We start from the raw sequence: 72,089 nt of genomic DNA on the forward strand, positions 1-72,089 counted from the left end.
AAGCACCTGCACTGGGCATGCCAGATTATGACAAATAATTTGAGCTCTATTGCAGTGAAAGAGAAGGTTGTGCATTATCAGTTCTCATACAGAAACATGGGAACATGAGAAAACCTATAGCTTACTTTTCAGCTGTCCTTGATCCTGTTGCAAAAGCTTTGCCAGGTTGCTTAAAAGCAGTGGCTGCAACAAGTGTAAGTATTGAGCAGAGTGAAGGAATCATTATGGGATTTCCTGTAAAAGTGTATGTACCTCATTCTGTTGAAACACTTCTTACTAGAAGTAAAACACAGCACCTGTCTAGCAATAGATTAACAAAATATGAAAACGTTATTCTGGGATCAGATAATGTATCTATTGCGAGATGTTTAAATCTCAATCCAGCCACACTTTTGCCAGATGTTCCTCCTGATGATGATGATGTTGTAGAACATCAATGTTTGGATGTTCTAGAATATTGCACAAAACCCAGAAAGGACATTAAAGATGTACCTTTGCCAGAATCAGACATTGTTTACTTTGTGGATGGCTCCTGTTTAAGAACAGATGAAGGTATCCTGAGAGCAGCGTATGCAATCTGTACAGTTTCTGAAATAATTGAAGGTTCAACTCTTGAAGGAATTCGTTCTGCACAAATAGCAGAATTAGTAGCTTTAATACGTGCCTGTGAAAAAGCTGAAGGGAAAAAAGTTACCATAGTGACTGATAGTCAGTATGGATATGGAGTGGTCCATGATTACGGACAACTCTGGTCTCAAAGAGGTTATTTGACTTCTGCAGGGACTCCAATTAGAAATGCAAAATTGATTAAAAGATTAATTGATGGAATTCAACTGCCAGAGAAAATAGCAGTAGTTAAATGTGGAGCGCATAAATAGGGACAAGATTACATCACTAAAGGAAATGCATTTGCAGATGAGACTGCACGTTACTGTGCAAAGAACAATCTTTCACTTAATCGGGAAAAGAACAATGAGCATGTAATGAATTCTCTCACGCTAATATCTGTAGTAGAAACATGGCACGAGTAATAGATTTACAAGATGAGGCTGAAGATGAAGAGAAAAATACTTGGCTCAAGGAAGATTGCAGACAGCGAGAGGAAGATGGAATTTGGATTTACAAAGATGGAAGACCTGTTATGCCTAATTGTATGGTTGCTGACATGGCACGGATGTACCATGGACAGGTCACTTAGGTAGAGACACAATGATTAGACAATTCAGGGAGACTTGGTATAATCCAAAATGTAGGGTCATTGCAGAGTCACTTTGCCAACGTTGTTTGATCTGTCAGCAAATCAATCCAAACAGAAAAACTGTGGTGAGCATGGGAACCATAGGTCGGGAGGGTGGTCCTTTTACCAGATTGCAGATGGATTTCATTGACATGCCTCAACATAATAAGCTCAGATATGTGTTGGTAATTGTCTGTTTGTTTTCAAGATGGGTTGAAGCTTTCCCAACTCGTCACAATGATTCAATCACTGTGGCAAAATTGCTTTTGAGGGAAATCATACCTAGATATAGTTTTCCAGTGACTATTGAAAGTGATCGTGGAAGACATTTTGAAAACAGACTAAGTAAACTGATTTGTGAAGCATTTGGCATAAAACAGAAACTGCACTGTGCATACAGACCAGAAGCATCAGGTGTTGTAGAGCAGATAAATGGAACAATTAAAAACAGAATTTCAAAAATGTGTCTAGCTACAGGAATTAAGTGGACGGACGCTCTTCCACTTGTTTTGATGTCATTGAGAAGTACTCCAGATAAGAAAACAGGTCTTAGCCCTCATGATATACTTATGGGAAGAGTAATGAGACAGGCTCATGTCCCAGTTGGAAAGTTGCTAGCAATAAATGACAGTGCAATTTTAGACTACTGACATGGTAACCTCTGTATTCCATCAGGTGGGAACAGATGTGATTTCAAAGGAAAAGGAACAAGCTCATGATCTTTTGCCAGGAGATTGGGTGAGAACAAAAGTTCATCGAAGAAGGAACTGTTTGGTACCCAGATGGCAGAAAGCAAGGCAAGTAATTCTGGTAACAACTAATGCTATTAAATGCAAGGGCTTGAAAAGATGGCTGCATCCTAGTCATGCCATTCGTTTACCTGCACCAGATAATCCTGAAGACAGTGACAAAACTACATCAGATTCAGATTCTGAAGAAGAAGAAAATCCTGAAAATCCAGATTCTGAAGATCGACACAGAAGTCGACATCTGGGGGAATCAGAAGCAAGACAAGCATCTAATGAGAAAGATCTAGACATCGTTGTTCTTGATTCAGATAATGATGAAGATGTTTTAGAAAAGAAAACTGAAAAAGAAACTGTGTCAGAAGAGATTGAAGATCAGGAGAGTATTGAAAAGCAGATTGAAAACTCTGAAAGCAGGAACGAAAATTCTGAAACTGGGAAGTTAGAAGTAATTCCTGAAGAAGAAGAAGACAAATTACCAAGTACCAGCTACAGAGATGTTGTTCCTAACAGAGTGAAACTGCAGAGTAAAGAAGTTCCTAGATACAGTATTGAAATCTCTGAAACTGACTCGGAAGACAGTGATGAAGAATCAGAAGTAAGAAGATTCAGAAAGAGGGCTTGGAAAGCTGAAAGTAATGAAGTAGAGCCAAAAAAGAAACTCCTGAGAAAAGGTGATGTTTGGCCTTAAGAAAATTTAAAATTCAAATTGATCAACAAGTCGAAAGAGCAAGTAAATGAGATTTCAAGTCAAAAAGGTGAAACAGACAAAAAGGATCAAGTTGAAAGGAAAATTGAAGTAATAAGCAGGAGAAGTAAAAGACCATTGAAGCCTAATCAAAAGTATACATCTCCAGAGTGGGCTTATATCATCATACCACCAGTAGTTGAGGTTGGAAGCAGTAGTCAGGAAGATTTGGAAGAAAATAGTGACAATGATTGAAGTTTAAATCTCAGTTAAGGATAGATTGATTTTATTTCTGGCATAAGGCTGAAGAAATTGTGTTAGGTGACACAAGGTCGAAGAAATTGTGTTAGCGGAATACTTTTTTTATGGACACAAGGTCGAAGAAAAGTTGTTAGAAGGTTCTCTTATTTAAAAAAAAATTTAAGAGGAGGGTAGTATATTTTAGTATATTTAAAAAAAAATTGTTTAATTGAGCAAAATGATAACTCTAGGTGTGCTATTCTTAGAAGATGTTGCAAAATGTCTTCTATTTGTGTCATTATGATTATTTTAGTTTGGTTAATTTTAGCAGTCATTTTCCCTTTTGGTATTGATAAAATGCATTTTAGAGCAAATATGACAAGTAAAGCTCAATCAAAACAAGTTAATCATGATGTTGTAGGCAAAACTAATAGAATCATTGAGCATAAACCAGATGTCCATCAGGACAGATCAGTTGGGGATTTTTCTACTAACTCATTTTTCAGAATATGTTAGAGTCATGGATGTTAAAGACTGTTATGTTTGTATTAAGCTTCCTACATCTGTTTCTGAAGGGGTTAAGTATAATATGCTTCCCCTTACCTATGGGATTACTTGCAGTGGTATATCGAGCTTGTTTTATCAAACTGGACGTCTGGAATATTATTATTCAGACTATGATGAGACATTTGCAAATTTGAAGGTTGTGAATAGCCTGAACAAAGTTAAGCCTGCTAAACAAATGAGAGAATTGTTCCTGGTTACTAATGAATTAACATATGAATATGCGTGTAAGAATAATGTAACTTGCAAAATGAGGGATGAAGAAAAATCTTTCCTTGATCAGGTTGAGGAGAGGAGAGCAATATATAAGAGGAATGAAATGCTGAAAAAACTAAATCAAACTTTTGGCAGATAGAGGACGAAAAACCTAATGGAGAAAACAGATTTGCTGCCATCCATATTGATGAACCAATTAGTGGAAAGCTTTGTATCAGAAGAGATAATACGTTATATGATAATTATTTTGTTGGTGCAAGTCAATGTGAAGACACCTATCGAATTATTGGGGGTTGGGGATTTAAAGGTGGCAAAGACCCAATTTTTCCAGAGATTTATTTTGTCTGTGGAAATAAGGCATATTTCAGTCTTCCCGACCATTGGTATGGCACATGTTACCTTGGTCTTGTTTTTCCTAAAATTTTCCATGTTGACAGAAACAATGACGGATCATTTGAAATTGGCAAACACCTGAATAGATTGAAAAGGGAAAGTTTTTCAGAAATCATGGGAGATATATTTGGTGCAATAATTCCTATGGTGGGAATCACCCTAAATGCAATAAAGATCAGAAAAGTTTCCACAATTGTTGACAGGTTGTCCACTGATACTGCAAGTGGTTTCCAGTTGGTCAATACAGAGCTTATTGCTACCAGAAGTATGGTTATGCAAAACCGGCTTGCCCTTGATATCCTTTTAGCAAAAGAGGGAGGAGTCTGTGGGATTTTGCATGTTCAGCATTGCTGTACATATATCCCAGATAAAAGCCAGAATATTGAATCATTAATTAAGAATATTACAGAATTGCACACAGAAATTGAACCTATGGAAGATGACAGTTTTTCTGAACGATTGGTAAAGAGATTTGGGGCAATCAAGGAATGGTTTGCTGACATTGGCAGTTCAATCATTGGCAAAGTACTCTATCCTGTTATAGTCATTGTTATAGTGACACTTCTGCTAAAAATCAGTTGCATGATACACAAAAGAAAGAAGCATGTGAGGGAAAAGAAAAGGATTTATAAGCTCAAGAAAGCTCAGGAGAAGGAGATTGAAATGGATGAGTTCCGTAGGACTCAAAATGATAGACCCAGACAAAGACAGACTGATGAGACAGGAGTTTAGATTTACTAATTCTGAGAGAACTCATTATATGACATTTTAAAATTTTAAATTTAGTATAAATTTTTGGGTTTTGTTTGGTGATTTTAAAATCACCAGAGGAGGGAGTTGATGGAGCGGACTTTCAGATTTATTTCTGAAAAGTTTGTGACAGATGAAGCTCTCGTGATTTTTATTCTTTTACTAATGTGTGTTGCACGATTTACATGTTTACTGATTCAACCTAGAGTAATATACACCTACATGAACACGCGGGTATAGCTATTTGTGCTCTTGTTATGTTTGTTGTCTAGCTTTGATTAATATATTTACTTTGTCTTTTGTTTGTTATTTATTAACTGCAGCTGTTTTGAAAATAATAGTATGTGCATTCTTTTAAATGTGCTTTTGTTTATGTATTGTTGTCTCATGTGTATGTGTTTGTTTATTCGTTTGTATGCAAAACTAGGTAACATAGTTAATGGGTTAATATTAGTAGAGAGGGTGGGTAACAGAATAATTATCATTTCTTGAATTAATGATTGTCTTGTGTTTCTTTGCATACTAGACACCCTCATTACATTGCATGCAAAAAGGATTGAGGCCTACTTCTAAATTGAACGATTGAAAGCCTGACCAGAGTGAGCCTTGCACAGCCATGCAGGAATGAAAAAAATATATCTTTCTACATTAATTCTTGGAGAGAGGCTTGCAAACAAAGGCTGTGTGGAAGCTTAGGACATTTGGTTCAATTTGTTCCTTGGTCAAGACCGTACTTGTCGTTCGGCAGCGGAAAGGCGGAAAAGCATGAGCGGAAGAAGGAAGTTTTTGCTTTAGTTAAATGTTACTTTCTTCGGAAGCTGCCGGTGTCATACTCATGAACAATAGTACTTTTGAAAAGTGACTCTGGCTATGTGAGAGATGGATGATGACCGCATCGAAAGACATTTGACAGCCAATAAAATTCAGTTCTGCTCGAATATTTGTATTCTTTTAGTTAGTTTTAGATAGGAAAATACTATAAGAATTGCCACCTTGCTAAGAGCTCTGTTCGATCGATCCTGTGCTCCACAGACGCTGCCAGTTTTCCCTTTCACGTAAGACTTAAGAATTTTTGCTTTACTTACAGGTTTTTTCCTTTAGCTAAGTTAGGGAAATAGGCTATGGAGAATTAAATAAATAACTGTTTGAGATTTTCTCATGCTGATGATGGTTCTTTGAATTTGCTAAACTTTTGTGCCACTAATGAATTAAAATTGAAATAAAAATTGCTAATAAAGAGTTAATTTCTTTATGAAATAAAATTCATAAAATGAATTTTTGAAATGACAAGCTGGTCTTGATCGTTTCTTTGCGTTACCATTAGTTATTCCATTGCCTTTAAATGTGACTTAATTAAAGTATTTGTTAGATTTAAATAATTAGGTCATATGATTCAGTAGGTCAAAATACAAATCTCTGCTAAGAATGGGCCTGGCGATAGTTTTATGAATAATGTTGAGTATCATGGTGTAGAGACTGAATTTCTTTTGCTGGATCAGCTGACATCACAAGAAGTGACATCACCTGCCCTGTGGACCCCCATGAAATGAAAGGAAGTGACATTGCATGACATTTGACATTTAACTTGGTGTTATCACAGGAAGTGAAGTATCTAATTTTTGGATACTTACATCACACACAAAAGGCTGGAAAATCTGTACAGTTACAAAAGAAGTACCCTATAAACATAAATTAAGATTGATTAAGAACCTAGCAAATAGTGTACACAATGGGGAATACACTAGTCAAGTTGAAATCAGCCGTTATCAATATCAAATAACTTATAAAGTTAGAAGGTTGATGGGCCTATAAAGTTCAAAACACTTTCACTTTAGCATTTGTTTTAGGAGCTAAGAGTACCATGCATTTCAATCTAAGTCTTGGAATGTAGATAACTGTGCTATTTAAGAGCAAGTTAAGATTTCCCAGCAACCTTCCTTTCTGTGACATGGTATACATACTTCCAAACCTGTGGAGCTATTGAACCTTTCCAGGCTTACTATCATTAATTCCTTCTACAGAGAACATGAACATCACTGATACAGTACACCTGTGTTGATCATTATATCTGCATTAGCAATTTAAAGAGTGTTACGAAAATGTGGGCAGATTTTACTCACATGGATGAAGATACTAGTTGTCATGTTGATACTACATTACTGATAAGAAGAGATGGTGCTGCTCATCTTTCTTGGAGAGAAGGAAGCGCTGACTGGGCGGATAGAAAGAAGCCAACAGTTCACATGTTCCCACATAGAATTATATCTGCTGGTATGAGGAGCAGCTAGTTCTAGTGATGATTGGGGCATCCTCCTGTGTAGAGACTGACTTGAGGGCAAGTTAATGCTCAGCTAATATGAAATCCAGATTAGGCTGATAGTGCCAGACATTCAGAATACAGATCTCTGAATAGGATACTGGCTGGTACAAAGAACAGTTGTTGTACTGATAATTGATGAGCGAACAGATAGGTGGACAGCAAGTGCTTTGCTAAAGGATATCAAGGTGTCTAACAGTGCTTTGTAATATTGGTTGCATATTTCTACACACGACAAGCTTATGTGATGAGACTGCATATCCACTGTGACAGAAAGAAACTAAATGGACAGCAAGTTGATGCTTTACCAATAGTGGTTAGAAGCATGGTGTCTGCTCTCTTCTTGCCCCTGCATAGGTTGCTGACTTCTGCAATCACTGGTAGATATATTTAGGTGGCATAGGCCTCAAGGGCAACAGAGACTGATTGAGGAGAAACTGTTGTTTGCCTGGCTATCAAGAGCAGGCCGATACTGCATGGCTGTGCGGTAGCTGCTGTCTTCGTGTTCCTGCATGGGCTATTGGCTTCTGTTATACTGGCATATTTCTTCAGTCTTCAGGTGGCACAGGCCTCAAGGGGAATAGAAACTGATTGAGGAGAAACTGTTGTTTGCCAGGCAAAGCCTGAGGACGTGCCTCTGCTTCTCTGAGGCTGCAGTTCTGAATGATGGAAAGGACCAGCTCATTTTTTCAGAGGATACCTTCAGTGGTGCATGTCAGCAAATCTGTTGATGGCTTCATTCAAATTAAGCTGCTTAACCTCATTAGGTTCACAATCCAATATCAATAAATCACTGAGTCTCTTGTCTCCACATTTATTGCACAAATACTATTTTACCCTTTTCATAAAGGAGAAGAATCTCTCATTTGTAGCAGTAGTAATAGGTAGTGGAAGAACTACGGGGCATATTACCAAGCATAAGCGATAATTATCGCTATGCTTGGTTAGCGGCTATTATTTTAACGCCGTGCATCGCCTATTTTTATCGCTAAGGTGCCTTGCTATTATCAAGGTTTATCTCCTAAGTGATAAAAATCGGCCGAAATGCATGAATATCGCTGAAAAGTCAGCGATATTCATGCATTACCGAGTTAATGCTCTTAGCCATGTTATCCACCTACCATTTGGATAACATGGCTAAGAACTGCTCTGGCCAGGCAATAGCTTTTGGAGATATTCGTGCTTAGCGCGAATATTTCCAAAAGTTGGTAATAGGAGATAGCAATGTTAGCAACTGTTTCCAGTTGCTAACATCTTGGCACACCCACTTTGCATGTCATTAGCGATAATTATCGCTGACATGCAAAGTGGGCCCCAAGATGATTGCTATCTCCTACTAGCTGTCGCTAACTGGTGTTAGCGACTGCTAGTTAATAGGGCGATAAAATTATTGCCGCTTTAGCGGGAAAAATTCCTGCTAAAGCGGCGATAAGGCCCTTAGTAATATGACCCTAGATGTGAAAAGATCCCAAACCTGAGGAAATGGCTACATAAGGTACTGCCTGACAGAGTACATACCTGGTCCTAACTTGTGTGAAAGATATAATTGTGCAGTTTCCAGTTTGGATTGTAGAAGACTTTGGTCTACCGATGTCTCTGGATATTTTTCAACAATAACTAATAACTAATAATTCCCAAAAATTGCAGCTTTTATATGTAGCATTCCGACAGAAGACATAAGGCCCATATTGTCTGTAAATCGAGCATCAAACTCATTTACAAATCAATCCAAAGTAGAAAAATAAACTTCCTGCTTTAAGTGCTCAGACAGTGGCGTTTGACTTTCTGACAAATCAAAATTGCTGGATCTTTTCCCCACAGTGATATTGAGAAAACAATCTGACAGTTTGTTATTCCATTTATGATGTCTGAAAGGTGGAGCCCTTGGATTGGATTTTTCTTGAATCTCAATTCCACACTGCTCTCCTTAGGGTGACTTAACAATTCGGTCCACTGACTGTCTTGACAGAGTTTCACGAAATCACTTCTTGTTGACTTGAATTATTTAGATCACATGATCTCAGCAAGTGAGGGTGTTTGATCTGTACTACTTCAGATAGACTGTGAATCTTTTGGTTAAATAATTCCATACATTGCAATGTAAGCAAGAAACCATTTTTTTCAATGTTCTTAAGGAATCCTTTGGCTTCTGAACTAGCCTCCTTGTGGCTTTGTTGTGATCCCATTACACGGAGAACAACGATAACAGACTCAAATTGCATCTGTATTTTTCTAACACAGGAGTATCAGTAAATCCACTTTGTACCTGAGTCTTTCTAGATCCAGTACATACAGATTACTCTCTCTCTGCGCGTTCACAAAGAGCTCATGCCTTGGTGAACTTCGTGAAGGAAAAACATAAACTGCTTGCAATGTTGAAAATAAATGTTTCACTGGTTGTATGTCAGTTACTGTTTAAACTAACGCAAGGTTTAGGAGAGAGGCATGGCAGTTTATATACATTTTTTGTAATGCCATCTCTCTTATTTTTGCTTGAACCCAATTAAAACAGCCGCTCATAATGGATGCTCCATTGTATCCCTGTGCAACACGTTTCTTCCAGTCAAGTCCAGCTTTCTGTACTGCTTCAACAATGGCTGCAGCAAGGCTGGAGGCCTTTAACTTCTCCATATGGTAACACCTTAGTGCATTCTCCTGAACATTTCCATCAACATCAGCAAAGCAGATAATACTACTCAGCTGCTCTTTATGTGAGACATCTTTGGTTTCATCAACTAACACAGCAAAATATTTTGTCACTTTTTTGACAGTACGCTTATGGACAAGCGCTGCCACCACAAATATCATGTCATTTTGGTAATCTGGAGAGGTATACTGCCCATACCTCCTGGATATTTTTTCTTTTATCCTATAATCTTTATCAGAATGAATCACTTAATATTCAATGAAATGTCCCCTATTGTCAGAATGCTCAGTTTCGTCCATGGCATGGAATGCAAGCCTTGACAACCCAAGAAAAATGGTACCTTAAGCAGCTGCTCCACAGGTTGTCTATTCTCTTCAATTTCATACTCCGCACCTCTTACTGTCATGGAAGAAACTGACTGCTGACAGTTTGTAAGCTTCTGTAATCTTTTGAAGCTTTTCCAAGCAATAACTGATGAGGTATGCTTCTCTGACTGAATGTATGGACAAAGAACAAGTAAGCTTTTCCCACTTACTGAAGCCAAAATCAACAAATGCAATATTGCCAGGTTCACGTCCCCCTCTTCTTCCCACAGAACCAGCACTAAAATGTCTGCATGCAAAACAATAAACAGCATATTTACGGACTCAATACTCCACCCACGAATGGTTTGAAATCTTCATTAAACCTAGGGCACGCATTTATGGAGAATGTTTGAAGTTTTGGTTGCACTGGGTTTCTATAATGATTCAGTAACCACTTGTCTGCCAAGAATTCCCTTGCCAGGTGGGATTTTGATGTTGGTGTCTGACTAATTTCTTCGATTTGAGGTGCCTCTATTATGTCACTCCTCAAAAAAGAGCTGGCTGTATTGCCATCACAGGATGTTGAACAGTCAGCAAGGCCAGCCAGGGAAGTACTGTTGTCTAAGCTGCCAGCATAAGGAGATGAATCTTTAACCTCAGTATGAAATTGACACTAAGCACTGTCAGCATGTGAAGAAATAGCAGTAATGTCAATAATGGCAGAACTAATATCAGCACAGGGAGAAGCAGCTGCAATGGCAGCAGATGAGGCTTCAGGGATGTCATAAGAATGTGAGCATATTCCTTCACTGCTAGACAGAGCAGCATCAGACAACTATTTTGTTCTCTTGTCTTCATTAGAACCTGTAGGACGGTCTTTGGTACTCCTTTTGTAAGTGAACACATCCAATGTTGATTTTTGTTTTGAATCTATGGATTTGGTAGTAAGGAAAGACATTGTTCTGTGTTCCGTTATTTGCAGCTGAACTCAGCAATCCCACTGCTAAAATGTCAAACATACAGAAAAAAGGGTTAGGGCATTGCATGGTACATTGCACATACAGTGATGGAACATCAGGCACTTCACAGTGAGGAAACATTGAACCATGCTGGGCAGGAGGGAGGGGGCAGGTGTATGAACTTGGACAACAGAGGGCAGGAAGGCAGTGGGTCGGGACAGCAAGCTAACTGTGCAGGGCAGGCAGAAAGGGCAGTTGCAGAACAACGGCCACACAGGGCTGGACGTGGTGGAAGGGGTATGGATTTGTACAATAGAGGGCAAGGAGGAGTGGGCGTTAGGGGAAGTAAGTTTGGATGGGGTAGTACAATGGACAATGCTAGGCCAGACATTGAGTCCAGCCCCCCTGCTGTGCATTACGATGGACATCTTAGTTTACATTACAAAAAACGTAGCAATTTACTGAAAAAAATAAAGGTTAAAGTGACATTTTAGTTAGAAATTGTAATAATATCTAACTCCATATTAACAATACCTTCAAAATTCACTGGAAAAAACAAAGGTTAAAGGAATGTTATACATTGGTGACAATGTCATGTAAATATTCTATTTGAAACTAACAAAACCACGGAAATTCACCCTAAAGTAACTATTACTTGCGCCCTTGCCATGCACTGCTTTTGCCCGTAAGAGAAAGTGAGACACAGCCAGAGATAGCCAGAGAGAGTGAGAGAGATATTTTTTAAAGAGTCAGAGGTCAGAAAAAAAGAAAGTGAGAGATAATTTTATCAGAAAGGGTCTTGGAAGGTAACTGCCTTTTCCATTGTCCACATAGCTCAGTCCTTAAAACGTCTCTGTTCTGTTTTCTTGCTCTGGCAGGCTGGAGAGTGAGGACCGGTGACCCAGCCATAGTGGGTTGAGGCGGGAAGCTTAAATGACTCTTTCTGCTGGGGATGGGATAAGAGCCACAAGCAACATCCAACATTATCAAAAGTTTTGTTAGAAATTCAGTTATTGCCCCATTAAGGGATTACCAATGTGTTTAGAAGTGCCCTTGCAGTCCCATACTGCAATGGGGTGTCACCTCAGCCTTTGTTCCTCCTCCCACACCTGTGTCTGATGTTCTCTAGTGGCCCACTTGTTTACTTCCCTATATCTCAATAGCTGGGGCTTGAATGGCTTTCCAAGGGCCAGTGATCTTATTATACCTGCTGCTCTGACAAGCTGAGAGCTTAACTGATCCACGCACGTTACAAGGAATCGTCAAGATAAAAGTCCATCACTGAAGCATTGTTTGTCTCTTAAAGCTTGGCGCTACATGGAACCATTCTAGAAAAACTGCACTGTCTTCCTGCGGTCCATAACACTTCAGGCAACAGCAGCAACCATCACAGAAGGCATACTTTTAGCATTGTGCATACCTAGGAGCATAGACCTGGGCAACTTTCTGCACAGACACCACTTCTAGGCCATGGTTGATGGCTGCAAGAAATGTCCTGAAGTGGAAATCAATCAAACCTCCTCCACATAAAAGCCACACTCAAAATTTGGAAACTACTTTCCGCACGTTGCGTAATCCAGGAACTGTGCGCAGACATTGGTTATCCTTTTCAAGGTTAGGTGTTCTCAGACTAACTAAAATCCCTATGAATGAAACTAACTCATATATGTGATTTTGACGTTTAATTATCTGATTCATTTGCTCATCAGGGTCCCAGATTCATAGATCTCCAACATTGAACAGCAGCAATTCAACCCTAGCCCCAGTAGAAGCAACAGTATTTGTGTCATTGCTCCTCATCAATTTCCTATCTGTCCTGAGATGCATTGCCGCTCGAGGCATTGTGGGTGGGGGGTCATTAGCCTATCTCTCCATGTGGAAGAAGGTCAACTTCAGGACCCACACAAGCTGGGAGACCACCTAGTACCCAGTATACAGTCTCAGTGGATTTTGATAGAAGTGGGTATCCCTTGAGCACATCTGTAATATTCATCAAAACGAAACACTAGCATCACAATAGAAAAGACAGTGGTCCAATGGAACCCCAGTTCCTACCACAGCCAGAGCCATTACTCATTATGTATGTGTTCTTGGTCTTGCTGCATGCATTTCCATAACCCATTGGAAGTTCGATAGTTGTGCTTCTACATTAATGGAATTGTGACACACCCACACAGTGAGTGACAACACTACACTACTACAGAATCCTTATTTTAATATTGAGTCTCATGATACATTTTGTTGAACATTTGCAATCAATTCCAATTATAAATTTAGACAGCGAATAAGGCAGAAAGGGTGGAGCCCCTCATAGCTTTACCAGCAATGGTATCTACCATTTTTAGCTCTGGGCACAATATTTTGGGAAATAACCTACTGAAAATGTTGTTTCTTCATGCAAATCTGCAAGCATTCTCTGGCAGTAAAATTTGGTGGAGACATCTCCGAGAATTTCGAAGTAGATGTGCAGTGCATACCTCTCAACCCTTCACCGCAGCTTGAAAGGTGGCAGCCAGGTTCCATTCCACTTGAACCTGATAACTTACAGGAAGTGGCACAACACACCTTTTGACTTGACAACATCACAAGAAGTAATATTATATTTGGTGATTTGCCATCACAGAATGCGATATTCCTTAAACAAGTAATACATTTTTTACCATATTACAACATGAACCCCTACTGAACGGACAATTAATCAATCAATTTCTTTCTTTATTCAACTATGAAAAAGCCATAAAAGCACATGATAAAGAAATACAAAATAAATGCATAAAATACATCATAGTTCATAAGTCATTAAATGTTTAAAACATTGAAATGTGAAAAAAAGAGATCAATAATCTAGCATTGTTTTCCAAGAGGATACAGCAGCTTGAAAGGGTATTCACTCAAAATATCGAGTTTTTAATATCGATTTACATTAATATCGAATTAAAAAATATAGAATGGACAAAATATCGAATGGACAGAATATAGACTATAAAAATATCGAATAGTATAGCATTAATATCGAATTCAAAATATAGAATGGACAAAATATAGAATGGACAGAATATAGACAACATAAATATAGAATGGGCAGAATATAAACAACAAAATATCGATTTGAGGTAAGTTCATATACATTTTTTAATAATATCTAATTTTTTAAAGTGTTTTCTTATGTTAGTATATGTGTGAAAAGTGTATATTTATTTTATAATTTATTTTAATTAAGTAATTTTATGGTATTTAATTTTTGCGTAATATAATTCTGTAGCGGTTGTGGGTTTATAGGGGAATAGGGTGGGAAGTAATTTAAATATAATTAATTAAATATGTTAATTTATTTATTGGTATTTATTTTGAATTAATTGATATTTAAATTTGTAATTGGTAATTAATTAAAATATAATTGGTAATTAATTTTAATTAATTGATTAATTGATAATTATGTTAATATTATTAGTTTATTTTTGTAGTGGGTTGTGGGTTTATAGGGGAATAGTGTGGGAAGTAATTTAATTATAATTAATTAAATTTTGTAATTTATTTATTGGTATTCATTTTGAAATAATTGATATTAAAATATTTAATTGGTAATTAAATAAAATAGAATTGGTAATTTATTTTAATTAATTGATTAATTGATAATTATGTTAATTTTATTAATTTATTTTCTGTTGCGGGTTGTGGGTTTGTAGGGGAATAGGGTGGAAAGTAATTTAATTGTAATTAATTAAATATTTTGATTTATTTATTGGTTTTGTTTTGTTGTAATTTTAAATGATTGTTTAATTGTTAATTAAATAATTGTTAATTGGTAAAAAATGTGTATTAATAGGTAAATATTTTTAATATTTATTTTCTATTTGTATTTTTAATTAATTATTGTATTATATAAAATTGTTAATTACTTTTATTTATTTGCAATTGTTATTAATATTTAATTTATTTGTATTAATATATGAAGTATTTACTTTCCCTACTGTTGCACTCTCTGGGGTGTGAATAGTAATTTTTACTCCTACGCTATCCAACACTTTCCCTACTGTTGCACTCACCGGAGTGGGAATAGTAAATTTTATGCCTACGCTATCTAACGCTTTCCCTACTGTTGCACTCTCTGGAGTGGGAATAGTAATTTTTACCCCTACGCTATCCAACGCTTTCCCTACTGTTGCACTCTTTGGAGTGGGAATAGTACTTTTTACCCTCCCGCTATCCAACGCTTTCCCTACTGTTGCACTCTTTGGAGTGGGAATAGTAAATTTTATGCCTACGCTATCCAATGCTTTCCTTACTTTTGCACTCACTGGAGTGGGAATAGTAATTTTTATCCTCTACGCTATCCAACGCTTTCCCTACTGTTGCACTCACTGGAGTGGGAATAGTAATTTTTACCTTTACGCTATCCAATGCTTTCCCTACTGTTGCACTCACTGGAGTGGGAATAGTAAATATTATGCCTACGCTATGCAATGCTTTCCCTACAGTTGCACTCTCTGGAGTGGGAATAGTAGTTTTTACCTCTACGCTATCCAATGCTTTCCCTACTGTTGCACTCACTGGAGTGGGAATAGTAATTTTTACCTCTACGCTATCCAATGCTCTCCCTACTGTTGCACTCACTGGAGTGGGAATAGTACATTTTATGCCTACGCTATTCAATGCTTTCCCTACTGTTGCACTCTCTGGAGTGGGAATAGTAATTTGTACCACTATGCTATCCAACACTTTCCCTACTGCTGCACTCACTGGAGTTGGAATAGTAATTTTTACCTCTACGTAATCCAACGCTTTCCCTATTGTTGCACTCTCTGGAGTGGGAATAGTAATTTTTACTCCTACGCTATCCAACACTTTCCCTTCTGTTGCACTCTGTGGAGTGGGAATAGTATTTTTACTACTGCGCTATCCAACGCTTTCCCCACTGTTGTACTCTCTGGAGTGGGAATAGTCATTTTTACCCTTCCGCTATCCAACGCTTTCCCTACTGTTGCACTCATTGGAGTGGGAATAGTAATTTTTACCCCTACGCTATCCAACGCTTTCCCTACTGTTGCACTCACTGGAGTGGGAATAGTAATTTTTACCTCTACGCTATCCAACGCTTTCCTTACTGTTGCACTCTCTGGAGTGGAAACAGTCATTTTTACCCTCCCGCTATCCAATGCTTTCCCTACTGTTGCACTCACTGGAGTGGTAATAGTAAATGTTATGCCTACGCTATCCAACGCTTTCCCTACTGTTGCACTCTCTAGAGTGGGAATAGTAATTTCTACCTCTACGCTATCTAACGCTTTGCCTACTGTTGCACTCACTGGAGTTTGAATAGTAATTTTTACTGCTACGCTATCTAATGTTTTCTCTACTGTTGCACTCACTGGAGTGGTAATAGTAAATTCAACCCTTTTGCTATCCTACTGTAAAAATATTGTATATGTTTTATTAATATTATGTTTATATATGTTACATTAATTATTTATTATTTTAAGGTTATTTAAGTATTTTAAGTATGTTTAAGTTAATTATATTTATTATTTTATTAATTTTCAGTTACTTTTAATACATTTAAAAAATTTGATATTTTGACTAACTATTTTTTTTACAACAATATTTTTGATTTGATAGTTTTGTACCTACATGTTTGGTGATAGGAAGTCGATATTTTGCATTCTATATTTTTAACTCGATATTTTGGTAAGTCTATATTTTTGTTATCTCTATTCTTTCAGTGATCCGCTTGAAGGAACATAGTTATGCAGCAACAGGTTTCTTCATCAGATAGAGTACGTAAGAAGCAATATGCCTGCATAGATCATATCTTTCTAACTCTCATAAATTGTATATGAAATTTCTGAGTATATAACATAAAAACTACAGAAAAAACTGACTGAACTGTCATTAAAAGATAATCCTGGTCCAACCAGCCTAGGATTTTTTTTTTTTTAATTTTTGGAAACCTTTATTGTGCAGTATGAAAAGAACAAATACGGGCCCACAACCATCAGGCCGGCCACGATACCATTTAAAGCACGAATGCAAGCAATACGGCGACACAGTAGCCCATCAATACAAAATGACAATCAATTAAGTTACACTGGATAGCGCTGTGTTACCGTGTCACAGGAGCAGTGAAGGTTAATTTTAAAGATTTTGTTCCAAATATAAAAGTTTTTCTTTTTATAAAAAATAGTAAACCAAGGAGAGCAGAGTCCGTGCAGGCGCTTCATGACATAATCAGGCAACTTCGTCACGCGAAAACCAACAACAACAGAAGCCGAAACCCCCAGGCAGCATGGCGGCTCCAGAATATGTGTAACAGGATCATGAAGCCAATCAGGAAGCTCCGCGTCCTCCGTCGCCCATCCCCTACCAATCCCATTCACGGACCCAAGGTAGAAATAAGAGAAGAAAAGATCACAAGAATGAGTAGAAAAACAAGGCCCATAGAAACAAAAAACGGAAAACTAAAATCCCAACCCCCAACCCCCCACCCTACACGCATGCAGAGGCTACGGCCTACCCCCCCCCCAGCAGTGTGCCTGTCGCCCAATAAGGAACCCGAAATATAGTAACGAAGGAAAGGAAGAAAAGAAAAAGAAGAAACCTTTTATTACCAGAGGAGGGCCAAATCCAAAGTCTCCCGGACACCCCAGCCACAACTGTACTCTCCACCCCATGTATGAAACCAATACAATGAACAGCAAACACAAAATGAAGTGGGGAGAGTCATCACATCGTTACGTGCTGAGGAAGCGCCCCAGTCCGAGTCCCCACCAGCCAAGCAAGCACAAGTTGTAAAATGGAGTCTCCTAGCCCTGGCCAGATCGTAAACGTCCACCCAACCATGGCTCCCGGAAAGAGCCCGCCTCAGACAGATCGAAGGAACAAGATGGCCACCCTCGGCAGAGTAGAGATGCCCAAAAACAAAATGGACGCCGCCAATCACCATCAGTTCCATTGTCCCAAGGGAATGGCGTTTCCAGGTCAGTCAGATGTTGCAGAGTACAGTTCATGAATAGCGGAGCTTGCAGAGCGTAAACCACCATGAAAACCACTTTCTGCGCCGACGGCGCCGTAAGCAAAGGTAGCAATGCCACGGGTGAGGTTGTTGTTTCCAGCAGGGAGGGAAACACTGTAGCGCCACTGAAATGGGCGGACAACAGTCCGCAGACACCAACGCCGCCAGAAGAACGATCCTTCATGCACTCGAGCGACAACAATGTAGCAATGTCAGAACTCAGTGGGGGCAGATCAGCACAGTGAGGAAAGCAAGTTGGTGATGTATGCCCCACTGCAAGTCCCACATCATCGAGCTTCCTGCCCAGCAATCGGGAGCTCTCACGCCATTCAGCTCTCAGGTCGGCAAGCGCTGCTAAAACAGAGCCGCAGGTCAACACAGGCGGATGTTCCATCATCTGCGCGGTACGAGGTGCGGTCCACGGTCCAGCACACTGTTCAGGTCCATACTGGGCGACCCAGTCCTGGGCCGAGGTAGAACCCACCCTCGTCTCAACAGTGCCAGCCGTCATCGCCACCCCACCAGGGAAGCACGGGGGTGCGTGGGCAAGTTCCGCGTAGAAAGGCTGGGTTCCAAGCTACCGATGCAGTCCAGGGCAGCTGATAATGGGTGAACCACAATAAGAGTCCCCCCCTGTTCGACTCAGGGCGGGGGCAAACTCAGGGGCAAGCTCCGTTAGCCGGCTATACGCCAATACGGGGAAAGCACAGCGCGTCTCACCTGAGCATCCCACAGAGAGAAGCGGCAGGGTAAACTCTCAAGCGGCCGATTTGTACGTCTCGCGTGAGGGGCTGGTGAGTTTCTTCACGGCGTGCAGTGTGGGTTAGAATGCCAGCTCTGCCCCAGCTCGATCGCCCCACGGAGCTCCAGCAGCCGCCATCTTTGCATAACAGCCCGGGTCCCGGTTCCAGGTCTAGGAGAGGCCATCCGACTAGCTCGGCAATATCTCCGGCTGGCAGGCAGGCAGGGACATCGGAGAAACGCCAACAGCCACAGCGCACTTTCACCGTCCTCCCGCCGTAGCGCAATGACAGGATAAGAAGCAGGATATAGTTGCGGGAAACAAAGGCTCGCAGAGCCGGGAGACTACACGTCCGTCTCCGCCGCCATCTTGGCTCCTCCCCAGCCCAGGATTTTTAAGGCCCCCACAAGGCATGGCCAAATTGGCGCCTTTCTGCCTGGACTAAAACTCAGGATCCTCCCTAAGAAACACACCTAGAACAGAAGAAGGGTCTGGCATTCTTCTATCTAAGCTAACCTCTCTCTTGTGTTACCCTGATATTTTTGGAATCATATCCATTATATTCCCTAACACCCAAAGGAAACTATGGCCTTTTTTGATAAAAAGAATACTGGCAGATGTTTTGAACCCTTCCACTGAATTAGTAGGAGTGTTAGGAATCAGATCAACCCATCAGATAATCTCTTACATCAGGTAATATAGCCGATCAACCTAATTCACAGAATTCACATCTGATTCACAGAATTAATACACACACAAAGCTCCGGGTTTCAAAATCTCTGCCCAGCAACTGTCCGATCTGCTTGACTCACCCCAAGGGTCTTAGTCATACATTAAGGCCCTGAAAGTCCTGCATTTGTTACACAGGAAAAACATCAATGCTTCTGTTAGTTTACCAGGAAGCACCTGCAAGCTACTGCATTGTGTCCTTTTATTTCCACAAGTATGGAAATTGCATAAGCTCGACCGCCAAGCTACCCTAAAGGCCACAGAGAATTGAAAAATCCTTCTCTGGCTTTATAAGGTGAGCTGCAAAATATGTCAAAATTTAGGACAAACAGTTTCCATTTGAAAAAATGAAGCTCAGAACTCCATGTTTCTGAAAGCTAGAAGTTTAGGCCTAGCAATTGTGTCATAAACTCATATTTATTCAATGGACAAACTAGATCCATGGTAACATGCATCAAGGCCTGTGATTAGGGTTGCTACCTTTCCTAGAGAAAAATTAATCAATGACTCAGTATCGTGATAAACAAGAGTGTTGACAAACATATTGGGCCCATTAGGATGGCAGGCAGATCGCCCCCGCTGGGCCGGCGGGGGCCACCGCCGGCCCGTCGGGTGCGAACCGCCGGCCATCCTCTCATTAAAGACCCTCCGCCATATTACCATGGCAGGTGGTCCGCGGCGGACGGAAAGACTGTCCGCCGCTTTTACACCTGGTTGAGAAATCGATCAGGTGGAAAAGGGTTTATTATGGTGGCGGTGTCTGAAAGACACCGCCAGCCATATTACAATGTGGGCAGAAACATGCCTTTCCGTGGTGGCATTGCCGCCACAGAAAGGCATGCATAGTCTGCTTGGGGGGCCCGTTGCGGGCCCCCATGGACTCCACAGGGTGGGGTTGCATAAGGGGGGTACCTGCCTTTCAATGGAAAACATGGCAGGCATCGCGCGTGCCTGTCACGTTGCGCATTGGAAAGCACAACATGCATTTTAGCATTGCAGCGAGCGGTCTATTCAGCACCGCCCGCTGCAATATTAAAAATGCGGCATGAGCCCGCCAGTGTGGCGGGTGCATCCTAATGGGATGTATGAACCTCCGCACCCTTAGCGGGCGGTCCCAGTTCCCACTGGTACCGCCCGCCATACTAATGTGCCCCATTGTGTCAAAAATAATCGTTTACCACAATATCGTGCCTCTAAATTTACATAAATAACAGAAAACACTAATGTTGACATTAATATCATTACAAAACATAAAAATATTGTTTTTCCCCTATATTTACAAAGTTGTAAATGTTAAACATTTCAAAATATAACATTAGTTTAATGAAAAAAAATATTCCACTAATTATTAAATACTACATATAACTATCTATTTATATAACCACATATATATATATATATATATGTTACCTACTGGCGATAGCCAGTAGGTATATATAGTTAGGATTTTTTCTCTATGGAACTTTTGAAAATTCTATGTCTAATAACTTTGGTGTTTGTGGACGGCATCGGCTGAAATTTTCAGGAAAATGGCACATTTTGTTTCTGAGCAGCCCCTGAAAATTTGGGGGGGTTCCGTCAAGGGGGGGGGCCGAGAAAAAAGGGGGGTCCCAAAACGCGTTTTTCCCATTCCTTTTTCCATAGGGCCTTTGGCCTCACTTTTAGCTCGAACGGCTGAATGGATTTACACGAAACTTGGCAAAATTGTAGGGACTGTTAGCCCGATGCGCCTTTGCTGGGTCTCAATATATGTGCTCCAGTGGATTTCGAGAAATTAACGTTTAAAAAAACAGATATATCTGTGACAGCGTCCCGGATAGCGCTGCAGATCGCGTACTTTTCGCGTAACGGAGTTTGCGAAGCGAAGACGATTGGCTCTCCGGTGTCTGTCAACATTCTAAACAGTCCGGTGCGGCCGCCATCTTGTCTCTCGGTAGGATCGAGAGACAAGAGGAGGAGAAAAACAAAGGGGGAATTTAATGAAAGGGGGCAAGGTAGACTCCTCTTGACCCCCTAGGAATGATGTTGGGGTTATTAAAGGGTCCCGTGGGGCAAATAAAAAAATGTTTATTTTTCGCGGTAGAAGCGCTTCTCGGTTCGCGAACCGGGTCGCAAACTGGTAGCGAAACGGGAATTCGCCATTTTGTGTTTCGATTTAATTAAATTACTAGATGGAGGAAAAGCAATGTGAGTATTGGGTATAAGGGGGTATGGGAGACTTATCCTGGCCCCCTATGTTTTCTGAGGGTGGTTGAGGAGGCTCATATATGTTGATACTTGTCTTCCAGCGGTTGCGCGTGAGCGTTTTTTTTTTTTTGGCCGCTTGACTTCTGTTAACGTTCGATTCGAAGGAAATTAGGAAGTGTTGATCGCCATTTTGACACTGCGAGTAAATATATTGTTGAAAATAATTGTTATAAATTAATCCGTATTGATAAACATTGTCTGCGCCATCTTGCCTTTTTTCCAATGCCACACTTTTGTTGTGCACAGCAGCCATTTTAGATGCCTTGACCAGACCAACTCTTTGCACGCCGCCGATCCTCAGAATGGCTCCCCACCCTCGCAAGCATCTCCCCCACGCACTGGTCACCCCCGCTCTCTCTCTCATGCATGGGCCATAAACTTCCCCCCATCTGCGCTGCTCTTCCCTGAGTATCACACCCTGTGCCCGCCCGACACCTCCCTTTCACCCTATTCACTACCTCACCCTCTGACACTCCTCTTCCTCTCTGTCTGATTGTCCAGGCCGGTCCCAGGCTATCACCTAGCCCTGCGGATGTAGTTTATGGCCCCAACTGTAAATAATCACCCCTGTTCAAAGGAGTTACAGTAGATCAAGGTCGCCACCTCATGAGATCCGTCACACCACACGCGTTCCTACTATCTGATAACGATCCTGTATTGTGATTGGGGAGGGGTTTCTCACTGTAAGGGTGTGTGGGACCGAGCCTGAAGCGGAAGATTCCAGGGATGCCTTTTTGTACATCAAAGTCTTCACAATTATGTTTCACATTAAAAATATATAACACTCCAACAAAGTTGTAGGATTATAACACTTTAATAACTTATAAATATATACAACGCTCCAACAAAGTAAACACGTTAAAAAAAACTTTTTAAACAACTATTTACATGACATTGCTTTAACCAGGACAAAGAAATGACACAGTGATGTAAAATTTTCTGAAAGAAATGCCAAGAACGTCCCATGTGAAAGTGAATTTTATCTGGCAATTTTTTTCTTTTCCTTCTCATGAAAAGACAGTAAATGCCAGGTTCGTTACCTGCCTCATCTGCAAAAAAAAACATCTCGAGAGGGACCGAAAAAAAATATAGCTATGGTAATCATACCATGCATCGGCACATGGAGAGGTGGCACCCTCTTAATTATTTTAAAGCACAACTTCGAGACTTGGTGGATAATCCCCGACCGGCAAAAACATCCACCAATGACTTAGCAATAAGAGAGTCAGAGGCAAGGGAAACGGTCCCAAATCTGTAAAAGAACTTTAGGCAGCTGAGATTGACTTGTGTAGCATGTGGAAAATTAATTTCATGCGGAGAGATGAGTATTACTTTAATAAATAGATCATATGTAAATCATCAATGTCCAAAACGTCCTAGAAAGTAATTTTTGTCATTTTTGAGGAAGAGAGATAACCTACAGTGGTACGGGGTAGTTTTCGTTCGTACTAGGGGGGCCAGGTGACATTCGTTCGGGGTGGCTTAGGGGCATTTAAAACAACTTCCCTGATACAGGTAGCATATAAAGTAGAGGCTAAATACCAGGATCTTTATCGATTGCTTTATGCTGTAGAAAAATGAAAAACACACAACAAACCTGGACCATTCATATTTTCAATGTTTCTGCGTACTATACTTTTTAACCCTTAACTAATTGAGCTGCTTCATTTCACCTGCTTTTTAAAAAAAAAAAAAAAATCGGAAACAGTGGCCATTTATTCGAAACTTACCAATCTACGAGTTACAACTACGTTTGCTTTTTCAAAAACCTTTAATAAAAATGTTGGTGCCCAAATACGGGCTTACAACCCCATGGGCCGGCCACGGAGCAGGCTGGAACTGTAAATGGTGGGGGGGGGGGTATTTATTTGTGGAAAACATAACAGAGAGTCAGTGGTCGTTGATTTCATAGTAAAAAGTGCGACAAGTGCAACAAAATCATATCGATAATTCATTGTGAGCAAGTACCAAAAGTGTCAACAATTCGAACCTTCAATAATAAATACAGTAATCAATGATGCATTAGAAGTTAATATCAATTCATTGTTCGAACGTGTAATCAGTACCCGTCCCATGTCAATTCATTGTTCGAACGTATAATCAATACCCATCCTGGATCAATTCATTGTCCGAACATATAATCAGTCTTATCCCATATCAATTCATGTGCTAAAAACTGCATACATATCTCATGATATCAAGGCTGAGCAATCGGGGCACAACAAGGAGTTGAGAGTTTCATTTGTACCGGCGCCATTTTGGGTGAGGTCAGGAAGGTCCAAGTATAGTCAAAATGTCTCCACCAACTCGTGGTTGGACCGGGACCTCTTTCGGCAGTCCAAAAGTTTTCGTTGAAGGGTAGCAGAGGGGACTGCCGACATGAACCATCAGTGAAAGTGGGAGGCAACAATCTCTTCTACCGGGTCATACTGGTGTCCCACCGGAACTGATCAAGTTGGTAGTCTTGCAGGATTTTGGTGATTTCAAGACTGAGGCCAGCGCCGGCATGAGCGTGCCGACGTCCCGCGGCTACGTCGTGGTCGTTCCGTGGGTGATCATGGCAGTCATTCCCCATCGGGGGTCGGGGGCCCCCGTGGCTCTTATAGAATCTTCAAAGTTGAGGAGAACGTTTCTGGACGCAGGAAACTAGAAGCGTCGTTGCACCGCAACAGTGGACGAGACCCCCGCTGGGTGAGCGGAGCATCATTGCCTCGCAATAGTGGACGAGACCTTTTGTCGGGTGAGTGCAGCGCCGCTGCATCGGAAGAGTGGAGGAACCCTTTTGTTGGGTGAGTGGAGCGTTGGGGGTGCAGCTGAGGGGCCCCCACCTGTGGGGGTGGGAGAGGCTCGTTCGTGCCGCCTCTCCCTCCTAGCGCACCCCACGCCGACACCTGGCGTTGATATCCGTGATGTCCGGACCAGGCGATAAGAGGGGGGGGGTCGGAGGCAGAGGCAAGACATCCCCCCCCGTGGCCTGCAGGGCGTCACTTCAGGCCCGAACGGGGAGCTCATATCAAGCACACGTGGGAAGCGGGTCAGCGAGCCAGTCTAGAAGAACACCCTCCGGCCTTGTTGACTGAAACTTCATGGACTCACGCCAGGAGTTCAAGGCAGCGAGCACGTCGCCAAGTGTAGGAAAACCTTTACAGTATTCAGCAAACGTGCCGACACCTGGCGTTGATATACGTGATGTCCGGACCAGGCGATAAGAGGGGGGGGGGATCGGAGGCAGAGGCAAGACATCCCCCCCCGTGGCCTGCAAGGCAGCAGAAGAAGGGAATCGGGAGACCAGTACATTTTGGGCCATCCACCCCACGGCTGATGGTGGTTAGCCGGTCCCCGCCCTGCACGTGTCGAGGCCTCATCTTCCGGATGGGCGTAACCGTGGCCCTGTTGCACTTCGGGAGTTTCCGGAATTGGGGTAGGTATCTGCTGATTTGTATCTATTTCATGTTACCGTTAATGGGCGTGGCGGGCGGTGGGACAGACATGCTTGGAGCAGTGGGGGGGTGGCGGAGCCTAGCTACCTCGTGGCTGCCGTAACGTCAAGCTTGGCTTTTTTCACCACTTCTATGTTTCTTATTTCTAGCGAAGTCAAAAACCTATCAGTGGCCTACTGATTTTGTTCGATTTCTTTCCCTTCCTTTTCAAGTGTGTTTCATGTTAAAGTTTCTGTTTATTAGGATACAGTGATTACTTCGTATTTTACATATGTCTTCTTTATTAGGGGTACTCTCCGGTTGAGCCAGATGATGTACCTCTAATAAATGGTCCGGGTGGAACTAGTTTCTCAATCAGTGGGGAGTAGATGGGCATGACAGATTACAACGGGGGACAAAGGTCCGCATTACCCACCCTTCACTACTTGCAAAGACTAGACAGAATATTTCTATTCCACGTTATTTGTAAACAGAGAATACCTCGAAAGAACTATTCCTTACTGCCTGCCTGGAGTGTTGATCCTGTTTCCTGTAGTTCTCCGGTCACTACGCCACGCCTCGCGGCCCCCGCTTCGCGGGGGCTGCTCGCAGGCAAAGACTCTTGCTGTTGTGGACCGAGTCTCCTGTCCCTCGACGTGCATCTGTGCACCAACGCGCTTCCTGACACCAGCAGCTGCTCACCAAGGTCAGAGGCGGGACTGCGAGGACCAGCGTGCCTAGCGGCGCGGATCGGCCGCAGCTGGTCCTCTTCCCGCCCCCTCCTCCCATAAAAATCTGCAGGGAGTGAGTGTGCCTTGGGTCCCTTACTGCCTGGAGTGTTGATCCTGTTTCCTGTAGTTCTCCGGCCACTACGCCACGCCTCGCGGCCCCTGCTTCGCGGGAGCCGCTCGCAGGCAAAGACTCTTGCTGTTGTGGACCGAGTCTCCTGTCCCTCGACGTGCATCTGTGCACCAACGCGCTTCCTGACACCAGCAGCTGCTCAGCAAGGTCAGAGGCGGGACTGCGAGGACCAGCGTGCCTAGCGGCGCGGATCGGCCGCAGCTGGTCCTCTTCCCGCCCCCTCCTCCCATAAAAATCTGCAGGGAGTGAGTGTGCCTTGGGTCCCTTACTGCCTGGAGTGTTGATCCTGTTTCCTTTAGTTCTCCGGCCACTACGCCACGCCTCGCGGCCCCCGCTTCGCGGGAGCCGCTCGCAGGCAAAGACTCTTGCTGTTGTGGACCGAGTCTCCTGTCCCTCGACGTGCATCTGTGCACCAACGTGCTTCCTGACACCAGCAGCTGCTCACCAAGGTCAGAGGCGGGACTGCGAGGACCAGCGTGCCTAGCGGCGCGGATCGGCCGCAGCTGGTCCTCTTCCCGCCCCCTCCTCCCATAAAAATCTGCAGGGAGTGAGTGTGCCTTGGGTCCCTTACTGCCTGGAGTGTTGATCCTGTTTCCTGTAGTTCTCCGGCCACTACGCCACGCCTTGCGGCCCCCGCTTCGCGGGAGCCGCTCGCAGGCAAAGACTCTTGCTGTTGTGGACCGAGTCTCCTGTCCCTCGACGTGCATCTGTGCACCAACGCGCTTCCTGACACCAGCAGCTGCTCACCAAGGTCAGAGGCGGGACTGCGAGGACCAGCGTGCCTAGCGGCGCGGATCGGCCGCAGCTGGTCCTCTTCCCGCCCCCTCCTCCCATAAAAATCTGCAGGGAGTGAGTGTGCCTTGGGTCCCTTACTGCCTGGAGTGTTGATCCTGTTTCCTGTAGTTCTCCGGCCACTACGCCACGCCTCGCGGCCCCCGCTTCGCGGGAGCCGCTCGCAGGCAAAGACTCTTGCTGTTGTGGACCGAGTCTCCTGTCCCTCGACGTGCATCTGTGCACCAACGCGCTTCCTGACACCAGCAGCTGCTCACCAAGGTCAGAGGCGGGACTGCGAGGACCAGCGTGCCTAGCGGCGCGGATCGGCCGCAGCTGGTCCTCTTCCCGCCCCCTTCACTTGACCTCTCCCTAGATAAGCTGTGGTAACAACGCGCACGCGGGACGCGCGCGGGGCGGTCACCGGGGCGAAGACCGGGCAAAGAGCGGGCCGTTTAAGGCCGTTCAAGGACGGCAGAGGACGGCCCTGGCCCTGAACCCTTGTATCTTCGCCCCCAATCCATCAGCAAGGCCCCTTTTTGCATCTGGCCCAGCACTATAGATGTCAACTATGCGCAATAGAACTAGAAGTTGCACCAAAAAAGCTATGGGGGTAGCACAAGTGACTGGCCCTATAGATCTTTTCATCTCTCGGGTGAATGAGACCATTGATAAAAGTATTGTATTGCTGGAAAAAAGAGTCTCCCTGGACCTCATGAACGCTAAGCGCTCTTCCCTGGGCTCTCTCGCAAACGCAAATTCACCCTCCCAACAAGCCTTGAATAATTGTTCCCTACCCCTACCCTTGACTACCACTGGCACAGTCACAGTACCGAATGCTGTCGATTTGTCAGTCACTCAATCTGACTCGGATCCGTCCTTTGTTGATCTTGAGGCTACCCCAGATCTAGAAGCCTGTCAGAGATCTGAAGAGACGGAGCCAAGCCTGGATGGGCAAACGGATAAAGTAACACCTCCTGTGCCTATTGACTCTGGGGGAAAGGTTATCATGATTCCAACAAAGGCAGCGTCCAAGACTAAGCCTAAGGAAAAACCCAAAGCTAAAACCAGGAACCATAACTTGGTATCGCCTACTCCGCACCTGGCGCCAGGTATACCCTGCTGGGTTGAAAACATGGTAACAGATCTCAAACAGGAGCTTGAGGCCACAATAGCAGCACAAATAAAGCCTTTGATCTCCAAACTTGACAGACTCACGTCGCTAATAAATTCGAAATGGCCCAATAAGATGAACGGGCCTGGGTCTGTCCAGCTACAAGGGATCAAAGAAACACTTCCCAAGCCTTCACCTTGTGTCAAGCTCCCCAAAGATGCACCTAACAAAGTAAAAATTCCATCAGTCACCAAGGATCCAGCCGTACTACACTTGTCCAATCCAGGGAATAATTCTGCTCAACCCCCACTCCTATCTACTCCAAAGGCGGTGAGTGTTATTTCGACCTTGCAACAATCAGCTGGTGGCAATAAATCTACCATCTCTCAAGCGAAAGATCTCTCAGGAAAGCCTACTAACCCTGCAGTCTCTCACTCTACAAGCAATTCCGAAGGCTCTAAGCTAAAGCAGGCACGTTATAAATCAATCAGCCTGCCACCAGAAGTCTCTCCTTTTGTGGTTGTGCTGACAGCCGTTCCCCCACTGAAGGAGGGAGTAAAAGAAACCTTTGTAGAGTTAAGAAACAAATGTGCCCAGTGGCTTCAATTACACAAACCGTTACCTAATAATATGAGTGGGGAAATTCTTACTGTGCGTAGAGGGGACTGGGTGGGCAGGAGCAAGAAAACAATACCAGGGGATGTAATTACAGTCAACTTTAGGGATATAGGGGCAGCCAGTTTCATATGTAATACACCCAACAGTGGTCCTGCCACCCAAATCAACCCACTCCCCTTGTGTTATTTCCTCCCCATGCCGCCAAGACTAAATCCCCATCGGCCTACTTTCCCAAACAACAGAGGGCCTGTGTATCCCCCGCAACATGCCACTAAACACTGGCAACAGCCATCACATTTCTCAACCTTATTCCCACACCATGCTAGTTTTCAGTGGCAACAACCTTTCCAGCACCCACCACCCCTATATCAGCCTCCTCAGCAGTGGCAGCAATCCCTTCAGCCCCCACTACCTGCTAACCACCAGTGGCAACAGCCATGGCAGGATTTGCCCCCTTCTTTTGACCCCTCATATTCACAATTCGCCCATCCAAATAGGTACTGTGTGTTAGATGAGGTAGATTGACTTAGTTCTATGGAAGGTCTAGATATAAATCCCGCTTCCACCAACAATGATATGGAGGATGTACTGCCAGCCGCATCCTTCCCTATATCCCCCGAATACCCAGCAGTGACACCACCAATACCGCTTCCCCACACACTAACTAGGGACAGTGTAGACCCACCAAATTCTAAAAATACTGTCATCCCTGATGATGATCTAACACATGGCGAGATAAAAATCCTTAGCTGGAACCTTGCGGGGATCTCTAGGAAATTAGGCCTCCCGGAGTGGAACGTCCTGGTTGACGCCCACAAGATTTGTGTATTCCAAGAGACCTGGACTACTGAGCCACTGCATCGTGTCGGGTTTGTTACATTTTTTACACCAGCTGTAAAACCTAAGGCTGGGAAGGGGCGGCCATCAGGGGGGCTCATCATCTGGGTAAGCATTTCGCTTAACTGTCGGATAACCATAAAGAAGGCAGGAAACCCAGATATCCTTGGTATCTCTCTATCGGGCCCACGTGGGGGACTACTTGTAGATCTCTACGATGTCTACGCTAGAGGATTTAAAAATGGGTGCATTTCACCAACAGTAGCGGAGCTTGAGGCCCAACTAGGGGACCAGAGCGAACCTGGCCATATCATAATAGCAGGAGATTTTAACTGCACATATGAGCCACTCCCCCTAGAAGGAATACCTGATTTAGGAGAAGAGGATAGTAGGTGGGGTATTCCCACCCTTTCTATTCCACCCATCAAGCGCTGGACTCGCAGTGCAATACAGCTCAATGCACTTACTTTAGAGTTTGGACTAAGAGCAGCAAATGGCCGCACACGTTCTGATCAGTTGGGTGCCCCAACTTTCAACAGAGTTGGCCACTCCACAAGGATTGACTATATTTTGCTGGATCGGGGGCTCTGGAGTTCGGTCATCGATATGGTTGTTATTCCTACCATAGAGAGTGATCATAACTCACTTTCCTTAACCTTAATGAATTTTTGGCCCACTGGAGCGCCGTCAGCACCATCGAGCTGCCCACAGGAGATTACTGTCTCCTCTTGTGGAAGACGCCTTAAGTAGAACAAAATCTTGTGTAATACTGATAAACTATCCACTATAGAAGAGGTAATTAAAGGCACACAAGACGAAATTGGCTCCATAGACTTAATCAAGGCAGCAGACAAGGTAACTACTATCTATGAAGCAGCCATAAAAACTATAGGGGACCTCTTTTGGGTAAAAGGGACTATAGGGAAACCCAAACCTCTAACTAAACCCAAAGGCAGGCATGACTGGTACTCTGCATCATGCAGAAAGGCCAAGTCACGTTTAATTGAGGCAGTTAAAGGGAAGTCTCCCTTATCAATTCAAACAGCTAGAAGAGAACATAAAAAGGCCTTGTGGTTAGCTAAAAGGGAGTGGGAAGATGCCTACTGGCTAACCCTTAAAGAAGCAAGTTTGAAAAAAGACTCCAAATGTTTTTGGGACACTATAAGGGCACGTAACAGACCAGATAGTGATCTCATAACCTGCAACATTTCAAGCCAGGTGTGGGAGGATCACTTCTCTAAACTCTACTCCTGTCACGACGGCCCTAACGGGAGAGGGTCTGCTATATCCTCTCCTACTATTAACTATATATTTTGCCCAAGCGACTCCGACTTCACACTTAAGGAAGTGGAATACACAATAAGTTCTATTATTCCACAAAAAGCGGCCGGACCTGATGGGATTCCCGGGGATCTGCTAAAATCCGATAGCGCCAAATGGGGTAAATTGATCCACTCCCTCCTTGTTGCCATCTGTAGGGGTGCCCCTATTCCCTCATCATGGAAGGGGGCGGAGGTGGTCCCCATTCATAAGAAAGGTTCGAGGGATGACCCATCTAACTATAGGCCGATCAGCTTGCTAGATATCAGCCAAAAAGTTGTCGGCAAAGTCCTGTTACTCAGAATCCTCAACTGGGTAGAAGAAAATAAAATCCTTACTGACTTCCAGGCGGGTTTCAGAATGGGCACTGGAACGATTGAGCAAGCATTCAGGCTCATGATGGTATATTGGAAGGTTGTGGTAATAGGCAAGGGCAGTCTTTATCTCGCATTTATCGATTTAAAGACTGCCTTTGACCTCGTACCTAGGGACCTATTCTGGAAAGTACTGGCTGACTTGGGGCTGCCACACTATCTACTATCCCTACTAGTCAGACTACACCAGGACAGCTTTGCCCAAGACAGGTGGGGCCCTGGAGGGGAGAAAACGGGCAGTATTCCGGTCGAGAGAGGAGTCCGCCAGGGATGTGTTCTGGCTCCCACCCTTTTCTCTCTCTACATCAATGGGGTGGTCGAGCATCTCTTCAAATATCCATCTGATGAGCCATCCCTGGCTGGTGAACGCATACCGACCCTCCTCTTCGCGGATGATACGCTTTTAATCTCCAAAACCCCAATGGGACTCCAGAGACTTTTGGACAATTTCCAATCATTTTGTACCGATCGAGGCCTGGTAATAAATACCAACAAAACAAAGTACCTTGTCCTCAATCCACCGAAACAACATGTGCCTTCCCCCACCCTAAACGCTGAGCTCCTGGAAAGGGTGAAAGTCTTTGACTACCTCGGGATACGCCTTTCAGACAAAATGGACTGGACGCCACACCTAGACAAAATGCTGTTGAGCCACAAAAGGAATACAGGCGCCCTTTTGAGAGAGCTACGTTCCAGTACAACAAGGTCTATAGGAACAGCCCTTGAGATCTATACAGCTAAAGGTGTCAGCTCTGCCCTCTACGGAGCGGAACTTTGGAGCTTTTCGTCCACTGACGCTCTGCAAAGATCTGAGAACAAATTTTGCAGAGAAATAATGTCCCTTCCACAAGGTACACCGACACTTCCTCTATTTATGGACCTTGGCTGTACCCAGATTGGCGAAATTGCGAAATTTCGCCCGCTACTATTATGGGCCCGTATTTGGCGGGTAGAAGAACTAAGTGGTTATGCCAGAGGCCTCAAAGAAATTATGTCATCACCAAGCTGGTATAAAATTAAATGGCTAAAAGACAAAAAAACCCTATTAATCAAGTTGGGCCAACTTGAATCATGGCTAAGTAGAACTTCACCCCCAAAGCAAACACTTAAAAAGCTCTATTGGGACTGGATTTACTCTCAAAGACATTCTAGCACATCTCTAGGCAGGCTAACAGAGGACTTCCTGATGTTCAAAGACTGTCCCAGGCGGGAACTTTATCTGGATACAATTGGAAAACCCTTTGATAGGGCCTTATATTTCAGATTTAGAACGGGAACCTTACCACTGAACACCTTCACTAAAAGATGGAAATCTTGTATAGAAAAATCTGATCTATGTCCATCGTGCCTTGCTAAACCGGAGACACTAGCGCATTTTTTGTTTCTTTGCAGCGAGTATGCTAATCCAAGGAGGGTGTGGCTGAAAAACCTATGCCGGCAGCTGGGGACTAGGAGCCATGATGTGGCAATTAGGATACTTATTTCGGACAGCTACGTACCCTATGCTTGTGCCCTGGCCAAATTTCTATCTTGGGCCTGGGCTATTCGAGCCAAAAAGCTAAAACAATCTGTTTAATTCTTTCTTAGAAAAATCTCTGGTAACTGGAAATGCTGCTACAATTGTTTATCTTTTTAACAATCTAACTGGCTACGTATAACTGAGCAAATATTTACTGAAACTATTGCTTGAACAGAGATATAGAATCTTTTTAAAATTGTACTTAATTGTAATTTTTTATACACTGATCTGCTTTTATGATAATGACTTTTATCGAAATAAAGCTTTTTGACTGACTTTTGACTGACTATTCCTTGAACAATAAATGTCCAGCCAATCAATCATTCTCTATTCTGTGACAGGGAATATCTCAAAGAGCAATAATCGATAAAAAATTAGTAGGATTATAACACTTTAATAACTTATAAATATATACATCGCAACAAAAACAGTAAACACCTTAAAACATTTTTTATTAAAACAGAAGCAAAAATGACGATTAACAGTAGTGATATCCTGGGCGGGTGATGGAACTGGGATTGTTAATGGAAAAAGATCTACAGAGAAAGGTACTGGTGAATTATACTTCTCCGGAAATTTAAAACTCACAAATGTTTTATTTGTGTAATCGTTTCAGGTCAAACGGATTGTGGGACAATGTTCAGAATGGAAGAGTCACCAAAAGGCAAAAAGTTCCGCTTGACCCCGGGAGCCGGCCGCCTATGTCGGGTGCGATCTCAGGCTACACCAGGGCAACAAGACTTGAGGAGGGGGTCGGAGCCAAGCGTCTTCTCCGAGTCCGCGCCATCACACCGCACCTCGGGGGCCTCCGTCAAGCGGTTTAGGGAGGTACCATATCACATTGTTTTCAAATGCAGTCAGGTCCACAAACGGCCCCCACTTACTTTGAGAATAGTGAAGCTGCAGCAGGTGCAAATAAGGTTTAGACAGTGTTACAAGCGCTGCTCAGAACTCTGAACTATGGCACCCAACATCCAGGACTTGTGCAAGGCAGTGACATCGAAGCAACTCAGGGACCAAAACCATGAACGAACACTCATGTATGAAAATCTTACTATTGATGCTTGACTGAGGCCAAGGAGATCAGAGTGCATGAGTCTCATGCTCGATCGATTGAGCTAGCCGGATCGGGAAACTAAAAGTATAAAATAGTTATGTAAATAGTTATTTAATAAAATGTTTTACCCTGTTACTTTGCTGGTGTGTTGTATATATTTATAATATTTGCATAGGGTTTGTCGTTATTTTGGGTGGGGTGGGTGGCGGAGCCGAGCTGTCTTGCAGCCATCATCGTGTGGAGCTCAGTTCATCTCACTAGTTTCGTATTTCTCATGAGGGGTTGTTCTTAATGTTTCTATTTTAGCTAGGTCAAAAAGAGATCCCATTAGTGGCCTACTGATTTTGCTCGATTCCTTTGGTTTTTTAAAACGATTTTTCACTATCTGCAAAGACTAAACAGAGTATTGCGACTCTGTGCTTGTTTGTAAATAGAGAATGAACCAAAGAGAACCAATTCTAAAACAGTAAATGCTTGGATAACAATCAATCAAATGGAGAGAGAAGCAGGCACGACGGATTACAATGGGGGCAAAGGCCTGCGTTAACTACCCTTCACTATCTGCAAAGAGAGAGTACTGCTAATAGAAAAGCGGGGGGGGGTGGAGGGGGGGCAGCGTTCAAAGTACATCAGCGTGCATAAACACGAAAATGTTTTTACCTATCACGTACTTGACATTTGACAGCTTTTGATATTTGCTATTACAATACCATTGAAATTCACTGAAAAAACCATAGGTTTTAGGCCATATATAGTTAGGGATTAGCATTTACAAAACCTTAATTTACTCGCACAAAACCATAGAAATTCGCATATATAGTTAGATGCAATAACTATATATCTCGCACCCGCAATCCACTGCTGATGATGTCACATATTACATCATTCATGACATGGTCAGTGACATCACTGATGACATCACTGATGACAACATCCAGTGACTGTATGTTTCTGTAAAGTTAAAATATGTCTTACATATTGAAGAATGAGTTGATGTATAAGTGTCTGGATGAAGGATTTAGTAGGTGCATGACTGACTGTATGAGAGAGTGATTAAATGCGTCTCACTGAGTGCATGGGTTAGTGACTAAATTGTCTTAATTTGTGCATCATTATATCTGTTGTTCTATGAAGTGCTGCATGTGTTAATCAGTAGCTATATGAGTAACTATATGGGTTATTGATTGGTTGCCTAAGTATTTCTATGGGAGAGTGAGTGTGTGTGTGGGGGTGGCTGGGAGGTGTGTGACTCTGTGTATACATGTGTGAACAGTTGATTCACTAGATCGATGGGTTCAAAACTGCATGTTGAAACAGCTGTATGGGTGGTTGACTGTGTACGAGTGTATTGGTGAGTGAATGGATATCTCAGTGCTACATGTCAAAGTAAGTACATATGTAAAACACAGTACATGTGAGAGTTCACATATATAAATTACTGTGTATAAGAGCCAGTGAATGTGTGAGTGGCTGAATGGATCATTGAAAACTTGTATCAGGAATTGTATAAGAGAGTAAATATGTGTTAGTATATGTTTGAATAAGTAAGGTGTGTATAACTGTATAGTTGATGAAATGGAGGTGTGATTGATTCAGTGCATGACTGACTAGGTGTGTGAGTAACTCCATGGATGAGTGACAGTCTGTGAGTGTCTGTTTACTCTGAGTGTATCTAAGGTTATATTAGAGTCTGAAGAGGTTGATCGTATGATCACATGATTGTATTGTATTGTATTTATTGCTTATTGAGCGCAGCTGTCACCCAAAGGGTATCCTGGCGCTGAGACCTAACCGTACATCTATTAAAAAGCTACATTACTCTGGGAAACAGGTAAGTTTTGAGGCTCTTTTTAAAAGTGAGCAGATCAGGGCAGCTCCTTAATGCCAGGGGGAGAGTATTCCACAGCGTGGCAGCCGCAAAACTAAAAGCGCGACCACCCATTCTCGTTCTATTAATTTTAGGGACTTTTACCAAGAACGCCGAAGAGGATCTTAAAGGTCTGGCTGCCTGGTACCAGAGAAAGAGAGTCTGAAGAGGTATTGGTCCCAGCCCATGCAGGGCCCTAAAAACAAGGCAGAGAGCCTTAAACACAATTCTCTGCTGGACTGGGAGCCAGTGCAAGTCGGCCAAGGCTGCCGATGAAGAGGCGGACCGAGGTCGAGACAAGGCCAGTTTAGCAGCCATATTCTGTATCCTTTGGAGCTTTAGGACCAGAATCTTCGGGGCACCCAGAAGTAGTGCGTTGCAGTAGTCGATCCTGCTGAGGATGGAACTGCGCACTACCTCAGCTCTGGAGCCCCGTGGAAGAAGTGGCAAGATTTTCCGTAGAGCACGGAGCAGACCCATACATGTTGCTGCCGTTTTGTTTACGGCAGCATCAAGCTGCAAATTGGGTTCGAATAGAACTCCCAGGTTGCGAGCTGACTCTGCCGCCTCCACCGTGCCCGGGATGGACACTGGCCAGAAATCTGCCGGTAGTGTACGGGGAGTTCGGTCCAAGGAGCAGTGGAGTACCTCCGTTTTTGACCCGTTGAATTGCAACGCATTGGCTCGCAGCCATGCTGCTGTGGCTGCCATACAACGGTGAAAGACGTCCCTTGAAATAGCCTCTGAACCCTCAAATGAAAAAATCAACTGAGTGTCATCGGCATAGTTGACAACAGATATGCCGAATGACTTTATCAGTACTATCAAGGGACGGAGATATATATTAAATAGGATCGGGCTAATTGCCGATCCTTGAGGGACTCCCTGTTTCACCCGCCTAGTGGCTGATCGAAAAGGTGGTAATGCCACGGCTTGTTGTCGGTTATCCAAATAGGACGTGAGCCAATCTAGGGCCAGGCCGCACACTCCCGCACTCCGAAGACGGCCAAGTAGAACTTCATGGTCCACCGTGTCGAACGCGGCCGACATGTCAAGTAGCACCAAGAATGCAGACTTGCCCTTGTCGACTCGCGCTCGCAGGTCGTCCAACACGGTGACCAAGGCCGTCTCGGTGCCGTGCGCTGGCCTAAAGCCAAACTGTGCAGCATCCAGACACAGATTTGTTTCTAGGAAGTTGGATAAGGCTCTAGTGACCCATCTTTCAAGAACTTTAATCGCAAATGGTAGTAGCGAAATTGGCCTGTAGTTAGCCGAGCAGAGAGGGTCCAGAGAAGCCTTTTTCAACAGAGGTGTTACAATAGCCAACTTCCAGCTGTCTGGGACTGACGCTGTGTTCAATGATTGACAGCAGATGGAGTGCAGCGGAGGGAAAAGCTCATCTTGAAAGGCCTTCCAGATCTTATGAGGCATTGGGTCCAGCGGTGATCCTGACGATACACTGCTTGCCAGAATAACAAATTCCTCTAAGGAGGGGGCGGGAAAGCTGGACAGCTGAGGCATACCTTCTTTGTTAAGTGCCCAATTGGAGTCCAGGTTGTCAAACGGGTCCAGAGGAGAGACTGCGGATGTTACAGATTGTTCAGGATTTTTGAGTCCAGTCAAAATAGTCCTGATTTTCTCCTCAAATGCAAGGGCCAGCGAGTCGCACAGTGCCTGCGAGGCCGGGATCGTAGACGCCGTGCAAGGCGGGTCAGACAAAGTCTTGACCAATCTAAACAGGGTCTGAGATTTGTTAGAGGTCTTCGCCAAAGTGTCTTCCAAAAACTTGGCTTTTGCGGCTCTTAACTGGGCCTTGTATTCGTGCAAGGCTGCTTTATAAGCTGCCTTATCCTGCTCCCTGTATCCTCTCCTCCATGTACGCTCCGCCTGTTTACAGCGAAGTTTAGAGTGCCCCAATTCTTCGCTGAACCAGGCGTTTAGGCCCCTGGGCCTATCTTTTACCTTACGTAAGGGGGCCAGGTCATCAAGAGATGATACAATATGCCGGCAGAGAGAAGCATAGCTCTTGTCCACATTCTCCTCCATCTGAAAGGTTCCCGGTAGGAGTGTAGGTCGAATCGGTTCCCTAAGGAGACGACTCCATTGCCGATTCAACTTCCTGCTGGTCGGTTTATTGGGTCTCCATGGGGCAGGCATAAGAAGGGACAAAACAATCAAGGAATGATCGGTCCAACCCTGAGCCTCGACCTTATCTACCACAGTGATGTTGTCAGTGATGTCATTTGAGTTGTCATCAGTGATGTCATTTGAGTTGTCATCAATGATGTCATCAGTGATGTCACTGACCATGTCATGAATGATGTAATATGTGACATCATCAGCAGTGGATTGTGGGTGCGCGATATATAGTTATTGCATCTAACTATATATGCGAATTTCTATAGTTTTGTGCGAGTAAATTAAGGTTTTGTAAATGCTAATCCCTAACTATATATGGCCTAAAACCTATGGTTTTTTCAGTGAATATATATATATATATATATATATATATATTCACTGAAAAAACCATAGGTTTCACACCAGTTATAGTTAGGAATTAGCACTTAAAAACCTATTAAATTCACTGAAAAAACCATAGGGTTCACAACAGTTATAGTTACCTGGAAATTTTACTGACATAAAACCATTGAAATTCCCACGTTATAGTTAGTTGGACTCACTATAACTTGCGCGCCTGCAATGCACTGCTGATTATGTCACATATTACATCACTCATGACATGGTCAGTGACATCACTCATGACATCACTGATGACACCATCCAGTGAATGTGTGTCTTTCTGAAAAATAAATATGTTTTATATATTTATATGTAAAGGTCGATGGAAGAATAAATGTTTAAATAAGTGTTTAAATGGATGTTTTAAAAAAAAATTGATTGATTAACTGGCTTAAGTGTATCTTAGTGAATACATATATTAGCGAGTAATGTTTAAATATTTAAATGTTTGTATCAGTGTTTCACTTTGTGTATAAGTGGCTGCATGGGTTGGTGAGTAGCTACATGTGTGTGTATATGGGTTATTAGATGTTTTTTTAGTATCAGTATGAGTGTCTGTATGGTTTGGTGGGGGTATTACTTAGCACATAGATGCATCAATGACTGACTCACTGTTTGTATGTGTTTTGAAGACAGCTTATGTGCAGGACTGTATGGGTGGATGAGTGTGTATATGTGTGTGTTAGTGAGTGAATGACTGTCTCACTAGTGTCTTTATCAGTAACTACATATGTTTTAATCTAGTATATGGAGTATTGATGCATATAAGTGAGTAAATGTGAGAGTGAGAAATTGTAAGAGTTCCTGTTTAAATAAGTATGTGTTTCTATAAGTGATTGTTTAAGAGAGTAAGTATGTGTAAGTTTCCTTAGAAGTAAGGTGGTAGTGTGTGTATAGCTGTATATGCAAATAAATGGATGTTCAATAGTTTATTTGTATGTGTGAGTATGTGTGTGAGTAACTTTTGGATGACTGTCGGCGTGTAACAGGATGTATAGGTGTATCACTACATATGATGAGTGAGTATATGTATGAGTGGCTATATAGAACTGTTGGTGAATGAGTGGATGTGTATATAGATGGCGGAATTACTGAATTGGTTGTTGTAACTGGTATGAGTATCTCCATGTTTTTGATAATGTTAGTTTCTATTTTTGCAATATGTGTTTCAAGGGTTACATTACACTGAAAGGAGGTCTGTCACTCTGTCACAAGGATGGTGTCATCAGTGATGCCATGAGTGATGTCACTGACCATGTCATGAGTGATGTAATATGTGACATCATCAGTAACCCTGGGCGTAGTTCGCGGAGTCGGGCTCCGCGGAGCTACGCGAAGACGTAGTTGCACTCCGCGAACTACGCGTAGCTCCGCAGCCATGCGGAGTTGCTTGCTGGGCCCGTTCGCGCGCCGTTTTACGTCTTCGGGAGCGTGGTGCGCGTGTTCGGGGCGTTGCCTGCATGCTCGGGATGGCTAGCGCGCTAAATTACCCCAGAGGTTTGTCCCGCCTGCTTGCGTTCCCTTATTTCCTGTTCCGGGTCACAATTAACGTGGTCGCGTTGTGCAAGACATGTTCGGGAACTCATCTTCTCGTTCGCACTACAAAAGTGCGTGATCGCGCTAAATATCGCGCGAACCTACTCATGCGGTCGCGATGGGCGCAGCCATCTTGGATCACACACTCTGGCTATGGTTTTGGGCCTACTTTTGCATCTTGTTGAAATCTCTTTAATCCTTGTCTTTTTACCCACTTTTTCAAACTTTCTTTAGTTATTACCTATTTCTCTCTGTGCCTAGGTTTATATTTTTCATTTTATTTCTACTTTTACAACTTTTCTATTGCTTTATTTTAATTCCTTCTTTTACCTTGCTTCTTCTTTCCCCTACCTTTTTGTCTTGAACTTTTCTTCTCCCCTCCACCCAGAACCATGGTCAAGGGCGCCAGCAGCAGTGGCGGCTCAAAGGGCAAGGCGCCAGTGCCCCAAAAAACCCGGCTGCCTTGCGGCAGAATGCGCCCCCTAGGGGCGAGGCCCCGCCAACTTTTTGGGGAGGAGGAGGTGGCTGCCCTGGTGTTTTTTATCCAGCGCTACCTCCCCTTGATGTTGGCAGCAGGTGGCAGGCCCGGCTCCGGCTACCACCATATTGAGGAGCGTCTCCGGCGGTGGGTGAAGGTGCGCCGGGCAGTCTTCCGCTGCTCCGGTATCCGGCGTACCCACCATCAGCTGACCCACCATTGGGCAGACATTTTGGACCGGGAGCAGGACCTGTTGGACCTGCTTGGCGTCGAGGTCGTGGGTCTTGGTGAGTGGCTACCCAAAAAAAAAAAGTGTGTGTATAATATATATCTCTATAGTAGTATAAGTATTGTTATTGTATCTTTGTAAATCTTGGCTGAATAAGTAACGCGATGACTGGTGCTCCTAGTTACATTTCCGATGTATTCCGTTATTATATCTACTGTAATTGTATGACACTGGTCTGTGCTGCGCTTCTTCATCTTCACTGACTCTTGCGTGTTCAATTTGGCGCTAGCTTTTGCTGTTTATTGGTGTGAGATTTTCTTTATTGTAGAGAACTGAAGTTAGTTAATGCTATTAATATAGTCTTGTCCTTCCTTTGTCCGTCAGTGAAATAGCCGTTAATGGATAATTGTACGTGTTTGCAATGCATATTGTATCATTTTTTTTCACGGCCTTCTCTTCTGCATGAATCCTCCTCTGGCAATGAATGCAAAAGTTACTTTGTTCTTCTTACCTCAGCCAGGGCCGGATTTAGGCATGTTCAAGCTGTGCAACTGCACAGGGCCACCAAACGCCAGGGGCCACCCCACCAATATATATCCTTAATTTAATAATCCTCAGAGGATGGATACATATTTGCGTGGCGGCCCCTGGCAGGGATTTGGTGCCTCCGGCTCTGTTCCACTTCCAAACACCCTGACTCCCCCCTCTTCAATGGCCTCCGTGCTCCGCCCCGACCTCCTCTTCCGGGCCCCCCACCTACGCTCCCTGGCCAGGAGTCCAGGACCACCATGAGCCTAGAGCCGCCCCTGCCTCAGCCCTCCATAGAACTGATGTAGTTTGTTTATTGAGTGGGTAGGGCAGCAGTAGCATTCAGTCAGTAGCAAAACAAAATATGATGCCATGAACGTACAATTTCGTGTTAGTATGCACAAAGTTAAGCATGTCTCCTCCTTGTGATCTATGCATTTTGCTGGCAAAAAATGAAAAAGAAATGGCTACTTACAGATAATTGATTGATTACCCCATTCTTGAATCGGTGGTGTTGTTCAGGTCTTACTGCCTCTGTGTTACTTAGTAATCTGCAATCAGAATGTTTATGGAACATTTGATTTGTTTTCTCCAAGTATATATACACTAGTCAGTGAATCATGCAAGGCAGTAGTCATTTGGTAGACCAATGTTTGTTTCTTTTAATGTTGTAGCAGTGGTTTTTGAAATGCTGTCTATGTTTCACAGCACTCAATGTTTTCCTCTTTCTTTATTATTATTTCTTGCATGAACCACAGAACCCAGGGGCAAGCAGAAGACTGGGACCGAGTCGGCGGGTGAACGCGAAGAACCACAGGCACAGAGCTCCTCTACTGAGGATCCTGCTGCTGTCCCCAGTAAGTCCAACAGTGTTTTCTTTTGGAACAATGATATTTCCCTAACTTTCTAACAGAGCTTTTTTTCCAACCGATTAATGACATTTCACCTAACTAAATTTTGACAAATGCTTGTTTGGTTTTATGTTTTCAAAATTTTGGGTATTACTATCTGTCCCTGCCTTTCTGTTCCTTGAAAGAGCCTCTCCTATGACTCTCTGTGCTACTACTAGACTGTCTGTAGGTAAGCTTGCCCTGTTGCCCACTCTTTAGTTAAGGTATTAATCTTTTCAAAAAATCTGTGATAGAATAGCGGAAGGCACAGGGTCCACTCCTGTCTTATGCTTTTTCCTCTGTAATGTCTCTTCTTTGCCAATTGACACCAACCAAGTATGCATCCAGATGTTGGTCTACTATTTTGTAAGCGTTAGTAATGAACACCACTACTACTCTTGCGGGTATTCTTCTATGCAGTCACATACATAACTATGTATGCACCACAAAATTGGATGTTGTTGGTGATAGGCAGGTTGGACCTTACTTACTTACAGTCTTACACCTCAGTCACAGAACTCAGAGGAACCCACAATTCAATGAACGACAACCTATATGGGCTCAGTCATTGGTCAATTATTCAATTACCCCTTTCCAGAACCCCAATATGAAGATGCCAAATGCTTTTATTACACAATCCATAACCTAAGTAACCCCCTTTTGCTCACTCTCTCGTGTAAGTCTACAAGACAACAGACACTGAAAATATACTTCCGAGTCAATGTGGTACTTCAAAACCTTTATTTTGTTAGAAGTAACTAAGTAAGTAACATCAATGTTTTTAAGTTGTTCCGTGAAATACGTCAAGGCCAGGGCCACCAGAAAAAATCCAGAGTTAAAAAAGGCTGAATAAAAAGTAATCTACATTTGTACAGCTACCAGTGCACGATAGGGAAATGTGGGAAATGTCGGAGACCCCTCACCATTGAACGTATACTGGTTGCATATGCCTCTTTTTGGTAAGCTCTGGAAATCTTTGCTTCGTAGAAGGAAATCTTCTCATCTGCCGAAAGATAATGACAAAAGTGGTGCACGTTAGACAGTATGAAAACATTACATACATTTATTCAACTTTTTAGCTGTCATGCTAAAAAAAAGGTGTAACCTGAGGCTGTAAGCAAACTCGATTCCACAATCCACATTCAAAAAGTAAATACGGGCCTTTCTATTTTCCAAACTCTTCAGGTGTATGCTTTGAACTATCATGTGGCCTCAAAGGCGTCTTCTCGTACTGCGCAACAAGCTGTGAGGTAGCATGCGCAAAACTGTAGACATGTCATTGATGTACAAACTGGTTAGGTTACATGGTTCAGTCTAACTTTCCAAGGACTAGAGTAGCAGTATAGATGAGATGAGCTTGGGTACCATACCATACCAAATAAATGCTAATATGTGTAGTGTGTTACTTACTCTGCTGTACTAGGCAATGTGGACTACTACTGATTACGTTGTACTTAACTGTTTTGCAGAACTCCATTCTTGGTGAACAAGTACAATGGGGGCTGTGCATCCATCTAAAAAGGTGTACTTAATTACTTATTTTTATTTGTGCAGAACCAGTACCATCCACCAGTGCCGACGGGGGCAGCGGCGCTGCGACGGCATCAGCAGAGGCGATCCCGGAGGGGAATGGAGGACCAGAGGCACCTACAGCAGCACCGGCAGCAGCGGGGGAGGAGCCAACAACGGTGGGCGATGGTAAGTTACATTCAATAGTGATCCGCATTACTTGGTGGGTGGGGAAAACTTCCTCACTGTACTCTGATATTTATAATGAACTTGAAGTTCTACTGGACAATATATGACGCCACCTTTGTCATTACCAAGCTTAGCAAAAGCATTACCACCGGCGAGAATTGATAAAATAAGTTATACAGGCCTCTTCTATGTGACTACAACTCAGCTGTGAAAGGTTGGTGGCAGACTAAAAAAGTCTTATCCACAACATTACATGACCGCGATGGATTAACAGGAGATTGATTTTAAGTATGATGAAAGGAGCAAGGAAAAAGCACCAATCATATAATATAGAAGGATACTTTGGAATCAGCAATGCAGGTGTTTGAGAGCAGTTGGATGCGTGGGTTGTTGTGGAAGCATAGAAAGGGGAAAACACAGCTGCCTGCGTGGGTGGGAGACACATCCAATATCGGTGGTTAGTGGATAGTGGATACTAGTGTCGGCAGCGGTGTTTTGGTTAAACCCAAAGGCAAGGGAAGGAGGGGACGACTGGATGCATTCCGGGTCGTTGCTGGCGAAACACAAACCACCTAACGTTTGTTGCGCGATATAAAGAATGATAGTCTCTAGAGTAGACATTTACTAGTACTAGCTGGCCACTGTTAATTAATGTTAGTTTGAGACTGTCACTTTTCCCGGAAGCACAGAGTATATGATATAAAAAAACGAGATATGAAAAAGACAGGTGTTCGTATGTGACCGTTGAAGTACACCCATGCTATGTTACTAGGGCAGGCATAATGCTGTGCCAAAAAGTCAGACAAATGAAGTATATAAGGCGTAGAATGTTCAAGATAGATAAAACAACATTTTTGGTACTCAGCTTGCTTGCTATTGCTACTGTACTGTGCCGCCCACTATGTGTTGGATACATTTTGTGTTCTTGATTTGCTGGGATTTTTGATTACAACAATTCTGTCTCTTTCTTTATAGTTACTCCTTCTAAACCAACGAGGAAGGAGCTGTTAGTCCGGGCCCGTCAGCGGAAACTGCAGGCCATCGTTGAGGCCTACCGCCGGCTGGTGGCTCAGGCCGAGGAGGAGGAGGCGGCGGCAGCAGCTGCTGCCTCTTCCAATGCCCCGGCCCCAAAGCCTGCAGGAGTACGTCGGCGTGGTCAGGCAGCCGCCCGCCGCCAGATTTTCCCCGCATCGTCCACCCCCCCACAACAACATGGCTGCCAATGTAGGTGCCGCCAGTTCCAGAGAAAAATTCTCCTCCGGGTAGCCAGGCTGGAGGCTCAAAGTAGTCAGACAAAAAGACAAATAGAGGAGCGTGTAAAGATCCTGGTGGATCAACACTTAAAAGCCCACCGGCTATGAGATGGACCCTGTTTGCCCCTTTTTCAATCCTTTTGTTGGTGGGTGGGAATTGGGTGTTGGGTTTTTACTTTTTTTTTACATTACATTGAGCGTGGGAATTTGGTTGGGGTTAGGGGAGGCGGGTAGGGACAGCTGTGGTGTAAGATTTATATATATTTTATTTTTGTATCATCTTTAGTTATATATTATATTATGTTAAAAATAAACAAGACACAAAGTTATGTTCAAAAGAAAACATTTGAAGTTCATTTGCGTTTCTTGGGGGTTGGAGGGGGGAGTGTTTCACCAAATAATGTACGTTGTGCAACCTCGCAAGGTTTAATTTGGCCATGCAGGTCGGCGGACAGTGCTTTTTAATAAAAAAATATATTGCCCACATCTTTAACATGCAAACAGATAGATGCGGTAAACCCTCACCGAGTTATATTTGTAGTATTAGAAGAACGACCAGTCTGTCTTGCGTTATACCTCACTGCAAACTTATCTTACCTGTGATTGCTGATGAGATGATGATGATTTATGATGAAGTGTGGCACTGCAAGGGCTGCATTTGATTTCCAAGACAATGGCGAAGAATCTGTGGTTCAGAATCAGAACTTCTGTGATAGTAGTAGTAGACAGACCCTGCCAGTAGCATTTAGAGACAAAAAGAAAGAGGCAGTCATTTGCGTGACAGACAATGTGGGGGTAGTATAAGTAAGTACAGTACATTGCATGGGTGACCCAATATTGCAACTGCTAAACTGAAACAAAACAATGGTTTTGGGGACTGGAAACTAAGTGCAAGAGAAGATAAGAAGTTCAACTGTACTTGTAGTACTCATGGCAACGTCAAACTTTTCTAAATCATAATGCTTTAAACTTTAAACCCAAAAAATTACGCCAATTCATTAGATGCATTCGTTGTTTGATGTTAATGGTAAATTATTTGGCGTTATACACAGAGCTTGAGTTGGGAAGCCGCAGAAGATCCTGGCCATGTCTTGTTGACATTTCACTATTGTTGCTTTCACCACATCTGCCCCAGCAAGCGCGTGATCAAATTGTTGGTGTATATTTAATGTAAGAAACATCACACCTCAATGTAACCACGCAGCCCGGGGGAAGAGGGTTAGGGTTTGTTTAATGGATGGGTACGGGGGTTTTGGGAAAGGTTTGAGAAAGAAAAACAGTACGCATGGAGATTGGAGACAACAAAAGCAAAACAATGAAGACGATGATTTATGATGTTGATCCGCTAGCCAATGAATGTAAGCAATGAACGCAAGAAAAGGACACGCTGAATATCATTCTTGGTTTCCCGCAATCCAATTGCTTGATGATGAGGATTTGTGGTAAGGGTGAGAGTTGATGCTCATACTATAAAGCAGTGGGTGAAAGACGTCCAGCCTGAAAAAGAAAAGGCAAATACAAAAGAATGTGAATGACCTAAACAAATTGTAATACAGTGAAGATAAAAAAAATAATACAAGAGGAGTAGTCGTATGAGAGGACTTTCAGACTGAGGCGGCTTGGATACAATTTGTATAAGTCTACTAGTTGCATATCATTTTTAATCTAGAAGTACAAAAAAAGACAGGAGCCAGCACACAACAACAGGCCCACGACGACACAGGTTTGCCCGTTATACAAACTGCATTTCCCTAAAAATTTCACAGAGCCACAGAAAGGTGAATGAAATTGAAAAAGCAACCTAGCATTTACAAAATTAATCAACAAAATCAATGCGTCATTCTCAGTCATCAATCATACCACTATAGTACTCTACCACAGCACAGTGCACAAACATGTAGTAGCCTGGGTCTACTGTGCTGTGCCTCTTATTTGTATTTATTTATTACCTTGTATTCCACTCCAAGAAACATCGTGCATCAATCAGCTCAGATCCAACTGCCTGACAGCAAAGATATGGTGGTCACCATCATTATCAGCAACTCAGTCTGTAGTGAGTGACTATGATAAATTAAGTCCTGACTGCATCTGTAGTAGTAGGAACACAAGTGCGTAAATAATTTCTATTATTAGTAAATAACATGGAAAAATTGGCTATCACGTGAGTCTGAACTGAAGTTACTAGTATACTTCAACTCCATGCACATTTGCTCAGAGTCAGCAAAAAAATACATCCAATGCAATGCATGGCATCATTCATTTTTTAATATACCTGTTTTGCTCTTCTCTTTCACTGTCAGATGATTGTTCACAGATGCTGCTGAGCCTTTGTAATGCGAGTCACAACAAGTTGACTTCAGTTGTGGATGCCTGCTCAAGTTTCTTTTGACACAGAAGAGTCGTCTCTGAATGCCTGCAGACAGAGGTGGTAGCCTTAAGAGTAAGACTCAGCAAGGCAGTTATTATGAGTTGCAGATTTCAAATGAAATAGAGGATGGCTGTAGTCATGTACGGTTCACTTGTTATGGAGGGACTGTTAGAGGCTACATTATTGTTATTGTACTATACTCCATCTACAACATCAAATGTATGGCTGCCAAGATGGAATTGTATTGACTTGAGTGGGAGTCAAGAAGATGGAGCAAGACTCTGAGGAGTGCAGTCAACATGGAACATAAATGCACAGGCGTGCAACTCCAGGAGGTAAATAAAAAAGATACAGCGAAAATAAATGCACAGGTGTGCAACTCCAGTAGGTACATTAAAAGAATGAGTGGTGGGGATGGATTTGGTTGAGCTTTTTATTTTAAGATTAGCAGTTTTGCACCAGAAAGTCATTTTTAATAAGAAAATAAATAACACAAATAAAAGAAGGGAAAAAGTAACAATTTAAAAGCCTATTGGTCAGGGAAGAGGTGCTCGTCCTCAAACTCTGTGGGTCCGGACAGCAGTAGGTCATGTAACCCAGCAGTGATGAATTCTTCGGGCTCGCTTTCTTCATCCTGCTCTGATTCACGTACAGTATAGTCTGGTGGTATGAAGTGTTGATTCATTTTTATCATTGTCAGCCTCTCGACGCTTTTGGGGGAGAGACTGGTCCTTTTCGATGTCACAATGGCACCAGCAGCACTGAAAACCCGCTCAGAGGCGACACTGGCTACAGGACAAGCCAAATACATTATCGCCAGCCTGCTCAGCACTGGCCACTGTCTCCTTCTTTCATACCAATAGACCAATGGGCTTTGCTCCATGAACACCTCTGTTGTGTCATCCAGATAGGCCTAAACCATCCGCTCAGTGTTCATTGGTGCTCGGCTTTGCTGCTCCTCTTTCCCCTTTGCAACAGCAACAGACTTACCCATCCCCTTCTGTTGAAAAAAAGCAGTTATGCTTTTGGTTGTGTCTGCTGAATCAGATCGTGTAGGTGCTGCTTTTGGTACTGTTGGTGCCTGCTGGGAAGCGGACGCACTGCTCTCATGCTCTGATGAACTTGCCTCAGGAGGATGGCCTGGAGTACTTTCACTGTCCTGGGCTGGCACTGGCAGGCCTTTAAGTAAAAGCCGTTCAGTTTCTAAATCATTAGCTTCCACAGCCATGGAACTTTTGTAATTGGCAACATCCCCATCTGAAAAAGGAATGACTGCGCTACTGCTGACAAACAATTTGTACCGTGGATCCAAGATTGTTGCAGTTATGTAATTTGGATCTGACACAATCATTTGAAGCCTTGCATTTCCAGATAAGCGGTTGGCTAAGGCCTTGGCCAAGGTACATGCATCAACTTTTTCTTCGTCACCTTCGTATGTTTCACAGACCTCCTTCAGCTGTTGCTCGAGCATGTACAACAATGGGATGGCTTGGCCCATAGTACAGTCCTCCCTGCTAACTGCACGTGTGAACACCTCAAAAGGTTGTAGCATCTCTGTCAAGCATTTAATGATGTCCCACTGCCACATCTCAACGGTCAGGGTTTTAAGATTAACAGTAGGATCCACTAATCTTCTTGACATTACATAAGCATTCAGTGGTATGTACTGCTCAAAGAGACGCTCAAGCATGAAATAAGTAGAGTTCCAACGTGTTGGGACCTCCTGGATCAGTGCTTTGACTGGCAAATTATGCTCCCGCTGAATGACGCGTAGCAGCTTCCGCGCTTTAAAAGAATGGTTAAAATGCGTGCATATTCTTCTGCAGATGGTCAGTATGTTGCTGACTTGGTGTTCATTTTTCAGAAAGTCTTGTGCCAAACAGGGTACCCTGAAATACTGTCCATCTCTCATTGCCTTCACTACATTACTGCCATTGTCGGTGGCAACAAAACCAATCTTAAGGCCTCTTGGTTTCAGCCATTCAAAGACCTTGCTGTTAAAGTCAGACAAAATGTTGTCAGCAGTATGATTTTTCTCCATACCAAACATGGCTACAGTTGCATGTTTGCGAGTATCATTGAAAATCCCAGCAACGTCAAGAAGGCCTGAAGTTAACTTGTCTTTCACACCTGCAAAAGAGATCCAGTGTGCGGTGATGCACATGTAATCTGCTGTGGCTTCGCAACTGCTCCACATGTCGGTTGTCAGGTGGATACAATGGACAACACTCTGTTGTAAGGCTTTCCCAATCAATCCCAGCACGTCGTGGTGTAGTGCTGGAATAGCAACTCTTGCAAAATAGTAGCGACTGGGAACGTCCCATTTTGGGGCGAGTGTTGCCACTAATTGCCGAAATCCCACTGCCTCAACAAATGAAAATGGGAGAAGGTCGAGTGCCAACATTTTTGCAAGTTTCGCATTGTACAAACGTGCTGTTGGGTGGTTCCACTCGTACTTTCCCTCCTGCCTAAACATGCCAGTAATGGTAAGCTGCTTGGTAATTCTTTCTGTTCTGCTAGACGGACCACCTTTCAACACAGACTTTTCACTCCTTGTCCTGGGTGTCTCCGGCTGACTCTGGTGCCACTGAGAAGTTGCTGATGCTGAGGATTTGGACTGCACCACTCCAGTGCTGGCGACAGGGCTCATTTGTGTACCACTCCCAGATAGAAGGTCATCGTCTCCCTCTTCTTCCATGAGTGGACCTTGTAGTACTGTATCCTCCCCACCAACACCAGTGCTTACATTTTTTAAGCTTGCAAGGTGGTTCTCCCATTGAATTGCGTGTGTTTTTTTCATATGGGTCGTTGGGCCTCCAGTACCATAGTTTGTACCAATCTTACCACGACTAACATTGGTATGACAAATGGTGCATATAGCAATGTTCTCCTGATGTGGGTGAACCGTAAAAAAATCCTAGACTGGGGAGCTAAACTTTTGTCTCCTGCCATAGGAAGAGGAGGACCCACTTCCAATGCCGGATGAACTGGAGGCTTTTTGTTGAATTTCCCTATGTGACAGTTCAGTACTAGTACTGCCACTACCTCCTTCTGTTGAGGTGGCGCTTGCGCTGGATGTCGCACGCTGCCGGGCCTTCGCTGATGCAAAAATGGGAGCTGGTGTTACTTTGGGTGCTAAGTGTGTAGGAGTTACACGTGCTACCTGCTCATCACTAATCGCAGCCCTTCTGGATAGGGTGAAAATGCTGGTCTCTACATCCTCTGCACCAGGAATAACGCTTGTGATGATGACATTGTCAGTGTCAGACCCGTCTTTATCACCATCAGTATCCTGCTCACCTACATCGAACTCCAGAAGTTCAAGCCTTGACGGATCCTTCCTTTTTCCCAGCCTGGTCTTAGGATGTCTCTCCTTTGAATGCTCAGTTACTCGTGGTGGATGCCATTCCTTATCAAGGTCATCTGAAGGGATGCTATGCGAAGAACTCGATGCACTGCCACTAACCCTCCTTTCCTTTCGTAAATTTAAAGACAGTAGATCACCTCCAGAAGTGGCTTCCTCTTCTTCTTGCTCGGAATGAGGCTCTACTTCCTGAACTGCCCCGACATCGGGAGGAACAACTTCTACTATTGAGTGCGGAGACGGTGGTTGTTGTTCTTGAGGAAGTACTATAGCGTGCTGTGGTTCTTCAACAACTTCTATTGTGGGATTTGGTTGTTGTTGTTGAACAACTATTGCGGGCGGTGGTTGTGGTTTTTCAACAACTATTGCGGGAAGTGGTTGTGGTTGTTGAACATCTACTGCTGGCGGCGGTTGTTGAGCACTTTCATCTTGCGTGGATTGTGTGCTACTTTGAGACAGCGATAAGTTAAGTTCAGGCTCAGTATCACTACTTTGTAACACTAGGCTGGCTACCTCTTCGACCCTCATGTGCTTGGCCCTGGGTTGGTGGCTTGCCCCCGCTAATGCGGATGTGCTGGCCCCAGCTTGCACCACGGACACCGCTGCTGCAGGCATACGTTTTGGGGGCCCAAAAAAGGTTTGGGGGTCCATACCAGCCTTAAGTGATACTTCCTTCTTCTGTACCTTCTTCTCAGCAACTTTCTTGGTGGTGGAGGACCTGGTACCTGCTCTCTTAGGGCCCATCTTCTTCTGATGTCAGCACACAGCAGCACTCAGTAGCACAAATTGCAGAGATGTGTGGTCAGATGAGTCACACACCACACGTGGCGTACAATTGAAGGACGTCCGTCTGGCAGTTGAACGGGCGATGGATGAAAACAACCAGCACCTCCTCAGTCTTTTTCTGTGCACCTACAAGCAAAGAAGACAGAACACGTCAGTCAAACAAGCAGTAAGCCAACACATGAACAATTGAAAGACACACAGGCCAATGTATAAAACACAAAAAAGAAGACTAATACTACCAGCACCACAGCTCCCAGCCACATGAAGTCCAGAAAGAACCAATAATAAAGTCAAGCAGGCCTATCATATACCAATATGGACAGAAAAAGGAGTATGCCTGCTACACATGAGTCATGACAGGTTAATGCAAGGAAAATCAAAATACCCCATGGCTAAGAGTTTGGAAAACTTCACTGCAAAAACACATACAAGCCATAAAATTATTACACACACAAAAAAGTTACCTACCCCCCTGCCCAGACAACAAACTTGGAAATGCAATGGCATACACACATGCCCTAATGATGGTAATTAAATAGACCAAATAGAAACAGCTACATAAAGCAGCCCCGCTAACTAGTAACTACCACCTCTGGGACTCTGGCCTACTATCAGATCAGACCAAAAGCAGGGAGGCCAATGATAAATGCACAAAGGAAGTACCTACAAAATGGCCGCCACCACATGGCCTGTCCAGGAAGACAAAACTACAACCAAATAACACATAAATGAGGACTTTTTGTAGCACAGGGGACACATTAAACATTTTCGAGGAACTTTTATGCAACTCGGGACATATTGTTCGCAAGATTGCAAAATCGGCGTGTTCGGCAACGCGAATCGAATGAAAAGTCGTTATCGCGTTCCCGAGCCAGTACATTGAGCGCGCGAACAAGACAAAAAAGGTAAGGTCGCGTTCTCACACAGTGCGACGTTACCAAAAGTACGCGAGCAGTATTCCTAGGGTTACCTACTGGCAGGGAGTGCCATATTAGTTACACACAAGCAACCAAAAGCTGAAAGTACCACCATTACAAAAAATGTGAAGCAATCCAAAGCCATACACGGTGTAATTAAAGGTACACCACAAAAATAGTTGATTAACTTGAATGCACCTATGGCTGTGAGTAGTAGTACCTACAAAAGCCTTAGATGGCTATGGCAAAAGAAGAGAACCAGGGAAGGACACAGAAAATGGCCGCCTCCATAGGGCCAGGAGGACAGGGACACCCAAAAACAACATGGAAAAAGGATGCACCCAAAATGGCCTCCACCACATGGCATGGCCACCAACAACATGGCAAAATCAGTCACAAAGGAGGCATACACAAAATGGCCGCCACCACATGGCCTGTCCACCAACAACAACATAGCAGAATCATCACAAAGGAAGTAAGTACACACAAAATGGCCCTCACCACTACATGAAAAGAAAGAGAAGACAGACAATAAATGCCTATGCCAAAGGGACAATGCTTAGCTTCACAAAATGGACACACCACCGCCCAAATTGGTCACCCCAACCATAAACAAGAAATCATTACATAGAGGACAGAAAGGAACTGGGAGTGGTCCATGCTCCAGGAAGACAAAACTACAACCAAATAACACATAAATGAGGACTTTTTGTAGCACAGGGGACACATTAAACATTTTCGAGGAACTTTTATGCAACTCGGGACATATTGTTCGCGAGATTGCAAAATCGGCGTGTTCGGCAACGCGAATCGAATGAAAAGTCGTTATCGCGTTCCCGAGCCAGTACATTGAGCGCGCGAACAAGACAAAAAAGATAAGGTCGCGTTCTCACACAGTGCGACGTTACCAAAAGTACGCGAGCAGTATTCCTAGGGTTACCTACTGGCAGGGAGTGCCATATTAGTTACACACAAGCAACCAAAAGCTGAAAGTACCACCATTACAAAAAATGTGAAGCAATCCAAAGCCATACACGGTGTAATTAAAGGTACACCACACAAATAGTTGATTGACTTGAATGCACCTATGGCTGTGAGTAGTAGTACCTACAAAAGCCTTGGATGGCTATGGCAAAAGAAGAGAACCAGGGAAGGACACAGAAAATGGCCGCCTCCATAGGGCCAGGAGGACAGGGACACCCAAAAACAACATGGAAAAAGGATGCACCCAAAATGGCCTCCACCACATGGCATGGCCACCAACAACATGGCAAAATCAGTCACAAAGGAAGCATACACAAAATGGCCGTCACCACATGGCCTGTCCACCAACAACAACATAGCAGAATCATCACAAAGGAAGTAAGTACACACAAAATGGCCCTCACCACTACATGAAAAGAAAGAGAAGACAGACAATAAATGCCTATGCCAAAGGGACAATGCTTAGCTTCACAAAATGGACACACCACCGCCCAAATTGGTCACCCCAACCATAAACAAGAAATCATTACATAGAGGACAGAAAGGAACTGGGAGTGGTCCATGCTCCAGGAAGACAAAACTACACCCAAATAACACATAAATGAGGACTTTTTGTAGCACAGGGGACACATTAAACATTTTCGAGGAACTTTTATGCAACTCGGGACATATTGTTCGCGAGATTGCAAAATAGGCGTGTTCGGCAATGCGAATCGAATGAAAAGTCGTTATCGCGTTCCCGAGCCAGTACATTGAGCGCGTGAACAAGACAAAAAAGGTAAGGTCGCGTTCTCACACAGTGCGACGTTACCAAAAGTACGCGAGCAGTATTCCTAGGGTTACCTACTGGCAGGGAGTGCCATATTAGTTACACACAAGCAACCAAAAGCTGAAAGTACCACCATTACAAAAAATGTGAAGCAATCCAAAGCCATACACGGTGTAATTAAAGGTACACCACAACAATAGTTGATTAACTTGAATGCACCTATGGCTGTGAGTAGTAGTACCTACAAAAGCCTTGGATGGCTATGGCAAAAGAAGAGAACCAGGGAAGGACACAGAAAATGGCCGCCTCCATAGGGCCAGGAGGACAGGGACACCCAAAAACAACATGGAAAAAGGATGCACCCAAAATGGCCTCCACCACATGGCATGGCCACCAACAACATGGCAAAATCAGTCACAAAGGAAGCATACACAAAATGGCCGCCACCACATGGCCTGTCCACCAACAACAACATAGCAGAATCATCACAAAGGAAGTAAGTACACACAAAATGGCCCTCACCACTACATGAAAAGAAAGAGAAGACAGACAATAAATGCCTATGCCAAAGGGACAATGCTTAGCTTCACAAAATGGACACACCACCGCCCAAATTGGTCACCCCAACTATAAACAAGAAATCATTACATAGAGGACAGAAAGGAACTGGGAGTGGTCCATGCTCCAGGAAGACAAAACTACAACCAAATAACACATAAATGAGGACTTTTTGTAGCACAGGGGACACATTAAACATTTTCGAGGAACTTTTATGCAACTCGGGACATATTGTTCGCGAGATTGCAAAATAGGCGTGTTCGGCAACGCGAATCGAATGAAAAGTCGTTATCGCGTTCCCGAGCCAGTACATTGAACGCGCGAACAAGACAAAAAAGGTAAGGTTGCGTTCTCACACGGTGCGACGTTACCAAAACTACCCGAGCTGTATTCCTAGGGTTACCTAATGGCAGAAATTGACAGACACCCAAAACCTGACATACCCCACACATAAACATAAGATTTTCTAAATCAAACCAGTCCATCCATGATTTTCTAATTAGAGGTACACCAGAAAAACAGTTGATTAACTTTCATGACCCTATGACTAGTACCTCTGGCCTACTGGCAGAGTAGGCCACAAGTTTGGAGGCCTATGGCAAGAGCAAAGTGGCTGGGAAACATAAAATGGCCGCCAACAACACATGGCCAGGCCAACCACAGAAAGTTATTACAATGAACTCAAACATGCCTACACACTAACTACATGGAGTACTAGGGTCAGCTATTGGCTTAAAAAAATAAAAAACTTTTAAATTACACAAACAGAAATTCCACAGCAGACATTGCTATTGCATAATGATGACCATAATCCAATGCCAGCCATGAGGTTTGTTTACAAACTTGAATAAAAATTTAAACACAGAATTATGATTTTACCCATGGGTACCTCTCTATGTAGCCTGGATGAAATTTAAAAAGAAATACAAGTTGGGACCTCATAAAAGTATAGGCACCCATCTATAATTTAAATCAAGGAATGAATACTGTAGTTAAAAATTTTTAAATCAAACAAACACAAGTCTACAACATCATACTCACTCATACATTACTGAAACTTACTTGAAAAAGAGAATTCAAAATCCAAAAGTCCTCAGTAAAATCCAAAAAAAAGCAGTAATGCAGCCAACACACACAGAAAGTGATCCTGCCAGCTCAAAATCCAAATGAAAGTGACCACCTCATGGACAAAGCACTGGGAGGAGCCTGGTGGACAGGAACAGGAAGTTGTAAACTCCAGAGCCCTTCCTCCTTAATATTCAAAAATAGAGTAGAAACAGAAAGAGGACTCCTTCCCCCCAAAAAATACAGCCAAAGGTACAACTTTGAGGGGTTTTTCACTTTTTTGCTAACCAAAATGGTAATTTATTATTATGGTTTAACTTTTAACATGCTCGCGAGTTATTCTGTGCAAGATTGCAGGTTCTGCGTGTTCGGCAACTCGATCTTACCAACAAACATCCTCGCACGTCCTTATGGCTTTATCGCGAATCCAATGACGTTATCGCGTTCGCACAGTCGCACGGGAGGGTTTACAAACATGGTGGCAGACGCGACCGGGAAAAAGCGAACGCAGAACCAAGGTAAGCCATTGCCGCGCACGCGATAATGTTATTCAGCGCGCGACAACTACACTACGCACCGGCTAGCGGAGTAATCGACAGCTACGCGTACTCCGCGGAACGCGGAGTTGCCAAAACTCCGCAAACTCCACGAACGGAGCGTAGTTCTTCGCCCAGGGTTAATCATCAGCAGTGCATTGCAGGCGCGCAAGTTATAGTGAGTCCAACTAACTATAACGTGGGAATTTCAATGGTTTTATGTCAGTAAAATTTCCAGGTAACTATAACTGGTGTGAAACCTATGGTTTTTTCAGTGAATTAAATAAGTTTTTTAAATGCTAATTCCAATTTTTTACATTACTTAGCTCTTTATATCATATCGTAGGTGCAAAAGTTACACGATGTTTCTGAGTGCGTGTATGTGTCTAATGGCGCTTTGCTTGTCGTTGGCGTCATATTAGGTGTGTTCTTCAGAGTAATTTGCAAGTCTTGTTAAAACCAGCGTGATGTCAAAGTGGTTTTGAATAGTGCCATCCTTTGAAAGTTAGCCCCATAGTATGCACATAGTTTGCTTTGTTATACGGCAATTGTGTTAAAAGGCGCTGCTGCCCTATTTATGTAAGCAGTGAGGCAGACTTTAATTGGAGTGCGTGACGTGTTATTTTTCCTACACAGTAACCGCAAAGGTAGACTTTCTTTGTAAGTGCGTGTCATGTTATTTACTCAATATTTCGTTGCAATTTTACACAGTAAGGCAGACTTTCATTTGAGCGCGTGTTGTGTTATTTTCTCCTACACAGTAACTGCACAGACAGGCTTTCTATTAAGTGCGTGCTGTGTTATTTTCCCCTTAGCTTACAGTAGCAAATACTTTTCAATATTTAAAAAGCTTAATCTTAGAGTGTTTGTTTCGTATATTCCTTCCGCTGCCATTTCACACACATTAACTACAAAGGCAGACTTTCCTTTTTAGTGCGTTGCAATTATTTTGCAATATTTATAAAGATTAGTGTATTCTTTTTTTACAATACTTAGCTGTTATATCATGTAGTAAGTGCAAAAGGTACACAATGTTTCTGAGTGCGTGTATGTGTCTAATGGCGCTTTGCTTGTCGTTGGTGCCATATTACGGGGCCGATTATGATCGCGGACGGACTTGCGTCCGTCCGCGATCATTGAGGAGGAGGGGACGTCCGCATAGGCTGCGGAGTCCCCTCCTGTGCGATTAGGATGTGACCGCCACCCTGGCGGTCACATCCTCTATTTTTAACATTGCAGCGGGTGCAGCTTCAAGCTGCACCCGCGGCAATGTTAAAAATGCACGCATTGCATTTGCATGCAGAAAGAGGCAGGCACCGCGCGGTGCCTGCCGCTTTCTGCATGCAAATGCAGGGGGGTACCATAGGTACCCCCCATTTGCACCCCCTCCCCCCCTTCACCTAGGAGGCCCGCAACGGGCCCCCTAGGTGAAGATCCGTATGCTTTAAAAAGCCCATCCTGATATGGCGGACGGTGTCTGAGAGACACCGTCACCATATCAGAGCTTTTCCGCTGCGGTTGTAAGCCGACCGCGGCGGAAAAGCTGCGGACGGAAACCAGGACCCACCAGCCATCCTAATGTGGCGGTGGGTCCTTGGTCAGTCCGCTGCGGTTTTTCCGCATCCTTGGGGCCGGCGGTGGCTTCCGCCGGCCCCGAGGATGTGGAAAAACCGCAATCATAATCGGCCCCTAAGTGTGTTCTGCAGAGTAATTTGCAAGTCTTGTTAAAACCAGCGTGATGTCAAAGTGGTTTTGAATAGTGCCATCCTTTGAAAGTTAGCTCCATAGTATGCACATAGTTTTCTTTGTTATACGGCAATTGTGTTAAAAGGCGCTGCTGCCCTAATTATGTTATCTATGTATGGGTCTGCTGGCGCTTTGCTTGTTGTTGGTGCCATACTATGTATATAATTTGCTTACTTATACGCTTATAGTCTTAAAAGGTGCTGCTGCGCTAATTAGTTCTTCTTTGTATCTGTCTGCAGGCGCTCTGGCTGTTGTCGGTAGCTTGCTAAAGAATGCTACATTGCTTTCTGTTCTTAATTACATGTCTGCTGCATTTGGTTGTGTTTCTTTTTCGTATGATTTTCCTTGCCAATATCCGACTAGATTTTTAAAACTTGTCCTCGTGTCTTTTCTTTATTATTTATGTGTATTTTATAATGTTGTTAAAAGTATATTATGTTTAAAATTAGCCCAATGAGCCATTTTCGTTTACCTATTAAACGCTCCCAAAAATGTTTACATGCCTAATTAGGCTTAATAATGAAAACATGCTTTATATATATATAGGAGACAGGCATGTTCCATTAACAAAGTAACTGCAGGAGCATACTTGCTGAGTACTGTTAAAGCTGTTTTTTGCAACGTGTCTTAACTTGGTGTTTTTAAGGGTAGTGTTGTATCAAATATTCCTTTACAGGAAGTCTAAATCGACATACTAGTTTTATATAGTACGTGTGTGTTGGCTCTGTGCATTTCGGTTGCTACTTTGCTGAAGACAGCTTAATGGCTTTCTTTTTGAAAGTACGTGCTTGGTGGCGGCTTTCCTTTCTATGAAATCTTGAGGCACATTTAAAATGCTTATAGTTAGTGTTGTTCGTTCACAGCATGTTACATAAAAAACATGGCATTTCCTCTTTGAACGTGCTTTTTTTTAGAAGTACGTGTAAAAGTTGCGGTTCTTAGAGGCTGGTGTTCTAGTATTTCTCTGTTGCTATTTAACTACCAAGGTTGTAAATAGAGGGGACTATCAGGTGTTACATGGTAATTTATTTCCTGTTTGATATGCAGGGGCTTTGTTAAATGTCACAACCGTACTTTGAAAGTTGCTTCCCAGGCGCCATGTCTGCTTTCAGTTTGCTAAGCGGTGCCAGATGTTGCCCTTCTTCGCCTTTATTATTACAAAAACTACTGTTTCATTTAAAACTACGCTGTATTTAGCTACTTTATTAAACTTATTCTACTCTGTTTTTAGATGACTCCGTCGCATTTGATAATGTGGGTAGTAATATATCAAGCCTTTTTTACAAGGCGCTACATGTCTGTGTGTCCTTATAAAACAATAGCAGGTACAAGCACATTGCATCGTTCATCTATAACTTTTTTTCTTCTTTGCTGTGTTCAGTTACACATGCTAACTTTGCAGTATGTGTTATAGCTTTTCAGGATAGTCTTTTTGATAATGCGTTTTGGAAATAAAGTAATGTCTATAAGTACCATCATAGGATTGACTTTATAGCATGAGTATTTTGTAGTGTTTCAGTCAAGCATTTGATACTTGCCAGAACATGTGCACAATTGTAGTACAATATAATTTGCCTACATAGTTGGAGTAGGCTGCTGCAGTTGAGATCACGCAGCCGAGTAGGTGGCATGCGGCATTATTCAGGCATCGATTCCAGGGGAAGAGCATGAGTGTTGCATAAGGGGCAGAGCCAAGACTCGATGCGGCTTGTAGTTCTGCCCCTATACCCTACAGACCAAGGACCACAGGAAGGCCGAGGAAAAATATTGAAGACCTGGGGGTCCTTCGACGGAAGCTTCCATACAATTTGAGCGTGGCATTTATTCATGATACACTTTTTGGAGATATATTTAAACAAGCAAGCATAACGTAGCACTGTAGCCTGCTAACTCTGACTTAATTAGCCACAAGTCAGTGACGCCGAAAAAGATGGCAATATGTGTTCTAATATGGTACAATAGCACCATGTGAGGCTTTCACACCATTTGATATGGTGTTATTTGTTTACAAGGCGCCGCGTGTCTGAGTTTGCTCACAAAATAATAGCAGGCGCAGGCACATGGCGTCATGTATTTATAACTTTTTTCCTTTTGCTGTCTTCAGTTACAAATGGTAAACAGCTTAATGGTTTCTTTTTCAAAGTACGTGCTTCGTGATTGCTCTCCTTTTTATGGAAACTTGAGGCATCTTTAAAATGCTTACAGTTAGTGTTTTTACTATTCACAGCATGGTTTATAAAAAATTGCATTTTTCTTTTAACATGCTTGTTTTTCAAAATACGTGTTTGCTGGCGCTTAGCCTATTGGGAAATTTTAAGGCCTCTCTAAAATTGGTTATAGCTTATTTTTATTTTTTTCTTACTCACAGCATGTTACATTACACATTTGCGATATACTTTACATTAAAAAGAGATATGCAACTTTATTTAATATGCTTATAACAACGTGTTCTAACATGTGGTGTTGTTACAGCATGATTTTAAAGTGCTACACAATCTAGCTGTAGTTCTGTTAAAAGTTGCAATTCTTAGAGGCTGGCGTTCTAGTATTTCTCTGTTGATGTTGTTTTACAACCAAGGTTGTAAATAGAGGGGAATATCAGGTGTGACATGGTAATTTGTTTCCTGTTTGATATGCAGGGCCTGTGTTACATGTCACAACGGTACTTTAAAAGACGCTTTCCAGGCGCAATGCCTGCTTTCAGTTTCCTAAGCGGTGCCAAATGTTGCCCTTCTTCGCCTTTATTATTACAAAAAGTACTGTTTCATTTAAAACGACGCTGTATTTAGCTACTTTATATTTTCTTATTAAACTTATTCTACTCAGTTTTAAATGATTTCGTCCCATTTGATTATTTTTTTTTTTTTTTTTTTTTAAGACGTTTATTAATGTTCAAAAGTGCAGTACATATAGCAAAGCCTACAACCCTGCGGGCCGGCTGCAAAAGAACGGTAAATCGTGAGTGCGCTGGTCTGCACAGGAGGGCGTGTTGTTGCGCTCCTCGTGTCTCTAGCATGTTAGAGCACAGGCAGTATGGTCACATTACCTTTAATCAGTAAAAGAATAGTTCCATAAATGACGTCTTGTTTTTCAGTTTTTCTAGAACTAAACCATGAATTCAGCAAACTAAACAGTACAGTTCGTATCAGCATACCCCAATGTTCCTTTCGCGGCTGCGCCGCGTCAAGGCTGTCCTGTTTGCACAGTGCTGGTAGGAGACCCCACCGGTCAGTGTGGTGTATGTCAATGATGCTCCAGTACATCAGGGGGCCAGTGTTGTGCATGTGCGAGTGATCTCGGACTTAAAGTGGGACAGCTCCTTAGGGCCATGGTGCTTCGCCGGCCACCGGCCTGGTTAGTGGCGCGTGTAGCAGTCAGGTGGATTAGCCTAGCTGTTGGTGTATCAGGCAGCGTCTGCGCCTGTGTTCGCTGCCTGGGGCGCCATTGGCGGCGTCCGTCCACCGTGTCGTGTGGGGTTGGAGAGGCCACCGCCGGTGAGCAGGGGGTCCGATACTACAAACGTGTGAACATATATGGGGAAGGGGGTGGGGGGGTGGAGTGCACTTGCGGGGGAGGTGTCAGCGAATCTGAGCTGGGGGCGTGTCGCTGGGCGATGACTGCTGGTGAGCGCCGTTGTGTGGGTGGCCGGCCGTGTCTGAGGTCTGCGCGCTGGGTTATCTGTGTCTGGGTTGGGGGGGTTGGCGGCACGGTGTGCGGTGGTTCCGTCAACGGAGCTGTAGCCTCTGTGGCCCACTCTCGGTGGCGCTTACTCTATGTGAGCCCTCTGACAGCGCCCTCCCCCTGCAGGGACCCCAGGATGCCATCCCAGAGCTGCGCGATCGGGAACTGCCTCAGACCTGCTATTTCTTCCCGGTAAAGTGCCGTGCCTTCTGCCCTGGCCCAGTTTGTGAAGGATGCGAACCAATGTGCCGGGGTGGGTGGTTCCCGCCGCTTCCAATGCCTAGTAAGCAGCCGTTTGGCCGTGATGAGGCCCAGATCCCAGAACCGTGCCTGCGTTTTGTTTAGTTTGGTTCTTTTATATAACCCGAGAATGCACGCCTCCCACGTGTCAGGCAGTCTCGGGCCCGTGCTGTGAATAAGGAGTGATATCACCTCCCCCCAATACGTGGCCAGGGTTGGGCAGTGCCAAAGCATGTGCAGGATGTCTGCACCCAGCAGGTCACATCTGGGACAAACGGCAGTGTCTATCGCGAAGTATCTATTTATTCTATCCGGTGTTAGATATGCCTGGTGCAATATGTACAGCTGGATGATACGGAAGCGGGAGTTGCGGGGGACATTCACAGGGCCGGCTAGGATCAGGTTCCACTCCTTATCTGTCCAATCCCTCCCTCGGTGCGCTGCCCATTTAGCCATGATCTGCTGCGTGGGCTGTTGCGTGTGGATGAGAAGCGCCTGCGCTAACCAATGCGTGATGTGTGAGCCTCTGCCCATTTCATGTAGATATTGGATCAGGTGGTGCATCGGTGGCTCATCCTGGATGTCTCCCCAGGGATCAGTGTATGCCCGCAGAACCGACGCGTGGAGTAGGAATTGCCCAGCCGGCAGTCCAGTGCTTGCCGATAGTTCCGCAAACGGGAGCAGGGCCCCGTCAGCATACAGGTCGCCCATGGTCTCTACTCCGGCTGTGGTCCAGTGTTCCAGGTTGCGCGACGTTACCATCCCGCACCTCCTGGGGGTGCCTAACAGGGGGAGGGCAGGAGCATATGGTCTGACATTTTGTGTCAGTTTCAGGCTACGGAGAAAGCATTTGCGGGCCACCGCCATATGCAAGGGTAGAGGACGGGGTCCCTTGGTCAACGGGTGAAACAGGGCGCAAACCTGGGGGTGGGTCCATTGGTAGTCTGCGGAGGCCGTATCGTCTAGATGCGTACCGCTGAGCCAGTACGTTACTCATTGGAGCTGTGCAGCTAGGTAATACAGCTCCATGTTGGGGATAACCAATCCTCCCTCCGCAGTCGGGGAGTACAGCTTAGCCAGCGCCACCCGTGGGCGACCCGCGTTCCAGATCAAGCCGCAAAGCATTGATTCCAGGTCGCGGAATATCCATGTGGGGAAATACGTAGGGATGTTCGCGAAGTGATAGAGTAGCCTGAGGAGCGCTATCATTTTGGAAAGAGCTATCCGGCTGGGCACGTTCAGCGGCAGAGTTTTCCAGAAGGACATCTGCGCTCGTAAGGAGGAAATGGCACGCACCAGGTTGCCCTCCAGTATGTCCTGTGGGTCTCTGTAGATGTGTAGCCCTAGGTATTTAAACGTGGTTGGGTACTAAGCGAGCCGGGCCCCTCCAAGGTGCACATCGCACTCCTCCTGGTCCCGGCCGAATGAGTATATTCCGGACTTGGCCCAGTTGACCCTGAGACCCGAGACCTCCGCGAAGGTCTGGAAGATGTCCGACAGCTCGGCTGGTACCGCGGTGAGGTCCCGCACATAAAGCAGCAGGTCGTCTGCATAGAGTGAGACTGTGTGCGTTCCATCGGCCAGCGGGATCCTCCATTCCGCTCCTCTGTCTCGCAGTAGAGCCGACAGGGGTTCAATGGCTAAAGAGAAGAGGAGGGGCGACAGGGGGCAGCCTTGTCTGGTGCCTCTGCGTACCCTGACCCTCTCTGACAGCAGCCCGCCTGTCCTCACTCGGACACTGGGTCTCTGGTAGAGGAGTCCGACCATGTCAGCGAAGGCATCGCCCACCTCGAATCTGTCTAACACTGCCCCCAGGTACGGCCATTCTACAGAATCGAAGGCCTTCTCCAAGTCTAAGACCAGACACCCCGATCTAGGCCAATGTGTCAAGGCCGCTTCCTGAATCCAGAAGAGGCGGCGCAGGTTACGCGAGGTGCTCCGCGCCGGCATGAAGCCGTTTTGATCCTCATGCACCAGGGTTGGGACCTCTAGGGCCAGGCGGCGGGCCAGGAGGGAGGTGAAGACTTTATAGTCGGTATTCAGCATGGCTAACGGTCTATAGGATCCCATGTGCGTACCATCCCTGCCCGGCTTCAGTAGGGAGACTAGGTTTGCCTCATTGAGCGAGTCTGGGAGCGCTGATTCCTCCATAGCAGTATGGTACAATTTGAGCATCTCCGGGACCAGCGTGTCCGGACAGGCCTTAAAGAATTTGGCGGGTAGTCCATCTGGGCCAGGGGACTTGCCGTTGGACAGTGCGAAAATGGCTTCGCGCATTTCTTCCGGGGAGAATGGTGCTCCTAGAGCGCCCTGTTGCGAGCCTGTGAGGGAGGGCAACGGGATGTCTACCAGGTAATCTGCTATGTAGGCCGGGGAGACCCTCAGTTGTGATTTGTATAGGGTCTGATAGTGTCCCACAAACGCTTGGTGTATCTTGCTTTGGGTGTACACTAGCTCTCCCTCAGCCGTGCGAATGGCGGATACTGGCTCCGTACGATTCTCCTGCCTGACTAACCAAGCCAATAGCCTTCCGGGCTTGTCACTGTGCTGGTGCACCCGCACCGAGTGGGCCGCGAAGTTAACGTGTCGCAGCCGTTCCAGTAATGTTTCATGCTCCGCTCGGGCCGCCTGCAGCCATTCTCCTGCGCCACCCACCGCCTCCTGTTCCCTGCAGAGTAAGTCCGCTTCCACCCTGCGCAAGTCCGCCTCCAACTTCCTCTGTATGCTTCCCTGAGTGCTCATGCAGTGCCCCCTTACCACCACCTTGAATGCGTCCCATTCTATTCTCGGGGAGGACGCTGTGTCTGAGTTGTCAGTGAAGTATTGTGCTACGCAGGCCTGCAGGGAGTCCCTAAAGGGGGCGTCTAGCAGTAGGGCAGGTTGCAGTCGCCATGTGGGGATTGGTGGGTGCGGGCGTTCCCAAGCCATGTGTAGGGTGTGGGGGTTGTGGTCCGAGTGTGTCCGGCCCAGGTACTGGGAGTCAGTGATGTGTGGCAACATTTCCGTTGAAACCATGTACCTGTCAAGGCGGACGTGCAATGTGTGCGCCCCTGAGAAATAAGAGTACACCCTAGCGTCAGGATTGTGCGCGCGCCATGCATCTTTCAGGTCCCACTGTGCCGCCCACTGTGTGAGTGCCCTCGTGGCCCCCTGGGATGTTGCCTCTGGCCTTGGCGGGACCGAACGGTCCATCACCGGGTCTAGTACCGTGTTGTAGTCACCTCCCAGTATCCATGGGACGCCGTGCCAGGGCACCAATTTCTCTGATATGCGCGCTAGGAAGGTGCCCTGGTCCGTGTTTGGGGCGTAAATGGACGCCAGGACCACTGGTTGCCCGTCCATACGACCCTTTACCAGGACATACCTCCCCTCCGTGTCTGTGTGAACTTCTGACATTGCGAAGGGAGTACCCGGCTTTACCCACAACAGTGCCCCGCGGGCATATGAGGAGTAATCAGTGGCATACAGTTGCCCCCTCCATCTTTGCCTCAGCGCTGACACCTCCGCCCCACACAGATGTGTTTCCTGCAGTAGTGCGACCTGCACATTTTGCCTTTTCAAGTAGGAGTATATTTGATACCTGCGCGCGGGTGTGTGCAAACCTCTAATGTTCCAGGTACATAGCTTTATCGCAGACATTTTGGCAATACACATTCCCCCCCGACATTCCTAACAACAGCGGCTCCACCAAGAGCTCTCGCAGTGGTTCTCCCAGCTCTCCCGTCTCCACCCCCGTAGTACACTCAGCAATGTTCGGGAAGACATTAGGGCAGGGAAAAACAATGAATAACAACAACCAACAGCGGGCTATCCCCACTAAAATACCAAAAGGGCAGTGGCAGAACAGGCCACCGTCCATACTCTCAAGTGAGAGGAGCATTCTTACTTGTCTAAGGGGCAGTGTGTGCTAAGCACAATCTCGGCAAGAAGGATATACAGTCAGTTAGGGGAAGCAGGTCACTTCCCTGAGCCACTTGATACAGGATGCTGGTGGCCACCAACTATGGCCCAGTGCTCCAAGTTACTCGGCTTGCGTGCGGCCTCGCTTGCGTGAGTGACTGCAGGTGAGGGGCAGAGTGCCACGTGGTGTGGGCTGCGCGACCCCACCGGGAGGAGCGCCCTCATGCCCTGGCTCGCACATGGAGACGGCCAGGTTCGGGTGTGTGTTGAAAGACAACCCCGTCATTGCCCACCCCGCTGACCACCAGTGCCACAAGGGCATTACTCACTGTTCCAGGTGTCCATGTTCAATCAGCTGGCAGGGGGGGGGGAGGGAGAAGCCCCCAGCAGTGTCGGGCGCCAGTCGCGCACCATCGTCCAGTCGACCACTGCCAGCCCCCCTCGTTGCGGCAGGACCAATGCAAATATCGCCTATAGAATCAGTGGATCATGTCAGAGGTTTGTGGCGTGACGATAGGCAGTTCCACCGAGATCTGTGAGTTCGGGATCCCATATATGGCCTCGTCGTCGTCGCTTGGTACCTGCTGTTGGCCGTCCTCCGGGGCTGTCTCTTGGGAGGGCGAGTTACTCATTTGAGAAACCTTCCGTAGTGCGTCGCGTTGTTCTTGGAGCATCTGGTGTAGTGGGGGAGAGTGCCGTGCCCCCTCCTCCGCGTGTTGGGACTGCTGGGTTCCGTGTCTGCGGCGGCGTCGCGGTCCTCGTGGCCTGGTCCTCGTCTCGCCCCCACGAGAGTGCTTGGGTGCCGTGTCCGTGCCCCCGTCCAGCCACTCACTGGCCTCCACAGGTGTGCTGAAGAAGTAGGTGTTGTCTCCCGCCACCACTCTCAGCTTGGCAGGGAATAGCAGGGAGTACTTGAGGCCCGCAGTGCGTAGTCTCCGCTTCACTTCCATGAAGTCGTGCCTCTGGCGTTGTACCTGGATGGTATAGTCAGGGAAGAACATGATCGACGCATTGTCTATGCGTATCTCGCCCAGTCGCCTTGTCTCCCGCAGCACCGTGTCTCTGTCTCTATAGTTCAGTATTCTGAAGAGCAGTGGCCTCGGGTTGGCGCTGGTGGTATAAGGGCCTCGTCGGCACCCGGTGTGCGCGCTCCACAACGAAGTGGGGTGACAGCGAGCCTTCGGGCAACAGTGTCCGTAGCCATTCTTCCACATGTTGGGCTGGGCGGTTCCCCTCCCATTTTTCAGGAACCCCCACAAGTCTGATGTTATTGCGTCTCGCCCTCCCTTCCGCGTCCTCGGCCCTATCTTCCAGGAACTCCACTCTGTTCAGGAGGTCCTGCACCTGCCTGTCCGTCTGGGTGACTTTGGGCTCGATCTCCTTTACTGCGCCTTCCAGGGTCTTGGTCCGGTCGGATAATTTCCTGTGGTCGTCGCGCAGGAGGGTCAGGTCCACAGCGACTCCATCTATTTTGGACTTCAGGGAGGTTCTAGTTTGCTGAAGCGACTGTTCCATTCGTTCCACCGCTGCTAGCACGCTGTCAAGCCTCGAGGCCAGTTGGTCGGCGGCCATTTTGTGTAGCGATTTGCCTGTCTTCCCCTTCGGCGGGGCCCCACCAGTCCCGGTGCGGGTCCGCACTCCCCCCGACATGTGCGGGTGGCGTCTGTCTGGTAGGGTCTTCGCCCGTGGTGTCCCGGTGATGGTGTCCCCGGATGCGCTGCACTCCTGGGTGGGGAACTCAGTGGATGCCAGTAATCCCCTCAGTCGAGGCCGTCGTTGTTGCCCCCGGGGGGGGGGAGGGGGTCTGCCAGGGGGTACCTCGCCCTATCGCCCCATGGCTGCGCCTCACCGGTCCGGGCGTTGCAGTGGCCGAGGAGGCGTGTGTGGCGCGTGTGCCCGTGTGGTCTGGGCAGGTCAGTCTGGGCCAGGTCCTCCCTTTGCGCGTGCCCCACTGTCTCTCAGGCAGCTTTCACCTCTATGGGGGGGGCCCGCAGATGCGCCCCTCTGTACGTCTTCAGTGTAGGGGGGGGATGGCCGTTCTATCCCCGGTAGCTGCGCAACTCCACGGTCAGGGTTCCAGGCCCTTAGCGTCGGGCTTGGGGGCTGCTGCCTCCTGTCGGCCTCTCAGTGTCCGTTTTGGCATAGTGGGCTCCCCGGGCGGCGCCGGTTGCTGTGTGGTTCCTCGGGGGAGGGCTGTCTGCCGTTGGGCATCCGCTGTCTCCCGCGTCCCCCTGGGTCGATCTCTGCCTCGCCGTGCCTCACCTCGGTCCGGGGCAGTGAGTGCGTGGGGGCCGGGACGTAGGCGGGGGGCGCCTGCTCTCCCCGTCTTCCGGGGCCGTCTTTGGTGTTCCGCAGCCGTTTGGGGCGTCTTCCGGACCACCGGTGGGCCCACCCGGCAAGGCAGTTGGCAGTTTGTGAGGCCCGGGCAGCTCGGTGCGGGTGGTCCGTCGGGCCTGTCCTCTAGGCCCAAGCCGCGGTCTCTCCTGGATGCTCCGCCGGCCAGGGGGCGCCCGGTCCCGCAAGAGAGCTGTAGGAGAGGTCGGGGTCGGCCCCGTCGGTGCCCAGGAGTGAAAAGTTGCCTGGTGTGTCGTGGCGGGTTCCGGGGGGGTCCGCTCGAAGTTCCGGGCAGCCACGGTGAAAATTGCCGGATAATTGGCTCAGGGAAGGGGAGCCGGTAGCGGAGCTCTACCCAAGAGCGTCCGTCGCCATTGCGTGCTTAGCCACGCACCCCTTCGTCCCATTTGATAATGTGGGTACGCATATATTATGGCTAAAATTATAATATTAGCATATCCGCTCATCTATAAAAGGCAATAAATGTATAAAAGGAAAGTATTGCTCTGTATCAGGACTTTTCATTAAGCTAAGCAATAGGGACACAGTTACACCTAATAGTACACAAACTATGGCCTGTAACAATAGTGTATGGTAGCACCGATTTTGTTCAATATATATACAAAACACTTGGGGCATGTTATATACAAAGCTACATAATAATACTAAGCATTTGCTCAAACACACTTCTCGTATTTTAATGAGTGGACGACTTTATTGGAGGCTTAAGCATGAGGCTAGTAGTCTATATCTTTTTTTGGTCTTTACTTCAGAGTGCTAATGTGACACTATGTTTCTTCTCTTTAAAAAGCACCTTCTATTGACGCCTTTCGTAACTGCTGTTATGTTCCTGTTTACCACGATAATAATGGATTTCTAGCATGCTGCCTTTTTCCAGTTCACTTCTGTTAATAAAACAAGCAGCAAATTACGATTCATTCATACATACATCAAACAAGTCCAACAGAAGCAGCAGTATAAGCCTTGTTTATACATACATTAAACTTGTACAGCACAAGCAGCAGTCAAGCTTCACACATATATACCTTACAAATATAGTACAAGCAAGGGTGCAAGCTTCACTCATACATACATCAAACATATACAGCACAAGCAGCAGTCAAGCTTCAGTCATACATACATCATACAAGTACAGCAAAAGCAAACCTCCAAGTGTCACTCATACATACATTAAAGATGTACAGCACAAGCAGTAGTTTAAGTGTTGCTCATACATACATGAAAAAAGTACAAAACAAGCAGCAGTTTAGTGTTGCTCATACATACATCCTACAAGTACAACACAGGCAGCAGTTAAAGCATCACTCATACATACATTAAAACGACATATACATTAAAAAATTACAGCACAAGCAGCAGTCAAGCTTCATTCATACATACATTAAACAAAAAACAGCACCAGCAGCAATCAAGCTTCACACATACATACATCACAAATACAGCATAAGCAAGGATGCAAACTTCACTCATACATACATCAAATATATACAGCACAAACAGCAGTTCAAGTGTCACTCATAAATACATCAAACACGTCCAAAACAAGCATCAGTTTAAGCATCACTCATACATACATCCAACAGGTACAGCACAAGCAGCAGTTCAAGCGTCACTCATACAGACATTATAAAATATATACATCGAATAGTATAGTACAAGCAGCAGTTAAGCTTCATTCATACATACATCAAAAAGACATAACACAAACAGCAGTCAAGCTTCACTCATACATACATCATGTACATAGTGCAAGCTTCAATTATACATGTATTAAATAGGTACAGCACAAACAGCAGTTCAAGTGTCATTCATACATATATGAAACATCTACAGCATAAGCAGTAGTATAAGTTTTGTTCATACATACATCAAACATGTCAAGAGGGTAACAGTACTAGCATCATTTATACATACATCAAACAGGTACAACACAAGCATCAGTGCAAGTTTCAGTCATACATACATCATATAAGTAATGCAAGCTTCAGTCATACATACATTAAATACATACAGTACAAGCAGCAGTTCAAGCGTTATTCATACATATATCAAACATCCATAGCATAAGCATCAGTTAAAGCTTCACTCATACATACATCAAACAAGTACAGTACAAGCAGCACTCAAGATTCACTCATACATACATCAAATACATACAGCATAAGCATCATTTAAGCTTCACACATACTACATCACAAATACAGCACAAGCAAAGATGCAAGCTTCACTCATACATACATCAAACATAAAAAGCAGCAGTCAAGCTTCACTCATACATATATCTAAAAAATACAAAACAAGCAAACATGCAATTTTCGTTCACACATACATCAAGCAAGTACAGCACAAGCAGCAGTTCAAGTGTTGCTCATACATACATAAAACACGTACAGAGCAAGCAGCAGTTTAAGTGTCACTCATACATATATCCAACAGACACAGCACAAGCAGCAGTTGAAGTATTACTTATACATACATCAAAGAATATATACATCAAAGAAGTGCAGCACAAGCAGCATTCAAGCTTCACTCATACATACATCAAAAAGATACAGCACAAACAGCAGTCAAGTTTCATTCATACATACATCACAAACACAGCAGAAGCAATGATACAAGCTTGACTCATACATATATTAAGCAGATACAACACAAGCAGCAGTCAAGCTTCACTCATACATACATCAAACAAGTACAGTACAAGCAAAAATGCAAGCTTCACTCATACATACAACAAACAGGTGCAGCACAAGCAGCAGTTCAAGTATCGGTCATACAAACATCAACAAGTAAGATACAAGCAGAAGTGCAAGCTTCACTACAAACAAGTACAGTACAAGCAAAGATGCAAGTTTCAATATACATACAACAAAACAGGTGCAGCACAAGCAGCAGTTCAAGCACCAATCATACATACATCAAACAAGTACAATACAAGCAGTAGTGCAAGCTTTACTCATAAAATTATCAAACAGGTACAGTACAAGCAGCACTGCAAGCTTCACCCATACATATATGCATACATACATACATACATACATAGGCCCTTCAGAAGCTCTCCCTAGTGAGGGGAACTGGGGCTGCGAGCGGCTGATGTGAAAAACGAGTGTTTTATTGTGAATCCTAATTGTTGCACTGTGATTACTGTACTGTTAGCGTGATTTTAATCATTTTTAGAAACGGTCTGAAAATCATCTTTAGGGGCTTTTAAATTAAGGGGAATCAATTACCACAGGCACTCTGACACCTTAACACCTTTTTATCTCTTTTATTCCGCCTTACCGCTTCTCTGCCGACACTCGGCGGCGGTGGGCGCCATCTTGAGTGAGGCACCCGGAGAGAGCGCTCTAGTCGCGCCCTACTCCCGCCCTCCTAGTGTATTTAACTCGATCTTTTACAGCGCTCGGCGCCCTTCAGAAGCTCTCCCTAGTGAGGGGAACTGGGGCTGCGAGCGGCTGATGTGAAAAACGAGTGTTTTATTGTGAATCCTAATTGTTGCACTGTGATTACTGTACTGTTAGCGTGATTTTAATCATTTTTAGAAACGGTCTGAAAATCATCTTTAGGGGCTTTTAAATTAAGGGGAATCAATTACCACAGGCACTCTGACACCTTAACACCTTTTTATCTCTTTTATTCCGCCTTACCGCTTCTCTGCCGACACTCGGCGGCGGTGGGCGCCATCTTGAGTGAGGCACCCGGAGAGAGCGCTCTAGTCGCGCCCTACTCCCGCCCTCCTAGTGTATTTAACTCGATCTTTTACAGCGCTCGGCGCCCTTCAGAAGCTCTCCCTAGTGAGGGGAACTGGGGCTGCGAGCGGCTGATGTGAAAAACGAGTGTTTTATTGTGAATCCTAATTGTTGCACTGTGATTACTGTACTGTTAGCGTGATTTTAATCATTTTTAGAAACGGTCTGAAAATCATCTTTAGGGGCTTTTAAATTAAGGGGAATCAATTACCACAGGCACTCTGACACCTTAACACCTTTTTATCTCTTTTATTCCGCCTTACCGCTTCTCTGCCGACACTCGGCGGCGGTGGGCGCCATCTTGAGTGAGGCACCCGGAGAGAGCGCTCTAGTCGCGCCCTACTCCCACCCTCTTATCTCCCTATATTATGTGCAAAGCAACCAGACGGCGCA

The 72,089-nt window shown here is 44.7% G+C and overlaps 1 pseudogene; it reads right to left on the reverse strand.

Annotated features, from left to right (window-relative positions):
- Nucleotides 1–9,124: 9,124 nt before the first annotated feature.
- LOC147711226 (uncharacterized) lies at nt 9,125–37,592 on the reverse strand (annotated as a pseudogene).
- Between the last annotated feature and the right edge of the window lie 34,497 nt (nt 37,593–72,089).

Source organism: Lissotriton vulgaris, chromosome 5, assembly GCF_964263255.1.
Source record: "Lissotriton vulgaris chromosome 5, aLisVul1.2, whole genome shotgun sequence".
NCBI classification, from domain to species: Eukaryota; Metazoa; Chordata; class Amphibia; order Caudata; family Salamandridae; genus Lissotriton; species Lissotriton vulgaris.